Source organism: Antechinus flavipes, chromosome 6, assembly GCF_016432865.1.
Source record: "Antechinus flavipes isolate AdamAnt ecotype Samford, QLD, Australia chromosome 6, AdamAnt_v2, whole genome shotgun sequence".
Lineage (NCBI taxonomy): Eukaryota > Metazoa > Chordata > Mammalia > Dasyuromorphia > Dasyuridae > Antechinus > Antechinus flavipes.
Genome location: NC_067403.1, coordinates 247,057,373 through 247,129,461, shown reverse-complemented (window position 1 = coordinate 247,129,461; position 72,089 = coordinate 247,057,373). Strand labels below are relative to the sequence as shown.

The window sequence follows — 72,089 nt, the reverse complement described above, 5'->3', positions numbered from 1 at the left end:
ATCATTATTGTTATGTCAAAACTGAGGGCCTGCAAGACCTAGTGGCTTGCACCAGATTTCATGAGTGTTAAGTAACAGTGTCAGAATTAAAATGTACAGAATACGAGAATCCCCAAATGTCCTCGGAGTGAGGAAAGTGAAAAACAGACTAATGTCAAACAACGACCAAAATGAAAATTTGTAGAACCACAGAATCTTTATATTTTAGGTTTAGGAAGAAATTTAAATTTTTCTGAATCAGTCTAGTTAAAGATTCTTAACCTTTCTTTGTGATGGGAAGTCCTTTAACAGTCTGGCAAAGCCTATGGACCCATTCTTGGAATAATGATTTTTGTTTTCTTTTGGGTTTTTTTTTTTTGCAAGGCAATTGGGGTTAAATGAGCTGCCCAAGGTCACACAGCTAGGAAGTGTTACGTATCTAAATCTGGAATTGAACTCAGGTCCTCCTGACTCTATTCACTGTGCCATCTAGCTACCCCAGTCTAATAATTTTTAAAACCACAATTGAAGGAAATACTGTATTTTAGTTAGAAGTTAGTGAAAATCAAGATGTAATTTGTCCTAAGTTCACAGACACCTCTCCCCCCAATCTATTTGATCTTCACAACAGCCCCGTGAAGTAGTTACTACTATTATTCCCATTTTACAGATGAGATGAGATTGAGAGACTGAATGACTTTCCTTTTTCTAGTTTAATCTATATCTAAAGAAGAATCAGTTCTTTGAAATCATTGATTAGTGTCACCTGATCTCTGCCTGAAAAAAAAGCCTTTAATAAGTGGGAAACCACTCTCAGAGTTTCCCATTAATTTGCACAGATTTAATTGTTAGAAAGGTCCTCCAAATATTTACATTAAATTACTCTCTCTGCTACTTTCACTTTTTGCTCCTGATTCTTCCCTCTGAGATTAACAAAAGGATCATAGAATCTCCTTGACATGGAAAAGAACACAGAAAAGTCGAGCAGTTCTTGATGAAGTGAAAAGGGCCTTGAGAGGCTACCTATTCTAACTTCTTTTCCTTATAAATAAGGAACCAAAGGTCTAGGGGACTCAAGGGGTTTGCCCCGGTATCTGAAGAGTAATAAATATCATGGAAGGATTTGAACTAGCTCTCGAGGGCCAATTCTTTTCATTGTATCATACAGCCTCACCAGGGAGGTGTCCAGCTTTTTCATCATCATCCATTATTTTGGTCCAATAATCCCCGAGCAGCAATCCTAGCCCTTTCTCCCATCAGTTCTCTTCAATATAACCAAAGCAAAGCAAAATAAATCTTTTTGTTGTTTTTCTTCCTTGTCACTTGACTTATCCAGTGATTTAATGCTCTTGACACTAGTTTTAAAGAGGATGACACTCTTAGCCTTTTATCTTGTATTACTTACACTTGCTTTCATCTTTCTTAAAATCTAAATTTGTGAGATGACATCCCTGTGCACCCACACTGGTTCCTTCGAGTAGCTTTTACTTTCTTCCATTATCTGATTTTTTGGGTTGTTCTTACAATTTCATTTTTGAGAGTTTCCCATCTTTCTTGTGGAAGTTTTGGACCACTAGATCTTTATCTTTTCCCAAAACCCTTTGGAGTCTGATCTTCATAACCCCATCACTAATATCTCATCCATATCATTTCACCTTTAACACCAGAATTTTGCACTGAATCTTTCCTGAATATCAGATGAGTTTACAATGTCCAGCACAGTGGTAATCAGGGAGATTTCCATAACTTTTGACTTCCCATATGAAAAGGCAACGGAAGAATCCTGTTTTATTTTTAAAATCTGCCTTCTTTAAGACTTTATGTTTTATTTGATTTCTTTCCCATCATCACTGGGCTACAGGGAGCGATAGGAGTTGGAGAAGGAAGATTCTGACTCTTACTAGATATGTAACTGGAAAAATCACTTAACCTCTCTTGATCTCAGGGGGAAAAGAAATTTGCTAGATAATTTAGCTGTAGATTTAAAAGAAATAGCAAGTTGTACCTAATGGATCTTTAGTCTCATGTGCAAATTATCTTTTTTTAAAAACTATACTATGTTATGGAAATGCTTGTTTTGTTTCATAAATGTGAAAAAAGAGAAAGAACATGGATTTGGAGTCAGACAATTTGGGTTTTGAATTCCGACTCTCCAAGAAGCTGACTGCAAGCTTCTTGATACCAGTTCTCTGTGCCTCAGTTTTATCATCTGTCTAATAGTATAGGATTATGAAGATTAATCAAGATAATGAATATTAATAAAAAAATAAGGTAAAACACTTTAATAAATGTAGGAAGTGCTATATATTTTATTAATAATATTAACTTATTAACTAATATAGCCATATTATTAGTTACTAAATTAATATTAAATAAGAACAATGAGAATACCATAAACTTTCTTTCTTTCTAAAGCAGTATTTATAGACTGAGTAAGGCCAGGAAGAATACAGATCAAGTACACAGATCCAGAATCACTTTCATAATAGGGCAATGGCAGTGATAGTACCATTGTACTCTGTCTTCATCGGACGCAGTTTGCATATCATGTTCACTTCTGACCATTACAGTTTAGAAAGGACTTTGGTAAACTGGGCAATGTCCAGAGGAGACATCTAGGATGGTGCCCATGAATTCATGTCATATCTGGGTTCATTGAAGGAAATGAGGCTGATTATCCTGGAGAAGTCTCAGAGGAGATATGATTATTGTCCTTACATCTTTGAAGGGCTGTCATGTGGAGACTTGTTCTATTTTGGCTCTAGAGGGAAGAACTAAGCAAGGTTGGAAGTTACAAAGAGGCAGATTTAGGCTTGATGTCAGGAAAAATGTCCTAATGATTAGAGCTCTCCTTATGTGGAAAGTTACGTGGGTATTGAGTGTCACAGTAAGGAGTGAAGCTTAAAGAACAACAGAACCTCTGAATGTCCTCAGAACTGAGGGAACTGGACAATAGTCTAATATCAAATAACTGCTTGAGAAAGAGTAAATCCCCCTACTCCCAATCTTGGCCAAAAATGTATGCCTTCGTGCAGAATATGGCTGGCCGTTTGTGGGTTATGTTGTAGAAGGAATTCTTTAGGGGTGCCGATTGGACTAAATGACCACTGAGGTCCCTTCTAACTGTTATCCCATGATTCCTTAAATATCAATTTAATAAGCAGGGCATTTACCTGAGGAATCAAGGAACTCTGGGATTGTCTCCTCATTTGTCAAATATGAAGAAAAATATATAGCATGGACGATGTAGAGCTTTGCATACAAGAATAATCCCAGCTTTAGAATCAGAAGATGAAGATGGTGATTCACATCTTTATTCTGCTATGATTTGAGGGGCAAGTCAGATTTCCCCTTCTGAGCCTAAGTAGCCACAGAATATAGAAATTCTGACTTGGCAGGGACCCTTATGACAATCTAGTTCAATGCAAATTTCCACAGGGGAATCCTCACTATAATATAGCCAAATAATTGGTCATTCGGCTTGTGCTTGAAGACTTTCAGTGAAGTCAAACCCATTACCTTTGAAACAAATTATTCGACTTTTGTTAAGGAGTTTCTCTTAGAACTGTTCGGTTCTGCACACATATATTGTATCTAGGATATACTGTAACCTATTTAACATGTATAGGACTGCTTGCCATCTGGGAGAGGGGGTGGAGGGAGGGAGGGGAAAAAATGGAACAGAAGTGAGTGCAAGGGATAATGCTGTAAAAAATTACCCTGGCATGGGTTCTGTCAATAAAAAGTTACTAAAAAAAAAAAAGGAATTTCTCTTAATAACTCCTTATGTATACCTACCTCTTTGTCACTTCCCTTTTTCTTCTTTTTTGGCAAGAGGCAATTGGGGTTCAGTGACTTACACGAGTAAGTGTCTGAGGTCAAATATGAGCTCATTTTGAATTGACTTCAGGGCCAGTAGTCTATTCACTGCCCTATAATATTTTTCTTTCTTTTTTGGTCCTCTCTGCTACTTGTACTCACTGGTCCTGGTTATGTGCTGCTAAAACAGAAGTAACTCTTTCCATACAAAAGCCCTTCAAATATTTGAATATGAGCTTCATAGGGACCAGAGACCATTCATGCGGATAGAGAAGGAAAAGAAATGCTCCCTTAGAATAGCTTCTGGTGAGATCATGACAACAGTTTTCCATTTCTGTAATACTTTCTAATTTACAAAGTTCTTTGTGCTTTTCTTTCTCTCTTTCTTTTCTTCTTTCCTTCCTTCCTTCCTTCCTTCATTTCTTCCTTCCTTCGTTTCTTCCTTCATTTCTTTCTTCCTTCCTTCCTTCATTTCTTTCTTTCTCTTCTTCTTCTTCTTCTTCTTCTTCTTCTTCTTCTTCTTCTTCTTCTTCTTCTTCTTCTTCTTCTTCTTCTTCTTCTTCCTCCTCCTCCTCCTCCTCCTCCTCCTCCTCTTCCTCTCTTCCTTTGGAGGACATTCCTTTGTGCCCAATATGATTGTGAAGAAAAACTACATATGGGTCAGTGAAGTACGTTAGGAATGGAGGTGGGAGTGGGAAAATTTATTCTCTGTCTCATCAGTCAACAAGCATTTATTAAAGATTAACTATGTGCCAGGAACTGTGTTAAGCATTAAGGATATAAATAAAGGCAAAACCAAAAGAACCCACCCTCAAGAAATTCAGTCTAATTGGGGAATAACACACAGTAATGTACTTCCAGGACAGTTAGAGTAAAAAATGAGAGGTAATCTCAGAGGAAAGGTACTGAAACTGGGGGAGAGTGGTTCTTGAGGAAGGTAGGATTTGAGGATGTCAGGAGGCAGAGAAAGAATATTGCCAGTATGGGGGATGAACGATGGGGTATTATGTTTGAGGAATATCAAGGAAGTCAGTGTCACTGAATTGCATATTATGTGGAAAATAATGCACTATAGGAAGACTGGAAAAGTAGGAAGGGACCAAATTGTGAGAGGCTGTGCTGTCTACTTCCATGAAACTTCAGGATTTCATGAGTTCAGATTGCCAGTAGGGAGTGAAAAATTCTGACCCCTCTTCCCAATCTCTCTGTGTTGCTTGCAAATAGAGAAGTGAGTTGTTTAGCAGTTGGCCCAGGGCATCCCTGAGGGCTGATTTCTTCTTCTTGAGGGCAACTGCCTCAACCACTATCTCTCTTGGGCCCCAGTAAATAACCAGGGGCTGTTGGCCAAGCTTGATGAGCAAACATCTGGGCCTACTCAATTTAGAGTTTAAACTTTCTAAACTTCCAAGATAGGGTCTAAATCTTAATCCAGGGAGATCATTACCTCTTGTGTCTTGAAGTAGAACTATCCCTGGTGCAGCAGGATCCCAGCAAGCATTTCAAGACAATGTCTTTTCTGGGGGGAAGGAGATGAAGATAATCCTTATTTTTGCAAATTTTAACATTTTTATTTTGAATTTAAGAAATAAAATAGACAGTTCCATAACATAGTTATACAGGGGGTAAAAGATGAATGCACTGAAGCCACAAATCTCTTTCCTAATATTTTATTTTAAATATTTGCATCGATATTCATTAGAAGATTGGTCTGTAATTTTCTTTCTCTGTTTTGGCTCTTCTTGGTTCATATATCAGCACTATATTTGTGTCATAAAAATAATTTGGAATACTTCTATTTTTTTAAATAGTTTATATAGTATTGAAATTAATTGTTCTTTAAATGTTTGGCAGAATTCACTTGTAAATCCATCTGGTTCTAAAGATATTTTCTTAGGGAGTTCATGGATGGCTTATTCAATTTCTTTTTATAAAATGGGGCTATTTAAGTATTTTATTTCCTTTTCTGTTAATCTGGGCAATTTATATTTCTGTAAATATTTATCCCTTTCACTTAGATTGTCATATTTATTGGCATACAGTTGGGTAAAATAGCTCCTAATTATTGTTTTAATTTCCTCTTCATTGGTCATGAATTCATCTTTTTCATTTTTGATGCTGGTAATTTGATTTTCCTCTTTCTTTTAAAATCCAATTAACCAAAGGCTTATTGATTTTATTGCTTCCCCCATAAAACCAGATTTTAGTTTTATTTATTAGTTCAATAATTTTCTTACTTTCAATTTTCTTAATCTCGCCTTTGATTTTCAGAATTTGACTTGGTATTTAGTTGGGAGTTTTTAATTTGTTCTTTTTCTAGCTTTTTTAGTTGCATGTGCAATTCATTGATCTCCTCTTTTCTATTTTATCCATGTAAGCATTTAGAGATATAAAATTTCTTCTAAGAACTTTGGCTTTGGCTGCATCTTGTAGGTTTTAATATGTTGTCTCATTATTGTAATTTTCTCTAATGAATTAATTGGTTGTTTCTATGATTTGTTGTTTGACTCCCTCATTCTTTAGGATTAGATTATTTAGTTTCCAATTACTTTTTGGTCTGTTTTTCCATGGCCCTTTATTACATGTAATTTTTATTGCATCATGATCTGAAAAGGATGCATTTAATATTTCTGTCTTTCTGCATTTGAGTGTGAGGTATTTATGCTTTAATATATGGTCAATTTTATGTGCCACGTACAGTTGAGAAAAAAGTATATTCCTTTTTATTCTCATTCAATTTTTGTCCTGAGATCTATCATATATAACTTTTCTAAAATTTGAGTCACCTCCTTCATTTCTTTCTTGTTTATGTATTAGTTAGATTTATCTAGAGAAACTTGCTTCAAAATTCTTTTTCAATTACTATTGCTAACTGTATCCCCCTCCCATTTATTCTCTCTTTCCTTTCACCTTATCCCTCCTCAGAAGTGTTTTGCTACTGACCACTTCCTCTCCAATATGACTTTTCTTTGATCATCTTCCCCCCTTCCCATATACCATTTCTCCCCCTATTTTCCTCCAGGGTAATATACATTTCTATACCCATATTTAGTATGTCTGTTATTTCCTCTATGAGGAATTCTGATGAGAATAAGTTTCACCCACTACCCCTCTTTTTCCCCTCCACTGTAAAAACTTTTTCTTCCATCTTTTTTATGGCAGATAATTTGCAACATTCTGCTTCTCCCCTTCCCTTTGTCCCAGTTCATTCTTCTCATCATTAAAAAATATTGTCTCTTCATATTCAATTCACACTTATGCTGTGTTCTTGAGGTTCTTGACTGGTTCTTGAGGAAGATATGATTTGAGCTGAGTCTTGAAGGAATCCAGGGAAGCCAGAAATCAGGGGTGAGCAGGAAGAACATTGCCAATATAGGAGATGGAAAGTGGAGTGTTGTGTTTGAGGAATGACAAGGAGGCCCGTGTCACTGGATCACAGAGTATGTGAAGGGGAACAAAGTATAAGAAGACTGGAAAAGAAGGACCAAGTTATGAGGCTCTGCCCAGCCCCAAGAAACTCTCAGAATGAAGCATTAGGGGTAGGGGAAAACGCAACAATATTATTTAGTGCCCCTGCACTTTGGCCACTTTTTTCTCTCTGGATTTTTATTTCACCTCTAGGTTGTGGTTCTATTCCTACATGTGTTACCAATCCTCCTGGGATTCTTTTGTGGGGCCTTCATTCATGTTCTACTCTTCCTCCCCCAACCTCCCAGAAATGAAGATCTTCTTTTTTCTCCACTCACTTTCCTTTTGGTGAATTAATCAGTTTCTATGCATTTAACTACCATTTCAATGCAGATGACCCCCCCCCAAAGTATATATTTGGATTTCATCACTCTGCTGATTTCTATTTCCTATGTCTGGCGGATATAGGAACATATGTCTCTGGAATATAATACCCACTTCAGTCTCCACCTTATTCATCTTAAATTCAGTTTGTCCAAATAGAACTCACATTCTCCCTGAAGTCAACTCCAGTCTCTTCATTTCTCCATTTATGTTGAGGTCATTAAAATTCATCTTGTCACCCAAATCCTAAATCAACTGAACTCTTTACATATTTAATCAGTTTCCAAGTCTTTTCCACTCTATCTTTTCTAGATTTCTTTTATCTTTCCCCTTCTCTTCACAGTCAATCTAATCCAGACCTTTCTTATCTATTTCCTGAATTATTAAAATAGCTTCTTGATTGGTCTTCCTACCTCCAATCTATCGCCAACACATACATAAAAAAAGATATTCCTATAGGAAAGTTCTAGCCATTTCTTTTTCTTGTCCAATAAATTTCCATGATTCTCTATTGCCTTTAGGATGAAGTATAATCTCCTGTTTGCCATTTATAATTCTTCACAATAGTCTCCTTCCATCTGTCTTGCCAAGCTGCTTGCACATTATTCTCCCTCACACACTTTATACTCTTGCCAGACTGGCCTGCTGGCTGTTCCCTGAATGCAACATTCGATCTCCTCCTTTCATTTCATTCCTCATTCCATTCTAGACTTCTCTAGACTGTCCCTTGAACCTAGAATGCTCTCCCTCTTCATCTCTACCCTTTGGGGCCATTTGCTCCCTTCAAAGGTTGACTTAAGGGTTATATATTTCAAGAGACGTTGGCTAAATTTTCTAACTATTAATTCCTGATCTCCCAAAATGATTTTTTTTTTTTTGGCTGAGGCAATTGACTTGCCCAGAGTCACACGGCTAAAAAATATTAAGTCACATTTGAACTCAGATCCTCCTGATTTCAGGAATGGCACTTTATCCACTATACCATCTAGTTGCTCCTTAAAATCATTTTTTAAAACATCCCGTTTTGACTTATCTATGAACATGCTATATTTTCCTAGTAGAATGTAAGCTCATTGAGGGCAAAAACTGTTTTACTGGCTTCTTTGTGTCTCTAGAACTTAGCATAGTACTTGGCATATAGCAGGAGCTTAATAATTGCAGATGGGGATTGATCCTCATACATTTTATTTTGAATGTTTTATTTTTTTTATTCCCACTTGCATGTAAAAACAACTTTTAACATTTATTTTTGAAAATTTTGAGTTCCAAATTCTCTCCCTTTCCTTCCCTCTCTCCATACATTTTAGACACAGATCATTATCCTTACTTCCATTCCCTCGCCCACTTCTCAGAACCTAAACTTATCCCAGGAGGAGAAGTTATTATTATCCTGTGGCCAACCAGGCAGAAAAACCCCAGTTTAGATAGGATGGTCTTTAGATTAAAAACATATAGTTTGTCCCTGACCCCAAACTCAGTGACTTTCCAGCGTGGTAGAAGTTGACAAAGTTTGTGCTCCATTATCCCAGTGTTAAAAGTGTTTAAGCTTGAGTACACAGGTCCCTTTCCTACCTTCATAATAGATTTACCCAGAAGGCTTGAGCAGGGGCTCTGAAATCTGGAGGGCATTAGGGAAATGATCAGGAAGACATATGAATTGTTGGAAGACTTTGTTCTCCTCTGTACTTTTAAGTTCATTTCCCATAGGAAATGGCCTAAGATGTAACAGAGACTGGGGAAGGAGAGAGATTGCTTGGTAAATCAGTCGGCAAGTATTTATGAATTGCTTAGTAGGTGTGAGATACGTAGTAAAGACCTGCAAATGGGCTGATGAGGTTAGATCATAAAATGGATAGAGCATAATAAAATAAGAAGACTGGAATGATTGGGATTGTCCAGATTGTGAAGGGCTTTGAAGGCTGAATGGAAGATTTTAAGTGAGGGAAGATAGAAGAGGGAATTACATTGAGAATATTTTTAGACTCCTACTTCAGAACTTCAATCCTCTCATCATTGTGGCCAATCCATCCACTCATACAAATTGCCACCCGATTAAACTTAGTAAGTCATAGAAGGATGTGATAACCCCCAAATTTATTCTCCTGTGTCCAATCTGGTGAGCTACTAACTTAGGATGGTTCTCAGATGCCAGAAAAGTTATCCTTCCCTGATCCATCCTCAAAGAACTTCCAGCCTGGTATGACGTGACAAAATGTGCTTCATTATCCTTTCAGAAGAAGTCAGGCTTAACTTTTGCCATGATAAGGCATTAAAGAAGATACTGAGAGGAGGATTAGACTCATAGAAATATAAATTGTTAGAACTAGAAAGACCCTTTGGACATAGACTATGTGATGTCAGAATAAGGAAGGGCCTTAGGCCATAAGATATGGAACATTGGGGTTCTAAGAAGCTGGAGAGATCATTTAGAGTTATTAGACCTCTTTTTAGATATGGGATAGAGAAAACCAAAACTCTGATTTGACTATCAGCTAATCAGTGGTAGAAAAGAGTCTAAAGCTTTAATTTTCCAACACCCAGGATATTGCTCAAAACTATTAACTGAAAACCCCCCTAAGTAGTCTTTTTCATATAATCACTGTGGAAATATATTTGGTAGAGATTTAGTGAAGGACTTTGTGTACTGAGAGTCAGCAAATCCAAGTGTGAATTCTGGCTTTATCACTTACTACCCAATATAAATCTGGGCTAGTCACTTTCTTTCATAAGCCTTGGTTTCTTTTTCTGTAAAACGGGATAAAACTAAATGTTAATAAGTGATTAGGGATAGAGATTGAACCCTATGGTTTCTTTGGTATAGGAAACTCCCAGGTGAGGAATCCTTCTACAAATGTAGCTTAGAACCTTTGCAGCGACTTATAGAATTGTGGTCTATAGCAGGGCTTCTTAAACTTTTCCCCCTCGTGACCCCCTTTTATCCAAGAAAATTTTCCATGACCTTAGGTATATAGTTATACAAAATATATATACGAATCAAACATTTGTTGATAATAACTTATAATTTCATGACCCCCACATTCAGTTATATATGACTTTTTATGGAATTGTGACCCACAGTTGAAGAAGCTTTGATCTAAAGCACTGAGAATTTATTGATTTGTCAAGTGTGATATAGCCAGAATGTGGCAGACGTGGGACTTGAATCCAGATCTTCCAGATTCTGAGGTTAGCTCTCTATCAAACTTAAGTAATAATTATCATTATGTGATAATAACTATTTCTATAAAATAATAATTAGTACTATAATATTTCAATGAATAGCCATAAGGATTATGCAAGATGATGTATGTACCTATGGAATATATTGTAAATACCTCATCTATGTCTTATTTCTGTCTGGGTGATCTGTAGTATATTTTGATGATGACATTCACAGCCATATATTCATCATTAGTCTCTCCAGTCAAGTTTCAGAGATATTTATGACTTATGTTAGCCTTTTTGTGTCAAGATATAAAGTTCAAAAGGAACAGAATGGATAAAAGGGATAGTAGTGGTGGTGGTAATGATAGTGGTGGTAATAGTAGTAGTAATGGTACCAACAAGAACAATAATCTAGTTCATCTTGCTTGTTAACCATTATGTTTGAAATGAGTTTAATTGCTGACAAACCTCTTGGATTTTTGTTTTCTCTGAATTTCTGTACTGCTCTATTACTATTCTTCCTATATGTTGGTTACTATCTATGATGTTTAGCTTGTTACCAACCTTTTCCCCTTCCCTTCCCTTCTCTTCTCTTTCCTTTCCTTTCCCCTTCTCCCTTCCCTTTCTTTCCTCTTCTTCTCTCTCCTTCTCTTTCTGTCTCTTAGTTCTCTTTCTTTTCCCAAAGAATTATAGAGTTGAGAGGGTAAGGACCTCCATGGCTGTCTAGTTCAACATATACCTGAATAAAGTCCCTATTATATCAGCCTCTGCTAGAAGATTTCAATAGGGATAACCCACAATGACTCAAAACTTATTTTTCTCTTGGGCCCTTCTTATGGTTAGGAAATCTTCTCGGACATCAAATATGAATTTGCCTCTTTGTGATTTCCATCAATTATTCCTGGTTCTGTCTCTTGAAGACCAATAGAATGAAAGTAAGCAGTTCTACTTGATAATCTTTCAAATACTTGAGCCCAGTTATTATGGTCTCCAAAATCTTCCCTTTTCCAGGCTGAACATCACTAATTCTTTCAAATCGATTCCCATGTGCCATAGACTCAAAGCCTTTCACTATTGGGTTGCCATCCACCTCTCCAGCTTATCAGTATCTTTTTGACTATAAAGTTTAGAACTAAATACAATACTCCAGATGGGATGACCAGGGCAGAGTACTGCCAGACTAACAACTCCTTATTCCTGGAAGCCATGCTTCCCCTAGGACAATCTTAGATTAAATTATTTTGGCTACATACCATTCTGCTGACTCAAAATGAGCTTGCTGTCCATTGAAACCCACACATATTTTCCAGCCAAATTGTTGTCTAAAAATGTTTTTCCCACCCCGTACATGGGAAGATGATTTTTGGAACCTAAATGTAAGATTTTACATTTATCTATCACATTTCATCTTATTAGATACAGACCAGTGCTCTTGCTCATCAAGAGCTTCCTGGCTCTTCATTCTCTTCCGGTGTCTTAGAGATCCTTCTCAGCTTGATGTCATATGCAAATTTCATGAGTATGCTATTTATTCTTTTGTCCAAATCATTAACAAAATTGTTAAACCAAGTCATTAACGAAACTGTTAAACCGTATAATTGAGAACCCTTATAATTAGATTTGCAGTTCTTTAGACAGATGCTTTTTTTAAAAATAACAACAACAAAAACAGCTCCTGTTAGGTATATTCCATTCCTAAACAAGAGCCCACCATTCCTAAATTTTAAACTGTGGTCTAGAATTCAAATTTCTTTTTCCAACCTATATCTGTTCTAGTTGTTTACATCCCAAATTTGCCTTTGTCGTCTAAAGTTCTTGTCCTTGATTGACCGTAGTAATAAAAATCTGATTTAGTTCTTCATTTCCTCATTCAATCAAAAAACATTTATCACTTATCTTTTATCTACTAGGCTAGACTCTAGCAATACAAAAATAGAAATGACTTTATTACTTTTAGCAATCCTCTTTGTAATATTATTTGTGTCTGTATGAATCTTCAGAACAGATAATCAAGTTTAATTAGTCTGGGGAAGGCAGCTATCATTGAGCAGCAAGATGGTACCATGTATAGAGTTCTGGGCCTGAAATTAGGAAGACTTGAATTCAATTATGGCCTCTGTTACTAGCTTCATGATGTTGGACAAGTCACTTAATCCTGTTAGTTTCCTCATCTGTAAAATGGATTGGAGAAGAAAATGGTAAACTATTTCAGTATCTTTACCCAAAAAACCCTAAATGGGGTCACGGAGAATCAGACATGACTGAAACAATTGAACAACAACAAAATCTATCATATTCTAGCTTTATAAAGAAACTTCTTAAATTGAAAGCAGACAACTTTACTCCCAATCCACTCACTCTCCTTTCTCTACTTTATATTAGATAACTTCCTTTCAAAGTAACTGGTATATCTCTGGTAGTGATCAGCATTCCCTTTCTGTTCCCTTGGGGTATTTAAGATTTCCTCAGCTCTTCAGCTATGTTAATAGGGAATGAAACTACTTCTCCCCTTAACCAACTAAGTCATAGTTGAATTAATAAGAATATTAGCTCAGATAATTAGAGATAAGTGACACAAAGCAAACCATACAAGGATGGACAATATTATAAAGGACAACAAGCTATTCATTAAACAACACTGGTAAAATCTTGTTCAAGTTCATGGAAATATCTTTTTTTTTAAAAGACATTCCTATCCATCCCCTCTAGATTTAGTCAAAAGTAGAGGATAGTCTTTGAAAAAATGTTTAAAAATTGTTTTAACATGTAATTGGAGGAAAATAAAATTTTAGATATTAGAAAAAAGTAGAAAACAGTTATTTTTACAGCAATTCAAACCTTCCAATGTATTTCCCTCACAATGACACTCAAGACACAAATTTAATCATCCTCATTTGATAGACTGAAACAAAGCAAGGGGAGCGTCACATAGCTAGTTAAGCATGTAGCCATCAAAGTCAGTTATCCTAGCTCTAGGGCCAATGTTTCTCAGTCTAACTGACGAGTTTGAAGACAGAAAAAGGGTTTGACTATTGGCTCTGCCATTTACTATTGGCTGTGAGATCTCAGGGAAATAATATTACTTCTCTGGATGTATTTATCAGTAAAATGAGCATAATATTGCCTATTGTATAATAAGATTATAAGATTTTTGAGGATCACATAATATAATACATCTTCATGGGCTGGTAAATTGTTAAGGACTTATACAAATATAAGATATTCATGATCAATAATGATCCAAATGATAGTGACATTTATTTATTTTTATGCCTCAAAAATGAATGTTGGAAACTATCTTTACATATATTTGGAAAAATAAAAAATAAAATACTATTAAAAATAGTGATTTCATTGGGGCAGAGACTTGCTGAAATAGTACAGATTGAGATGGAACCATATCTTTTAATTCAGTATTGGCCATGTCATGCTATAAATGTCATGTGGACATCCACACAGCAGGCTGGGGTCCTGCCCTTTACTGAGTTCCATTGACACTGGGTGGATGTCAATGGAGCACACAAAATGGCCAAGTAAATCTTGTTTTGGGTTATATAATCGGCCTGTCTTTTTGGCTGATCATATAGCTCTCTGACGGCAAGTTTCACACTGAAATCTCTGATGTAAATCTTGTTACAGCCTGCTCACGCCAGCTCTAAGTCTCTCTATTGCTCTTTGGATAAGGTTTTACTTTTGTTTTTAACAGGCTGTGGAATTCTATTTCTCCACGCCATTCAGCATCACTTGGGGAATATCATTATTAAAAAGATTATTATTTTCAGGGAGGAGTCTGGGCTCCTTGAAAGCATGATGTAGATTGACAAAGGCAATGAATCTCATTTTCCTTCTGCTATTTAGTATTGTTATATTAGTAATAAGAATAAGGGCCCATTCCCTCTTTCTAAAGATGGTAGCTCAAAGATGGTGGCAGACCTCTAGATTTGCTAAGGATAAGAATGCACATATACAGAGTTACTTCCTTAATGAATCTATTTAGGGGATGGGAGTGAACAGTGTATCTATCCAGAGAATGAAAGAATTCTACTTTTTCATCTATTAAATGATCAGAATAATATATTACAAGCAGGCTTAAAGTTTTGCGCACAAAATTCAATGAGTGAATGAAAAATGTATACCTATCTTCCCAACCTTCTTCCAGGGGCATAATGAGGATCAAATGACCTCAGATGGAGAGGCAAGAACTATGAAAAGCCAAAGATTACATGGTCAAACAATTAGGGTGTTTTCCATCAGGTCACTTCTCTAAGGAATTGATTACCCCACTGGTGATATTTCTGTGAGACTTTTATACTTTAGATGGCAGTCATAAAACCAATTTAAAGCGGGAAACTAAAAGCTAAGCCTGAGGTCAAGGTTTCAGTTGAGGCTCTAGAGCAATGGCCCATTAAGTTTTGAGAGAATGAGAAAGACAGGTTCGTGAAAAAGCACCTCTGATAATTTTCATTTACAGAATCAGAAATGAAGACTAAGGTGAATGGATTAGCTTGATATCACACAGCTGGCGAGAGAGAGTGATAGAATGGAACAGGAGTTCTCAAACTTTTAAAATAGGGGGCCAGTTCACTGTCCCTCAGACTGTTGGAGGGCAGGACTATAGTAAAAACAAAACCTTTGTTTTGTGGGCCTTTAAATAAAGAGATTTCATAGCCCTGGGTGAGGGGGATACTCGTCCTCAGCTGCCACAACTGACCCGGAGGCCGTAGTTTGAAGACCCCTGGAATGGAACCTTCTGCCTCCAAACTTTTTTTTAACTTTAAAAATAGCTTCCCATATAATCAGGTCAAATTATAAAAGAAGATCTACTCCTTTGTAATTTTCAGATAATAATTTAGAGCTTGAAAGTTTATTGTTTTACATTATATATATACTATTTGAGTCTCATTGCTTGGGGGTGAGAAACTTAGTTATCAGTGAAGAAAAAAATTATTAGGGGAATGAATTAAACCCAGGACTTTCTGTTGCCAAATTCAATATTTAATCCAATATATCTACAAAAGTAGAACATTATCCAAAGAGCAATAAAGAGACTTACAGCTGGCATTAATTCTCAGATAATAGTTTGGCTACTGCCTCCTGTAATGGGTCCTGAGAGTTAGTGCTACATTGTGGCTGGATGAAATTGGTAACAAGAAGACCTAGATTCAAGAACCTCCAATGACACATTCTGGACGCCATGACCTTCAGCAAGTCATCCAATCTCTTAGTGTCCCAAGAAAGTTGCAAAAAAGATGCTGATCTACAGTGAAAGAGAAAGGTCCTTACCAGGAGCCCCTTAAACTGATGAAATCCTAGGTCTGTTTAAAAAAAAAAAAAGAAGTGGGTTCTGGTATCATTTCAGTAGTGCTTTCATAACAGGTCAGTGGTATTTTCCAAGCCAGTAGAGCTTTGTGAGGGTCTGCTGCCTTTCCAGGGCACCGGGCTTCTAGCAAATGAGAATCCATTCCATCAGTTCAGCCTCACAAAACAATGCTGAATAGTTCTAGGCTCAGGGAACGGTCACGGCCATGATCACAAAAAAGAACCTTGACTCTCATCAGTGAGATCTTTTCTTTTATAGCTTGAATTGTAGGTGAAAACTGTTAGTCACGGTCAGGACTTGAGACCTTTTCAGGATGAGATGGGGATGCTGAGTCTGAGAATCATGAATAATTTTTTTAAAAGTTTAATAGTATTTTATTTCTTATTTTTTCAAATACATATAAAGATAATTTTCAACATTCATTTTTGAAGATTTAGTGTTCCAAATTTTTCCCCTCCCTCTCTTATGTTCCCCCATCCAAGACAGCAAGCAATCTGACATAAATCAAATTTATGCAATTCTTGAAAAAATATTTCCATATTTATCATGTTGTGCAAGAAAAATCAGACCAAAAGGGAAAAAAACACAAGACAGAAAAAAATAAACAAACAAAAAATGGTGAAAATACTATGTTTTTATTCCTATGCAGTCTCCGTAGTTCTCTCTTTTTTAAAGGATATTTTTTCTTTGGGTCATTAGATAGAAGTATTCTTGGTTTCTCTTGGAAGCCAGTCACGGATTCCAAAGCAGTTCCTCTAACACAAAACACACCAGCATACTTCACACTTGTGAAGCTGATTGAAAAGAGCCTCTTGCTAATGGATTGAAGGCCTGAGGTTTTGAACTTATATGAACTTGCATACTTTGCACATGAAACATCTCTTAACAGTTCCTATGGCCAGCGGCTCTGTGCCATTGCTCAATAGGAAAATTGGAGAGAGTGTAAATAATTAAGAAACACTCGGTCCAGCTAGTGGGGAATCAATTCAGAGAACAACCTTTCTAAGAGTGATTCAGTTGAGTCATCTTACTGACTGATAGAAATTGCCATTCATGGACTCATTCCTTTTTTTTTTTTAAGCATCATCCTAACCAATTCGATTTTTGTTATAAATTTAGCAAACATCAACAAACATTAATATTTTACTATGTAAAGATCAGAAAAAGAATCTTAGATCTGAAACTTGAAGTTCTCTTGAGTAGTTTTTAAAATGTATGTTAAATTTAACATGACAAAATTGCCCATCTGTACTCCTGTACTTCCTTCAATCAATCAATCAACATTTATTAAGCACCTGATTTGTTCCAGGGATTGTGCTAAACACTAGAATACTCTTCTAAGTATTTAAAATTCATTATTGTATCTTCCTTTCTGTTCTTTCATATAACTGTTGTCATTTATATACTCCCCAACCCAACTCTTCCACTCAATCTTAAAAAACCTTCCTTTGAACAAAAAAGAATAATTAAGCAAAACTAATTCAGACATGATCCATGTCTCAAAATTCTGTGATTCTAATCTCTCACTGAAATATCTGACAAGAGAGAGGAAGCATGCTTCATCATTGGTCTTTTGGAAGCACTACTGATCATTGCACGCCCTCATTATTTTTAATTTATGTTCCTAAATTAGTTCTGAAGAGTTAGCAATAATATACTTCCTATACCTGACTGTGCAAACTTCTCTAACACCTGAATCTAACTTCTCCACTTCTCTTTCAAGATCACTCATCCTTCCATGGGACAGAGGGATATGGTGTTCCCACATTATGTTGGTGCTAATGGCAAGCCATCACTAAGACAGACCGAGGACTGACTCCATTAGTCTTCAAGGGCGGTTGAAGAGGAAAAGCTTCCTTAAAAAGGGAATGAGGAACTCTGCTGGTTATCAACTCATCCTTCCTCATGTCTGGGGCAACAACTCTTTCCCCATTGGTCACTTCCTCCAAAGTTCTGATATAAGGACTGTCCATGGAGCTCAATTGTTCAAATCTCTTGAGAGTTGGGGTCCCAGATTCCCAAGAAGGTAAATATTTCCCTTGCAGTAGAAGGATGAGGGACCGTTGGACTAGCCTGAGATAAGAGATTTGGGAAAAGTCCTATGAGGATGTCTCCAGGGCTGAAATGACCACTATGATCTCACTCACCCTGGAGTGGAACGACATTGCTTCCCTACTTTCAGCTCATTTTATTGGGAAGTGAATTAGGAGCAGAGCAATGCTTCTCTTTCATTCCATTGATGAAGGTCTCAGAACCTGGAGGTACTGGGAGGGGCAGGATGAATTCTGGAAAAGGGAATATCTATTCAAGCAAATTTAAAAATGCCCTCCCTTTTCATTATTTTTTCCCTTCTCTTTTTGTGGCCATGTTGCAAAGCTCAGAGTTTATTTATTCATTGTGTAAAGTTCTTTATTCTTTATAAGGATTTTTGGAGAAGCCTTAGATAGAAAAGGACACAGGTTGTGCTCCAGGGATTGAGAAGAGATGAAGTTCTGTCTGATCCTCTCATTCGTCCTGTTAAGGACAGCCTCCTCCTTTCATTTGAGTAAGTTCCTTATACCTCATTCTTCCATTATTTTGTTTTCCTCTTCTTTCCTATTCCATATGGGCTCAAGCCTAGATCTTCACCTTGTCCTTTTGCCAGACTTATCAGATCAACAAGGTGGGTACCTAATGGCATTGTGTTGGGAGTGAAAAAAAAACTTGGAATCTAACTCTGGGTCTGCCATTTATCTTCATGACTATAGGCAAGTCACAGCCCTTTCCTCGGCCTTAGTTTCCTTATCCATAATAACTGTATTGACAATACCTGCCTCATAGGATTGTTGTGAGGAAACACTTTATAACCTATGAAGAGCTACTATGAAGAGCTATTATTCAGCTCAGATTTTAGTTTTCTGTCAGGAACTCTGGGCTCTTTTCTAAAGGACAGATTCATCATATTTTGGGGGGGGAGGGGAAAAGGCCCAGAACATTTTTAGTCTTTTAATGAGACTCTCAGTTCTTCTGTGTCTTCCTTCTGAAATCCTAAAGTCAGGAAAGATATATCCATTCACATATGCTATAAGTTGGGATAGTTTCCTCCAACACAAAAGGGGAGCTCTCTATTAACTAGATAGGGTTCAATTTTATTAGACATACTAAATCTTGAAGAGTTAGGAGCTGTCCATGGTTTCCTGAGAGAAATCAATGAAAAGAAAAGGGACAATTTTGCTCAGTTCTTTTTTCTTCATTCCAGAGAATAAGGCTTTCGAGATAGAAGAAGAAAAGACACTGAATCAAGAACAAGAGATACCAGATAAAGAGGAGATCCTGGCCTCTGGAGAAGATGACGCCCGACATGAGGAAAAAGAGGCCACAGACTTAGTCCCAGTCCCAGCTACTAAGGAAAATGATAATATGTCTCTCAAGGAAGGGAACATTGATAATTTGACAGGCTCTCCCAGGTGCCGTAATTCCCGCTTTAAGCTAATCAGAGAACCAGCGTCCTTTAAGAAAGCTCAAGTAAGTAAAAATATTAATCATTGGAGAAGAGTATAAGGAAAAATTAATTTTATGAGAAAGTTTTGGGATATATGGGACTCCCCCTTCCTTGTTAGGTAATTTCCCATTGGGAAAGACCCCATAAAACAGAAGATGGGTCAAGAGTAAGGAGGCAGGAAAGAAGGTGTTGATAGGAGTATATTGAGTGAAGTACAGGACTGGGACTATTATCAGAAGCAAGGAAACACAAAGGGTTAGATTTGTCAAAATGAAGATGTCTCATTGAAAGACCTCAATAGCCCATTAAATAGAAGAATAAAACTTTGGACGACAGAACATCAGATCTATAAAATATATTAGACTTTTTTTTTAGAGTTAGAAGAGACTATAGAACCTCTGAAGACTGTCAGAGATCGAAAATACGTTGAGAAAGAGATGGAGAGAAGAAAGGGGGAAAAGAATAAAGTAAGAAGTACGCAGCAGAGAACAAAAGAAAACCTATAAGAAAGCAAAGATGGACAGTTATGAATACTTCTTTTATTATATATACTTTCTTGAAATGAAAAATTTTTGTTACATATTTTGAATATTCCATGATGTTCTGCTGGACACATGACACTTTTTTTTCTTTTTGTGTTTGTTCTTTTTCTGTATTTTTTTTTTTATCATTTTGCACATAAGATTTTTTTTTTTTTGCTGAGGCAATTGGGGTTAAGTGACTTGTCCAGGGCCACACAGCTAGTATGTATTAAGTGTCAGAGACCAGATTTGAACTCAGGTCCTCCTGACTTCAAGACTGGTGCTCTAATCACTGTGCCACCTAGCTACCTCCCTGCACACAAGATTTTTAAAAAGAAAGTATATTGAGTTGACCTTAGAAATCATCTAGTCCAGACTCACCACTTCACTTATGAGGAAACAAAGAGTTTAAGTGACTTACAAAGAATCAATAGATACTAACTGATATAGAATATCAAAGATAGAAAAGACTTTAAAATATATACTACTAGAACTTGAAAGGCATCCTGGAATATAAATAATGAAATGTTAAAGTTGAAAGGAATTATAGGTATAATCTACTGTAAGTGCCTAATTTAATTTTACAGATAGGGAAATTGAAATCCAGAACTATTTGTGTTTGCCCAATGTCAGATAGCTATGTAATGACAGAGCAAGGAGTGAAATAAAGACTTCCTGAATCCCATTTCATGACAATCCACCAAATTATTCATTGTGGAAATGACAAGAGTCAAGTTGCCTTAACTTGATTTGATAGAATATAACAGAAAACAAATTAGATAGAGACCCAAAGACCTAGGTCTTGCCTTGTAAACTGTAGCTTAAGGAACTCTGTTGGATTGACTTGCTTAGATTGCATTGAATCAAATTTACTAGTCTTTATTGATTGGTAGCTGTCAGTTCCCTTGGAGTCCCCTCTCTCCCCCCCCCCCATTTACACAAGAAGAACTATGGTATTGACACAACTGATTGCATGGCACTATTGAGAGGAAAGTATTCTTTAACTTTTGAAGTATTTTTAAAAGGATGATGTCGTTCCTCTGTATGGGTAAGTTGGGAGAATGTCGTACAAGATTTATGACAAACATGATGTGAACCCTAAAGAGCTTTACAACAACTTTTTACAAGAGTTATAATGCCTATAATGTGGAGAGATGGTTCCATTTATTCTCATTCTCACCTGCTCTTTTATATCTTCATATATATATTATATTTCAGAAAATCTGCCAGAGAACCTGTAGTAGCTCACTGGTTTCCATCCACAACTTGACCTTCAATGATCTGATCCATAGAACATCTCAGGGAGTCCAACAGGGTCAAGTTTGGATTGGAGCCCGTGTCACTGGTTTGGTAAGTGACAAGAATATGGCATCTGTTATGGGTATTTCTTTCTTGGATCTCCATTTAGGGGCCATGTTAACTTCTTAATCTCATTCTAGGATGGGTGGCTTTTGGGATACAACTGGTGATACTGTCTCCTTGATATGTCATGGAGAATCAGAGTTGGGCTAGGAACCTTGTGGATGCTCTGAGATTATGTATTAGGTTATTTATCTCCAACAGAAGTACTGCCTATAGATCTGTCCAGAACTTTGCCTGTTTGTCTTGCTTACCCAGTCCATATCCATTCTGGCTGGCAGTGAATCTGACTTTAGTAGGGATATACTGTTAGCCCACTCCCGGTGCCTTCGGTGCCTAGGGAGAATGGCACTGTGTGGACTTTCTCTTGTCTCATACATTTTCCATCTAGGGTTTCAAGAAATGTTTCTCCTGGGTTGATGGAAGCAAGTGGGATTTTACTAATTGGGCACCTGGCCAGCCTAAAATATTTGGGGGAAGATGTGTGGCCTTGTGCGTCACAGGTAAGTAGGGGATAGAATCAATCAGTGGAGGGATGTGGTTGGTAAAAGGTAATGGGGAGGGGGGAAGATTCTCCATTTTGTACTCTTTGGCTTTTGCACCCTAAAACCACAGTCCTAGGACCTAAGGCCAAAGCACAGGATAGCTGAAAAATCACCGGTGGTGGGTAGTCTTCGGAGATTAAAGATGTCCCTTGAGAGAACTTATTATTGGGAACCTCAATTCTATGGATCCCATTGGGGGAGAGACCTTTGGGCTACTTTGAATCCTTTGTGATGAAAAGGTAGTTCATGGGACAGTAAAGCTCTTTGAAGGGAGGTTAAAGTGAAGAGAGCAGAAGGAGAGAGAGAAAGGAGGAGGAGGAGTATGGAGCCTTGAAGGCCTCCTATTTTCTTTACAGATGGCACTTGGCGAAGAGTTAAATGTTGGCGGAAGCTGCCCTTTGCCTGCTTTGCCTGAACCAGGTTAATGTATGGAGTTTCCAATGACTTCCACAGAGAATCCTCTGCAGACTCTGTTCTGTCAGTTCCCTATCTTCCCCTTCCTGAGATTCCAGTTCTTCATTTGCAATAAACCAGAGTTCTTGAAATAAGAAATGGGCTCCTTTCTTTGCTCTCTTTGCACCTCTTCACATTGAGAAGGGGCCCCGATACTGACATGCACATACTGAGAAAGGGTCTATAAGGGGCCACTTTTTAAGGAGGAAAGGAGAGTGCAGGTAGGACAGCCAGTGATAAATGCAAATTTAGAGTTAAAATGAACAACTCTCTTGGTTCCTTGATTTCATATACCTTGTTTCTAGCAGAAATCTAAAGGTCAGAGATGGAAAGAACCTTAAAATTTGTAATATGGCCTATGGGCCTTAGGGTCCTGGAATAATCCTAAGCACCTATGATATTTGAAAAGGAAGAAGCTTCAGTTCATCTAATCCAGGGGTCAATAACCTTTTTGGGGTCATGGAACACCTTGATAATCTGGTGAAACCCTATGGGACCTTTATTCAAAATATAATTTAAAAATGTTTATCATTGTATTATTTATTATTTTATTAGATTTTTAAATATTTGAAGGAAATGATAAATTTCATTTAGAGACTAGCAAAAAGATACATTTCTCCCCTTCATCCCAATTCCTAGACTCCACGACATGATGGAAGTTGGCTAGATTAAGACCTGGTTCAACTCATTTATTTATAAATAAGAAAACTGAGACCCAAAGAAAGAAAGGAATGGAAAGTATCATAACCATCGATTTAAAGTTAAAAGGACCTTCACATCTTCTAGTTCACAACCTTTATTTTGTCCAAGAGGGCATTGAGGTCCAAGGAGGATCTGATTTGATGAATGTAGGAAGGCACACAGACAAGGTTCTCTGAATCCAGAAACAAGTATCTTGACATTCCTGTCAATCTTTCTGACACCAGCTGTCTGGATCTCTTTGATTTATCCCTCCTCATACCTTCCCAATCGTATAAAGGAAGGATGGGATAAGATATGGAAATTTCAGGAGTCACTAAAGACAATTGGATCTCAAGGATGAGAGTGGTTTGGTGAAAAGGGAAGCATGGATTTGGAAGCTGGGCGTCTGGATTAAAGTAGCTGGTCTTCCATTCACCAACTGTGTGATCTTGAGTCAGTCCCTTCACTTCCCTGAGGCTGTTTCTTCATTTGTTGAATGTGAATAATCATAGTTGCCCTGCCTAGCACAGGCTTATGATGACCAACTAAGAAAATATAGAGAAAAAGAATTTTGCATTTTTTATAAGTAGGTAAAGCAAATTCACATAATAAAATATGATCTAATAGTAATAGTCTTCTGCTCAGCTGATTCTAAGAGAGAGAGGGCACTCTGTGGGCAGAGTGGACTTAGGGAAACCATTGGGATCACTTTTTAGAGGTTTCTTCTCTTTATGTCAATGCAGAAGGTGTTGCTGATGCAATTTTAACAACTTATATTTCTAAAACATTATAAGGCACCTCCCTCCCAGCTGCATTATGGAGTAAGTACTGCAAGGATTATTAATTACTGCAAATCATTATTAATCACATCTGAGAGCAGGAAAAACCTGGGTTTCCGAAGGAAAGTGGCTTGCCTGAATTTATAAAGATCTGGTTTTTTTTAATTAAAACTTTTTATTTTCAAAACATATGCATGGATAATTTTTCAACATTGACCCTTGCAAAACCAAATTTCTCCCTCTCCCCTAGAAGACAAGTAATCCAATATATGTTACACATGTTAAAAATATATGTCAAATCCAATATATGCTTGCCTATTTATACAATTATCTTGCTGTACAAGAAAAATCAGATCAAAAAGGAAAAAATGAGAAAGAAAATAAAATGCAGACAAACAACAACAAAAAGAGTGAGCATGCTGTGTTGTGATCCAGCCTCAGTTCCCTCTGGATGCAGATGGCTCTCTTCATCACAGGATCATTGGAACTGGCCTGAATCATCTCATTGTTGAAAAGAGCCACATTATGGAGATCTTTTCATTGCAATTCAATGAGTTTTCCAAGATACCCTCTTGCAAGGTCAGGTTATAAACTGAGAAATTTCCTTGTAATTGACAGTAGTGTCTTGTCTATTATCTCTGTAGGGCCGAGAGAAATGTCCTTGAGTTCCTGTCTATCCATCATATGCAGATCAATCAACCAGCAAGCATTTAGTTCTGGGCCAGGGGCTTGGGTACATGCAGACAGAAGCAAACGGCTCTCAGGCAGGACCTGTGGTCAGTGATGATGCTGATGTCACCACAAAAGTTTTTCAAGGAAGTTTTGATTTAGAAGGACCAGAAGGTTTATTAAAGAGCCCCTTAAAGCATCTAATCCTTTGTTCTTTAGCCCACCACACTGCTCTCTCTCTCTTTTTGTGCAAGAGTTTGAGTGAGGAGGGAGTTGTGCCTCTGCCAGGATCTGGCACTGAAGAACAGACTTATTTGGATGGTGGATTAGGGTGCAAGGAGGTGAGGATATGCAGGAGGTGGAAAGTTGTCTCTGAAACTGAACACAAAGACTTGGCAAACTCCATATGGGAATAATGGATGGCTCCTCAATGAGAATGTTTTAAATGTATTCCCCCCTCTCTTTTTACTTCTGTCCATTCTTCTCTCATCAGCATCTTTTTCTTTTCCATCTACTTTTCTCCCTTTTATTCTCGAATCCCTTTTCTTTCCTCTCATCTTTGTTCATATCTAATACTCATAAATAAGCCTCCCCAGCTTCCCTCTGCTTTCTTCTGTTCTGTGATTCCCACTCTTCCATCTCTAAGTGGAATTTTTGCTTTCCTTATACCTGAGCCAGTCCCACTGTCAAAGTGGGTGCAGTTGATCAGGTTTCTCGTACAAATGGAGAAGTAGCTGAACATGAGACAGTGGACAGTTAAAAACCGATATCACAGGGTGACTGACTGTCTGCCATTATTTCCCCAGAACCTGATAAGAGACTTTGGCTTTCACCACTGAGCTTTTATCTTACACTCAGGGGCTATTGGCCAATCTCAGTAACTAATAGCCTAGTTTTAGTATTCTCTCTCTCTCTTTCTGTCTCTCTCTCTGTCTGTCTCTCTCTCTCTCTGTCTCTGTCTCTCTGTCTCTCTCTGTGTCTCTCTGTCTCTCTCTCTCTCTCTCTGTCTCTCTCTGTCTCTCTCTTTCTCTTTCTCTCTGTCTTTCTGTCTCTGTCTCTGTCTCTCTGTCTCTTCTCTCTCTCTCTCTGTCTCTCTGTCTCTTTCTGTCTCTCTCTCTCTCTTTCTCTTTGTCTCTGTCTCTGTCTCTCTCTCTCTCTCTCTCACACACACACACACACACACACACACACACACACACACACCATTCCCTGCTAGGAAGAAAGATCTTGAGCCTCAGGCTAAAAAGGTCTTTTTCTTGGAGGCATGGGACAGAGTTATCCCTACCTATATCCTCTTTCAGACCAAGCAGAGATTAAAAATCAGTGCTCCTATTTTAAGCCACCCCAAGATCCTGAGGCCTCCTGCTTGTGAGACCAAGGTCTGGGGTTCCAGTTCGATATAGATTTTCACATTTAGTATAAAAACATCTGACTATAGTCATTGTCACTCTAAGTCCAGCCAGCCATTATGTGACTCTGTGCTCTTGCTCTCTATAGAGCCTTTGAGAGAGTGTGGGTGATTGACACATACTCATCCCAATCAATGAAGAAAAACTTAAAAGGCATCCTCTCAGACCTAGATCAATTGATTCATTTTCTAATCCTAACATGGCTCTTGTAAGGATTTTCCTTCTTACTTCAAAACTTTCTCTTGATCCCTGTGACCTAAAATTTTCCTTAGAGACCAGTAATATTGTCATAACTCTGATTTCATCTGAATCATAACTTCCTTAAACCGGAAGCATTTCCATCTTTCCCTGGCTTAGAACCCCAAAGGAACTGCTGCTTTCCAAGGATGAGGGGTCTCAGATCAAAGCAGTTCCACAACAGATTCACGACTGGCTCCAATAACTGCTTCGTCGAGCAACATAGGAGGGATGTTCTCCTCTCAGAGATTAATGAGGAACTCTGCCAATTAGTAGTTTATCTTTCCTCAGACTTGGGACAATAACATCTTCCCCATCCTGGCCACTTCCTCTAAAATCCTGATCTAATTGTTTAATTATTGTTTATTGCCCAGTCATCTGAGGCTCTGAGAGATTGAGTCCACATCTCCGGGGAGGCCCCTTGAAAAAGTAGCAAGATCCAAGACCCTTGGCTAGTTGAAACAAGAGACTTTGGATAGATGCTCAATTTATCTTCAGATCTATAATTGCTCTGACTCCCTGCTTACCCCACAGGTTGGAAACAATTTGTTTCTTCATTCCCTGGATTATTCAACCGGGAAGAGAATTTGGATCAGAGTAGTGCGTTCCATTCAATTCAGGAAGTTTCAGCAGATCTAAGATAGGGATGCATGCTTCTGAAAAGGGGCCTTTATAAAGTAAATTAAGATTGTGCTCCCTCCACACTGAAGTGCTATATATTTACTCTTCCTTTTTCTCATTCCCATGACCATTTTTCTCAGGCCAGTATATTCATTAGCAGAGATAATTCCTTCTTCCATCTAGGGTCCTTGGGAGAAGTTCCAAATTGAGGGAAAAGTGGGTCCACACTTCAGCAGAGATAAAACTTGCCCTATTTATGTCACTTGTCCTGTTGGAGACAGTTTTCTCTCTTCATTTGAGTAAAATTTTCAATTTTCTCCCCCTATTTTCTTAGCCCATCCTCGTTTCTTGTTGATTCATTTTGTTGATTGCTCTAATTAAATTTGGTTATGGGGTAGAATGCAAATAAGATTTTATATATTTCATGGAAGGTCTGGGATCTGCCTCTAAACCATTTACTTGGGCCAATGAAATCATTGGCCAAGATGTTTTTTAGCTTTGTCTACAATTCCTCATTCTAGGAACTCAGTGTAGTGCCATGGAGGGTTGTATTTGGAGTCAAAAGTCTTAAGTTAAAATTTTGGAGTTGCCAAACTTGTGTGATCTTGGGCAAGTCACTTAATTTCCTTTATTTTTTTCTTAGCTATAAAAGGAGAGAGTTAGTTAAAATAATCTGAAAGGTTCCTTCCAATTCTAAAGTCACTTTCCCTTGCTGAACCTTGGTTTTCTGTTCCACAAAATGGACATAATCATATAAGCACTACCAATGTTTTTGTTTTTGTTGGAAACCTCTGTAGAGAACTAGAGAAACATGGTCTTTATTCATCTCTACTATGTTCCATTAACTTTCTATTGGAGATTGTGGGTTCTTCTTAAAGAAATAAATTCTAAATATTGGGATAGTGAGTCTGATGCTTTTCTTATGACTTTCAGCAACTTTCCCCTCTATCTATTCCTCCCCATTATGGCCCTGTAGATACTATATCCTTGTTTTTTTTTTTTTTTAAATAACTTTTTATTGACAGAACCCATGCCAGGGTACTTTTCTTACAACATTATCCCTTGCATTCACTTCTATTCCGATTTTCCCCCTCCTTCCCTCCACCCCCTCCCCCAGATGGCAAGCAGTCCTTTACATGTTGAATAGGTTACAGCATATCCTAGATACAATATATGTGTGCAGAACCGAACAGTTTTCTTGTTGCACAGGGAGAATTGAATTCAGAAGGTATAAATAACCCGGGAAGAAAAACAAAAATGCAAGCAGTTTACATTTCCCAGTGTTCTTTCTTTGAGTGTAGCTGCTTCTGTCCATCCTTGATCAGCTGAAACTGAGTTACATCTTCTTTTTGTCGAAGAAATCCACTTCCATCAGAATACATCCTCAAACAGTATCGTTGTTGAGGTATATAATGATCTCCTGGTTCTGCTCATTTCACTTAGCATCAGATCATATAAGTCTCACCAGTCCTCTCTGTACTCATCCTGCTGGATACCATATCCTTGTACTGAAATCTGTGACAGTCTCTACCTCCAACCGAAAAGAAATGACTTCTGAAATATGCTTTAAGATCATTAACCTTCCTGAAGAAGCTATCCATGGTACTTGCACGGAGGCAAAGAAAGATTATGGCCAAACTGATTGTGCTCTTTGTCTTTGTTTCAGGAAACGAGGCTATTAAGCTAGAGATACTAGAGGAAATGGACTCTTGTCCAGATTGTGGAATCAAAGGTGTGTTTGCAGAAACACAGGTGAGTGGGAGCTAGAATGGGGTGGAGGTCATAGGAATAGAGAAATTGGGAGAATAAGTACTTAGAAGATATGGATCTTTTTTGACTATCATGGAGTTTAATGTAGGATAGAGGGGAAATTTATTTTATTTTACCTGTCATTGGAATTTCTTTGGGGCCAATTCTTGGAAGTTGGACTGAAATCGGAGTCTCTGAGATTCACTTTGAATGAGCTTCTCTTCTATCATCATTTCCTTGTATCCATTTCTGCCTTTTTTCTCTATAGTTTCTCAGAGATTCTGCCAGAAGAACTACAGGAGCAAGCCACAATACCAACTTCAACTACAAGCTCCAGGACTTAGTTAAAGGACTCAACCAAAGTTGGGTTTGGATTGAAACTTACACCACTGGCTGGGTAATAAAAGACGTCAAATATGTGCATGATTATTTCTTCCCTGGACCTTCTTAAAGGAGAACTGATGAATCCCCCCAATTTATCCCAGACTCTTCAACTGTGGAGATTCTGTGCAGAATCCCTGGTAATATATATCCACCCTCACATACTGTCACAATTTTTTTGAGAAACAGAATTTGGTAAAGGATTCCTGTGAATCAGAATATAATTGATGTCCAACTCCCAGAGAAATGCTCCTAATAAACTTGACATCTATTTAACATCCTCAGTACATGGAGACGTGAGCTTATAAAATAGTACATGAAAATCACAGGGTATTATCAGCTTTTTCTAAGGAAAGTATACCAGTAGAATATAATACACATTATTTTGTGAATCAGTGATGGATCTAAGTTCAAGCCCTAGTCCTTCCTAATTTTGTATCATTATGTCTTTTTTTTTTTTTTTTTATGCTGAGGCAATTAGGGTTAAGTGACTTGCCCAGGGTCACACAGCTAGAAAGTGTCAAAAGTGTCTGAGATCAGATTTGAACTCAGGTCCTCCTGAATCCAGGGCTGGTGCTCTATCCACTGCGCCATGTAGCTGCCCCTATTATGTCTTAATTTACTTTTGTGTGAGTTGAGATAGTTGGACAAGAGGAGCCTTTCATGCTGTTCTCATATCTAAGATTTCATGTTTTGTTTTCCTTGGCTGGGATGTTTTAGAGCTTATCAATCTCCCCCACTTTGACCTGCCTTTTCCCATCTTGTCTATAGTATTTGTTCAATAATTGGATTGATAGGAACAGCTGGAATTTTTCATACTGAGAAACAGGTCAGCCACTATTGGGGCCACTATGCAACTATGTCGAGAACATGGAGGGTGGAAATGACATCAAGAAAGTCCTATAATGATGTCTCTAGCTCCACTTGAGCTTCTTGAGAGTCCATTGCCTTGATTCCAAAGTTGAAAGGGGGGGGGAGAGAGTCCCCATCTCAGTGACATTACAAGAGTTCTTTATATGGAAACTGGAATAATTTCTATCTTCCTTTACCAATTGTGGAGGAGGATATCACGAGCTCTTCTCGTCATCCCAATTTTGGAGTGATAGAATTGGGACAATGTATTTTCTTAGTGGCTATTTTCTCATTGTAAAATGAAAGGCTTGGGCTTGATGGTTTTTAGGGTCCATTTCAGCCTAACCTTCTATGTTCAGACAGTCTTTCCAGCTCTGACATATTGACATCTTGTGACTCTTTCAAGATTAAGGCTGGCAGATTATCTTCATTCTGCTCTCTCCTTATAGTAGTGGTTGGTTAGGACTTCTTGTCATGGGCCAGTGCCCATTATCTGTTTTTTATTGTGTCAAGAAACAATTCTATTCAGTTTTTGTGCCTCTCCACTTCTACCTCTGCTTAGAACAGATCTGAAATGAATTACTTAGAGCCATAAAATTCAGCGTTAAAAGGGATATTAAAGATCACCTAATTCAACATCCTTCAATTTTTTTTTTCAGAGAAAGCAACTGAGAAGCAATGGAAGAGAAGGGACTTATTCTAGATCATACAAGTGATAGAGTAGAATTTGGATTATAGGAGAACACCAGATCTAATGCTTTTTCCAGCATGGAATACTACTTCCTTCTTTGGAACAGTCAAATAAAAGGAACACCTGAGCAATTTAGCTGTCATCCTATGTGGAGGAGAAAGGGTAATCTAGGTGTCTTATCAAGGCTATTTAGCATTTCTTAGGGTTGAATCTTCTGTAGTAAATAGTCTTTTCCCATAGTAAACTACTTCTATAGAAGTAGTTCTATAGTAAGTCAGTCTTCTGTAGTAAACTTTGGTCTTTCTAGGAGAAACTATAGAGTCCATGACTATTTATTTTCTTTCTTGCATTTTCTTTTGAATTCAGGAAAGATTTATTTTACATTCCCGAAAGAATGGATGCCTAGGTGAGTAGACACCGACTATTTATTTTCAATGTAGAGTCTCAGGTACTTTTCAAAATGATAACTGGGGCAAAATGATAAGGTTGCTCCTCACAACCAGGTGTGGGAGATAGTGCCAGGATTATGTGATCCGTTCACCTGATATGGAAACAGATGATATGACAGGGATAGTAATCAATATTTACATAGTCCCTTAAAATTTCCAAAGCAATGCATTTTGTTTGCTTATTCATTTTCTCTCCTTTTTGATCTGATTTTTCTTGTGCAGCAAGATAATTGTATAAATATGTTTACATATGTTGAATTTAACATATATTTTAACATGTATAACATTTAATGGATTGCTTGCCATCTAGGGGAAGGGGTAGGGGGAAGGAGGGAAAATTTGGAACACAAGGCTATGCAAAGATCAATGGTGAAAATAAAAAGCTTTAATAAAAAAAAATGTAAGAAATAAGGGGGGGTGCATAGGGGGATAATTGACATGTCCTCTCACCCCTGGACACTTTGCCAAGATCTGGCATCCAGAGAATAGCTCATGACTACTCTTCAGAAATTGGCCGACTATCAAATAGACTGATAATGGCATCTTGGAAGCTATCTCTGAGAATATTTTTCTAGATTAAGGGGACTCCATCTTCCCAAGACCGAGGAGAAATGTAGAAAGGGAAGCTTTTGTAGAGAAAGGTCACGAGATCCCAGATCTATAACTGAAAGGGACTTCAGAGGTCATCCAGTCCATCGCTTCCTTTTGTACTTAATGCAGTCTGGGAGGTTGGGGCTTGCCCACAGTAATGCAGATGGGAAAGGAGGTGGGATCTGAATCCAGATCCTTTGACTCCGGAGTGAATGCTCTTTCCACTTTATCATCTGATCTCTTCAAATCCAGGGCAAAAAGTATCAGCTCAAACTAGTCCTATCCCCTCCACCTCCAATACTAGATCAGGATACTTCTATGGACCATTTTGGAAGTGATCAAGGAGGCTGCTGGGGGTTGGTTGGAACTGAGGAATCAACCTCAGCAGTGGAGGCTGTTCTCCCTAGGATAAAGACCAAACGTGACCTTAGAGATCATTTAACCCATCTTCTCCTCTTATAAATGGGGAAACCAAAGTCCTGAGGGATTTGAGTACTTGAGGAGAATCCGAATAGTACTTGAGCTTGAGTGAGAGGATCTGGATTCAAATCCTACCTTTGTTATTTACTACTTGTATGACCATGGGCGATTTGGTCAATCTAATGAGGTCTCAATTTTACCACTTATAAAATGAGAGAATAGCTTTTTAAAAAGTTCCATCTAATTAAAGAAGGGAAAGGGACCTGGATGTGTAAAAATGTTTGTGGAAGCCCTCTTTGTAGTGTTTGTAGTTCTGTCAATAAAAAGCTATAATAATTTTTAAAAAATTAATAAAAAATAAAAAGTTCCATTTATCTCAAAATCTCTGATAGGAGCATCAAAATACCCTGGGTTCAAGGTCACCTCTAACACATCCTGGGCAAATTACTTAATCTCTTAGAGCCAGGAGGCAACTCTTTAAGATGCCAAGTTGTAGAATAATGCTGATACTCCTGGGCAGAAAGATTTTGCTATACCCATACACTACAGGGCTGGTGAAGACAAAGGTAGACTTATTGTGGTGAGAGAAATGATTATTCATAACCAGTAATTTGGGGAGATGAAGAGTTCTTCCCTTCTTCTACTATACTGATTTTTAAAACTTCACTCTCTTGACTTAGATGAACTTGAGCTAAGTGAAGTGAGCAGAACCAAGAGATCATTGTACATGGCAACAAGAAGATTATATGATGATCAATTCTGATGGAAGTGGCTCTCTTCAACAATGAGATGATTCAGACCAGTTCCAATGATCTTGTGATGAAGAGAGCCATCTATACCCAGAAAGAGAGGACTGTGGGAACTGAGTGTGGAGCAATAACACAGCATTTTCACTTTTTCTGTTGTTATTTGCTTGCATTTTATTTTCTTTCTCACTTTTTTCTGGTTTGATGTGATTTTTCTCATGCCACAAGATAATTGTATAAATATGTATGCATATATTGGATTTAACATCTATATCTCTACCATGTTTAACATATATTGGACTACTTGTCATCTAGGGGAGGGAGTGGGAGAAGTGTGGGGGGGAATTGAAACACAAAGTTTTACAAGGGTTAATGTTGAAGAAATTTAAAAAATAAAAAAAGAGTTCTTCAATGAAGAAAAAAATAAGTTCACTCTCTCGAAGGACATTGTTGATAATGAGATTGGATTTTCTTGCTGTTGGTCTGTCTGTCCGTCTCTCACACACAGATATACACACTTCTGATCTGCTCTATCTCTACAGCCACCCTAATATTCTATTCAGGTTTGAGTGGGATATACACTCTGTGAAGAGAAATATGATTCTCATATTAATTGATATGTTATGGGTAATGAATATACTAACAATTCAGATGTCTCAGAGCTGCCTTTTCTGGTATGGGAATCAGAAACTCACAATGCAGCTGGAAATTATCAATCATTCTGACAATGGCTCCGTTTCCGTGCTGTACTGTACCTGTCAATCAGTGAAGCGAATCGAAGATACAGAAAAGAGTTCCTGTTACAGAACTCTGGGTCCTTGCCACCGGGACAGTGGTCACGACTCTTAAGATCTCAAATATCCCGAGGGTTGCTAGATTATCTTCCCCTCATGGGGGCTTATTCTAGGAAATGGCTCAAACCTTAGAAATGGTTGTTTTGCAACCCCCCCTTTCCCTTCCTTCTCCCTTCGGATTTGTGTATAAAATCTCTGTTTTTTCTGCAACAGATGAGATCTCCCGCCCAGGAGATTGGTTTGCAACCTGCATTCCTCACTTTGAAAGTGTAATTACTTTAATGAAACCACTATTGTTCCCTCAAAACTTGTCTCTAGGCCTGCTTGGTGTAGCTCAACCCATTCCTAGTTTAGAGATCAATACATTAAAATTCTATTAATGATTCTTTGAATAGATTGCCCCAAACTGGGGGTGATCTGGGTATAAATAGTCTGCCCAAAGGTCACATGATGTCACTCTCAGTTCCTTATTTTTATTTATAGCCAACTTCTCATTGTGTTATCCAGGGTTGATTGCCACTCCTCAGAAACACTTACTTGTTGAAGGGTATATAAACTGTGAGCCCACCTCTTTGATTGTCTTTGGTCTAAGAGAGATGGCTCAATGACCATCTTTTTATTAATAATAATTTTTATTTTTATTAATAATATGCTAGACTTATGAATAAAACAATTAAATTACCCAGAAACTTATATCTCTTGGAATTTTTTATTCATCACACCTGTGACTTGCCTAAGGTCACACAGCAGAATCAGGATTTGAATTCAAGCCATCTAATTGCCTGTTGAACACTGTTTCCATCACGTCCTGCCTTTAATCATCAACTCGGTGGGGTTCTTAGAAAATAATATATATGGCGATTTGAGATGTTCATAGAATTTTCCTCGCTTTGTCCAGAAGTTCAGGGACGTCAGTGATATCACTATTTAACAGATGAAAAACTGAGGCTCAGAGAAATTAAATATCTTACTTGGGATCACACAGCAAGGGAGTAATTGAGGCAGAATTTGAACTCAAATCTTTATGAATAAAAGACTAGCATTCTGTGTACACTGACTGCTGTCTCAGGGGATGAGAAACTAGGGAAAAGTAAGGAAATGATAACATCCACTTTTCTGGCCAAATGAGGAAGTTTCTCTGAATAGACAATTTGGGAACTGATTTCCCAGGACAACTAAAGCCGCTATCTTCTACTCCCGGTTCCTTTCAAAGGCCAGGATCTATCCTCCCACCTGCCCGGTCAGGGAGCATTGATCAAGGCCTAATATGGCCTAATATGTTACAAGGTCAGTGCTTGAGCTCTTTCTGGGCAGGAGGAGAGGGAGAGAATACAGCCATCCCCCATAAGCCCCAGCTCAAGGTGGAGATTCTGGCCAGGAAGACGCTTTCCCTTGGGGTACTGGAAGGGAGGCGTCCTCCATGCCCATAGATTCCCAGCCAGAGCCGCCCCTAAGCTCTGAGGCTCTTTAGCTCAGTTATGATGTCCTCCCTTGGAGAACGTCCTCCAAGGGTTTAAGCTTTGTATGACTTAATGAGATTTACATAGGTTAGATATCTTTATACATATGTTCTGGGTAAAGTACAGGCTGAATCAGGTGGCCTCTTACCTCCCTTTTATTGCCCTGAAACATAAATGATTTTAATGATGTCTTCCCCATCAAGGCTATCTCCCTAAAAACTCGCCATTCAAAAATCACTCTATCGAGCTATCGAAGACTTTCAACATATTCGAGAATCTCCTAACGAGTCTTGGACGGGATCACTTTAAAAATCATCAGCACCAAGATGGTGCAGTGGATAAAGCACCGGCCCTAAAGTCAGGAGTTCAAATCCGGTCTCAGACACTTAAACTTCCTAGCTGTGTGACCCTGGCCAAGTCCCTTAACCCCAATTGCCTTAATAAAAAAAATCATCAGCTCCTGGACATTTGAGAAGGAATTAGTTTTTGAGAGCAAGGACCTCCGTGCTTGGACCCGGAAGGAGATCAGAAGCAGGCGCTGGATAATTCAATGCAACAAACATTTATTGAGTCGCTCTAATGTGCGAGTCACTGTGCTATAAAGTGGCTATATGAAGGCAAAGATGATGTAGTCCTTGCCCTCGAGAAGCTCACGTTCTACCGAGGGATGCAACATGCATGTGGTTAAGTAAATACAAGATAATATGAGGGGAGAGAAAGTACCGGTGCTGGGGAAAGGGGAATCAAGGGAGGCTTCCTGGTGAGGTGTCCCGTAAGATGAGCATTGAAGGAAGAGCAAAAATAGTGAGATGCTCAGGGAGTGTGTTCTACATGGAGCCCTAGAAGGACCAGAAGTGGGAGACAAGTTGAGGCAAGAGCCTCATCCATCCATACTTGTGATAGATGTAAAAGGGAATAATCTGAAATAAAGCTGGGAAGGAATTTGCATGTTATCCTGGAGGCAAAAAGGAGGAACTAAAGCTCCCTAAATAAGGGAATGACCTAAAGTAGAAGGTGGGAAAACATCGACAAACTCCTTGTTGTTCTAGGGGTCCACCTTGAGCACCGGTTTTTCTTCTTTTTTCATTATCTATTCCTTTCCACGATGAACTCATGACATTTAGTGTGGATACCCAGAAAACAACATCCCAGTCACATCAAAGAGAGAATTCTACACAAGCGAATATGCAATAGGAGGATCAAGAGAGTTCTTGGGCAGTGGGATGAAGACTTCAGCCTCTGACATGGGAGGAGGAGGAGGATGGAGAAGCCTTGGCGAGGGGAGTGACAAACTCTCCGGGAGAACGCACGCAGCCGCAGGAGGAAGCATTGCCTATTGGCACGCCGGGAGGTCTGGGAACCAGGTCTGGGTCCTTGCCGTTCCCCTTTCCCCATCCTCCCCAGTGGAACATCCACTGTTCTGAGGTACAGATTTAGGGGATAAGATTAATGATTAACTGGAGGCTCCTAGTGACCAATGGAGAAGGCTCCGGAGTCTGTGGATTGCTTTTCCTCTCTGCCCTCCAGGGTCTGATCACTGGGGTACATGGGGTTGGTAGAAGTCGCCGATCGCAGGGTGGTCTCATTCACCTGGATAAGATGGGAGGAGAAGAAGGCAGGAGCTAAAGCAATCTGCTACAGTTTCCATCCAAGCCCAAGGATCTGTGGGCTTTTTGTATTTATAATAGAATAGAATAAATATAATATGTTTATATATCTTTATAAGCAGTGGGGTTATAAATATTCCGACACGATCCAGCCATAATTACATCTTTCCTTTCCTCTCCCTGAAGCTCTTTTTCCTATTAGGGTCCTAAGACTGGACATTGCCTTTTCCACAGGCATTCCTGAAGGGAAAAGGCTGCCCAGGATGGAGCTCACGGAGTTTATGGAATAAAATCCCAATTATCCATGTTTTCTGGGCTGAAAATTCCAGGCAAATTATAGCACAAGCTAACTCACAAGACTTTCCCAACACAAGGAAACAGAGAGACACCAGGAAAGCAGTTTTCCTGCTCCTCCCTGGCTCTTTGACTTGCCCTTCTGTTAAAATATTCATCTGGGTAGCCAGAGTATTGGGGTCAGCTTTGGGAACGCTACCCAGAAGTCTTGGGTCTCTGGAATTTTTAATTTCTGCCTGTAGATGATGGAGGAGGGAGGTCCCCTTATCGGGGTACCGGCAGCAATTACTACCTCTCCGTTCCCCAATTCTCTCAGCCTGACCTTGTGGTGCCGGTATCTCTGAGTGGCTCCGCCAGGAGCAGCTAGAAACTCTCCACAGCTGCTGCTCCGTTACCCTGGCTCTTCCCTTATATCCCACCTTCATCTCTTGGGCTCCTCACCTCTTCGAACTTCTTGGCTTTGTACTGGTCTGCGCCCTTCAGGAAGTTAAGGAGGATGATGTCGCAGAGGACTGTGCCCTGGAGAGGAGAGACAGTTAGTGGGCAAGGAACTAGATCGGGTACAGGCAGGGGCAAGGGCAGACACAGGGGATGGGGAGGGCAGAAAGCAACAGAGGGCACAGGCCACATCGGAACTCTACTTAATCAGCGTAAAATTAGTAACAACCCATATTTCCGTGGAGTGACCGGTCTACATAGCTTTCTTCCCAGCAACTTGAAGAGACAGAGTATGCAATTATTTGCATCCCTATTTTATAGATGAAAAAAATGGAGATTTGGTGACATAAAAGTCACAGAGCTATGAAGTACCAGAGACTTCCTTCAGATTCTGAATCCAACATTCTATTTAAAATTTTTTCAAATAATACATGTAGAGATAGTTTCAAACATTCATTTTTGTAAGACTAGGTTCCAAATTTTTCTCCCACACTCCCTTACCTCCCCCCTCCCCAAGATGGTAAGCAATTGGATATAAGTTAAATATGTGCAATTCTTTTAAACATTAAATCTAATATTCTATAATCTAAGGGCAGAAGGAAAGACAAAGACATGGGTAGAAGAAAGGAAAATGGGGACATGCCCTCTACCAAATACTAACTTTCTATTTACTTTGGCCATCCCAAAACTCATTTTCATGGCAAACCAGTGAACAAAGTTGACTGTCACATAAAATGTCATTAACTCTAATATTCTATATTTTAAGGGCAGAAGGAAAGACAGAGACATGGGTAGAAGAAAGGAAAAGGGGGACATGCCCTCTACCAAATACTAACTTTCTATTTACTTTGGCCACCCCAAAACTCATTTTCATGGCAACCCAAGGAACAGAGTTGACCGTCACATGAGATGCCATCATAAGACAGCCAGGTGAGCAGAGGGCAGAGGAACACTTGCCTTAGTTGTGTTGCTACAATGCCATCATGGAGCCTCTCTTCCCACCCTAAATAGAACCTTGGGGAAATACTCAAGTGACAGGAGTCCAAACTCACCACTCCCACTGAGGTAAAGGCTGCCACAGAGCTGATGATGGTGGGTATGATGTTGAACTTGCCAGCCTGAAGACACAATATGACAGAGTGAGCTCAAGGAGATATTGAATAAAATGTCCTTTCTTCAGAACAATGCTATATGGAACCCAAGAGACTTTAGATTCCAAGGGGGAAAGAATCCCAAGGGCACTGAGTTATCCAAAGGTTCATTGGTCTCCTTCTCTGGTGATCCCCATTCCCCATCTTCCCTGGACATCCTCCCTCCACTTCCCACCGTGGTCTGGTTTGAGGACTCACATTTCCATATACCAGTACATCAAAACGGATGCCAAATGCCTTCAGGAGTGTCCGATACTCACTTCCATTCTCCATTTTAAAATACTTGGCAAACCTAGAATCCGAGAAAAAGTTAAAAAATAAAAGATAATGAACTCGACGGTGCTCTCCCTTGACCACTATCAGACTTCCCAAAATAAATGGTTTTTCTCTTTAGTGAAATCCTCCTCACCCCAGGTCATTCCAGTGTAGAAGAGATCACCATTACATACCTCTTTTTCTGGCTTAGATTTTTGAGAATTTTATTCCTGAAAACCTCTCATCTTTTTGCTGATTTCACATCATAATATTACAATATAGAATATCACTCATCCTTTCGCTGAAGACTTTGAAATTTGCCTCTCACAAAACATAGTTAATGTATATCAGATTATATACAATCTGTCTTCTTTTCTTTATTAACAATCAATTCTAATACAGAGGATTTTTCTGAATCCAAAATTCTGGTCATTTCTATTTCAGTAACCTGTTCTTTCTTTTAAGCAGAACCAGATGTCACATACAGAAGCATTACGAAGCAACTGATTGGACATCATGGAAGCATATGATCTTGTGGGAGGCAATATGCTATGGCTGAAAGAGAAGTAGAGTTAGAGTCAATATTGACTTGAGTTGAAATTCATAGGCTGTTGTCTAGGTCTAGGCCGGTCATTTGAGCCTATAAGTTGAGATGATAATATTAATACCATTTATCTCAGCCATTGAGTTAATGGTAAACTATGGAAATGGGAGTTGAGAATACATGTTTGCTGAAGCATCCTTACTAGTCCCAAGGAGAGGTGGGAAGCTTAGCGAGATGGATATTCAGAGCTTTCTCATCTCCCATATCTTGGGGCCCTCTGAACTCCTTAGCATCCAGTGCTTTTATGCTCAACAGAGATAAAAAAAATCTTAATCTAATAACAACAATAGCTTCCATTGGCATTGTGTTTGTAGTTCACAAAACCCTAGTTCCTCAGTCCAAATGTCATCTCCTTAATATCTTTTCCAATTCCCTCAGGAAACAGAATTGTTAGTATCCTTTGCTATGAAATTATTTTATATTTCCTGAATTTACTTATATGTCAATATTCTATATTCCCAGTAGAATGCTAGCTCTTAAGGGCAGACACCATCACAGGTTTGTATTTCTGTTACCAATACTTAGCATAGTGCCTGGCACACAGTAGGCGCTTAATAAATGCTTGTCAATTGACGGTCTCCCAATGAGAGGCAACGTCTCCAATCTTTTAATATGGACAAAGTGAATACTGGATTTTTTAGCTGTCATATGGCATGGCTGCCAAATTGAGCCAGCAATCCATGACAACATTATCCCCGGTCACAGCTTTCCCATCCCAGGGATGTGCAGTCAACTTCCCCCCACTTAAATCCATTACTTCCTTTTTTGCAAAATGAAAGTGTTGGATTAAATGGTCTCCAAGGCCCGGCCAACTTGGACATCCTGTGTTCTAAAGTCCTACCCTACCTCCCTATATTCGAAAGCACCCTTCTAGTGCTGTCATTTTTGTTCTAAGGTCTTTTCCAGCACCATTGGTCCATATTCCAGGACCCATTCCAGCTCCATCAATTAATGTTCCATGTCATTCTCTGCCTCTGATATTTGTTCTTAGGTTCATATGGCCCGACCACTCTATGTTCTTTGGTCTGATGTCTAGGTCTAATTAATATTCTCTGTTGAAAGGTCCCTTCCAGCTCTGAAATTCAATGATCCAGCATTTTGGCTGAACAAAGGCCTCCTTGAGGAACATCCCAGTTTTGTGCCGTTCCATCCAAGGATCTCAAAGCACTCTCTATTCCATGTCCTTTCATTGGCGAACTCAGAGATAACAATCCCTAGAAATAGGAAGGCAGTATTATGTGGAAAGCTAACGACAGGAAAAAAACCAGAAATCAGGAGTGTAGACTCAGGCCAAAGCTCTACATACACAGCCACAAAAACAGAGACCACATGCTCAACTTCCAGCCTCGCTGAATGAATCTGTCAGTGGCCTGGATACTGTCTATCAAAGCAGGGTGAAGAATGGAGAGCTAAATTTAGCTGGGCAAGTGATGGGAAGGGAATGCGGAGAAATAAGAAAGTGGGATTTTTTTTTTCTAGCACCTGTCTTCCAAGAAGCAGTAAGTCCATTTAAAGCCATGCCTTCATTGATTCTTCCCACCCGAGGGAGAACTTAGCAGGAAGTATTATCTTCCCAAGGGGAGAGACAGACAGACAGACAGACAGACAGAGGAACCAAGAAAAACAAAAACTGAAAGATAGAGACAGAGAGGCAGACACAGAGACATAGAGAGAGGAAAGAAAGACAAAGAGAGACACAGAGAGAAGAGAGAGACAGAGACAGAGAGAGAGAGAGAAACACAGAGACAGAGACAGAAACAGAGACAGAGACAGAGAGGGCAGGGAGGAAGAGAAAGAGGAAGGAAGGAAGGGAGGGAGGGAAAAAGGAAGGGAATGAGGAAGAAAAGAAGAAAGGGAGGGAAGGAAGGAGGGAGGGAAGGAGAAAAGAACAAAAAGAGGGAGGATGGGAGGGCATATAGTAGTCACTCAATAAGTGTGGAATTTAATTGAATGGAAAAATGGCAAGACCTGCACATGTCCAATCATTTTGTCATTCTCCTGCTATTTTCTTGGCTCGGACTCATTTCTTTTGGGTCCTGGGCTAGGGACCCATACGGAAATGCCAGTTGGGTTTTATTGCTCTGGCTTCCAAAGACAGGTGATCATGCTAATTTGGTAATACCCTTCCTTGCTACCCTCAAATTTCAAATCCTAAAGGAGAGACTAATGGACAAAGTGCTAAGCTGTTAGTAAAGAGAGCTAGCTGGGTACTAGTTCTAGCTCAGTTACTTAACAAATACATGATGTTTTTGATCATCAACCTCTTGATCTGTAAAATGAGAGTGTTGAGCATGATAATCTTTCAGGTTTCTCCCAGTTCTAAGGTTCCTAATTCTAAGTTCCCTCTAAGTTCCCTCTGACATTATTTGTTCTAAGTTCTCTCCAGACTGACATTTTCTCCGGTCCTTCCAGGCTCTGCTATTTTGTGTTCTACCAGCTCTAACTTTGTGTTCTACCGTTCCTCCCTTCACAAACATTCTATGTTCTGAGGACCCAAATGACAAGGAGATGTTTTGCATAACTTCACATGTGCCTTCTCAATGGGGAGAAAGTGGGGAGAGGGAGGAAGGTAGGGAATCTGGAACTCAAATTCTTAAAAACAAATGTTTAAAAATTGCTTCCCTGGGAAAGAATAAAATATGAAATAACAAAATGACAAGGAGGGACTTTCACAAAGTTTCTTGCAAGTTCCTCCTTTTTATTCTCCCACTTTAGTTTCCATTTTGGGGGGTGACCTTTCTGATTTCTTCTGAGCTTTCCTTTATGGGAAAACCAATATAAGGACAGCAATTGATTCCCTCTGGGGTGTTTTTCCAGAAAAGACAAAACATTTGGGAAGAGTAAAATAGCTAGCTATGCCAGAAATTGGGAGCCCCAGGAGGGGTAGCTGCTGAGGTAGGGATAGGAGCTCCCCGTAAGCACCAGAAAAGGATTGTTCTTATCACCTGGTGAGGTGGAGAAGCCCCTGCAGTAGGGACCTGTGACAACCCCAGAGATGCTATTGAGAGAAACAGTGGGTTGGCTGTGAATGGGACAAAGCTGTCACTGTTGGCGGAGAACTGGGGACTGGCGCTTGCCAAGGCAGAGCCCTGTGAAGGGAAGGAAGGCTTCTAGGGGGCCCACAGCAGGTAGCTGGGGCTACAGAAGGTTGGGAGCCCTCACTGTCGGAGATGGCGGTGCTTGGAAGCTGTCCATCTCACCAGGACCCACAAACCAAGACTAAATCGGGCCTGGTAGGCGGCTGACACTGGGAAAAGTAAGCAGCAATCTTATTTCTTTTAACCCTTCTATACCCAGGCAGGGTCCCTGGAGGGACCAAGGGGGAGCTACGTTTAGCAGTTCTAGAGCCTCAGGAGTTGGGCCACTCAGGCTACTAGTAGTGACATATAAGTAATAATAATAGAAAATATCCTAATTAAAATGATAAACCATTAGTTGAATGAAGCAGCATGGTAGCACACAGAATAGAGTCGGACCCAGAGTCAGGAGAGCAGAATTCAAATTCTATCCAAGGTGTGTCTTAGCTGTGTGACTCTGGACATGTCACATAACCACTCTCAGTCTCTTTTCTTCCTTAGTAAAATGGGAATAATAATAGCACTGACCTCATAGGGTTGTGAGGATCAAATAAAATAATACTTGTAAAACACTTTGCCAACCTTAAAGCACCAAATGCTAGTGATTATAAACTAAAGTTTTATACATACAATATTATATTAAATCATAATTATATATAAGAATTATGCAATTGTTCTATGTGTGCGAGTGATTGATACCTTCCTATTTGTCTGATAGAGGGGTAGGAGCTCTGTGGCTGAGCAGGAACTGTCCCCTGTCCATAAAATATGGGAGTCACTTTGAGTTCACAACTGCTTAAGCTGCCCTGATGTCTAGAGGGAAGATGAGTAGTGAGGTCTCCAGTGAGAGACTGGGGACCAGATCGCCAAGGACTCCCCTCTTCTGCCATGGCTTGAAGACTACTATGGAGGAGGATCCTTTGAGACATCTCTAGTAGAACCATGTCTCCTTCTCTGTCAGCTCAGTCCCACTTTAGAGGAATCAATATCAATATCAGTCCTGATAAGTTTTTGAGAGAGAGAGAGATAGAGAGAGAAAGAGAGACAGAGAGAGAGAGAGAGAGAGAGAGAGAGAGAGAGAGAGAGAGAGACACAGAGAAAGAAAGACAGAGGCAGAAACAGGGACAAAAACAGAGAGACAGGAGAGAGATAGAAACAGACAAAGAGACAGAAAGGAGAGAGAGAGACAGAGATAAGACAAAGACAGAGACAGAGAGGGACGGAGAAGATACAAAAAGGCAGAGACAGAGAGATACAGAGAGGTAGAGACAGCGACACAGAGAGGGACAGAGACAGAAACAGGGACAGAGACAGAAACAGGGACAAAGACAGAGGCAGAGACAGAGGCAGAGAGACAGACCAATTTGGAGAGAGACAGAGAGGATACAACGAGAGATAGAGACAGAACAGAAACAGGGACAAAGATAGATAGACTGAGAGACATAGAAAGATTGATTCACTGGGCTCCCCTGAAACCTTTCCATTGCTGGCTCTCCTCTCCTCTGCTTTCTTGGCTGTCTCCAGCGAAGCCAGTTATTTTCCCTTAAAAACATCCAATAAAAGGGCCCATGACATTAATTGGCCCATTTCATCCTTCTGAAAAGCCCCTTTAGTCCTTGCAACAGAAGCCTCCATCACATAAGGTTGAATCTAAGTTCTTACCTAATAGAGCTATAATGCCAAAGAACTGTTTTAGGGGTCTGACATTCCTAATAGCACACAGAGACATATACTTTTAAAAATCACAGGGTTTCAGTACCGGAAGGGTTCCAAAAACCTAGAACATAGAATTTTTGGAGTGGAATGGCCTTAGAATGGGGAATAAATATTTGGTTTTGACAGATGGAATGAGGGAACTCAGAGAGATCTTCCAGTCTGGAATGTTAGAGCGAGGAGGGATCTTCAAACATAGAAAAGCCGAGTTAAATGGGACTTGAGAACACAGATTCATGGGATTTCACATTGGAACAAACCTTAGAAGTGGTGACATTCAGCTCACTCATTTTACAGAAAAGTAAGTGGAGGCCCAGACAGGCTAACTAACCTTTCCACATCACACATGGTCTGAGACAAAATTTGACGCTTGATCATCCTGACTAAATCCAGCACTTGCTTTTCTATGACATGAAAAATATAATATTAGCATGACAGTGGATCTTGGAGCCTAAAGCTTAAAAACTAGACCATCCGAGGTAGGAGATATTGTACCAATCATATAGTCATGTGGATAATTAGGTTAGACAAACATATCTTGAAGATCACAAAGTCCAACCCTCTTCTTTAATGGATGGGGAAATGAAGGATTAGAGAGATATTTGCCCAGATAAAAATGGCACATTCGGGATTTAAACTAAAATCATCTCATGCCCTGTTCAGAACTCTTCCTTCTGAAACATTATGCCTTCTCTTCTCAGTATACAGAGGAGAAAACTGAAACCCAGAGAGGTTCAAAGTACAATAATTAAATAGTAAAACTGGCTCTATCCAAGTGTCCCGATTCCTGGTCCAACACTCTGTCTGCTATTTCCCTATTCTCTTATTTTTTACCTGCTTAACCACATCCTGTCATCTATTTCAAAAACACTTGCGATGTACTGATCGAATTTTTGATTATTCCAGTAATCAATTCCCTTATTTTACAGATGAAGAAACTGAGGTCTACTAGAAGCTAATATGGATACAAAACAAGATTTGATTTTGAATTTCAAAACAGGATTTCAAGTCTAGGCCAGATTTCCTGAATTACCAGTGTCTTATTTTCTCCTACATCCTAATGCTGAGGCAATATACTTGAACCCTTTTTTTTTTTTTTTTTTACAGATGGGAAAAAATGAGAGCTTATGTAACTCTCCTATTACCTCATCCTGGCATGGAAGTGACACTCATTTCTTAATGGGCAAGCCCACAAATCACTAGCTCTGGCAGATCCTACCAAACTGGAAAGCATTCAATATAGACCCACCGATACACATCATCGGGAGATCCCAGCTCAATATGGAGAGACTCCCAAGAAGGTTAGATGGCGGGTGATGAACTCGTCAGCCACAGAAACTCTCCAGAACGGTCTTTTTTGTCATTGAGAGGGTTGCAATCTGCTCTGGCAGAGGATATACCCATGCTGATGAAATCACAAATTCTGGAAGTATTGAACCGTGTAAATAAAAATCATTCTGTGAATTTCCCCGCAAGATTCCTGACATCTGTTTAGAAATGTTCCATCAGGTGAGCATCCCGATGTGTGGTGAGGAAAGTGGTATTTGCCTGCGCGTGTGTGGGTGCTTACTCAAAGCCTGGTGCCTTGGGCCTAGAAAACTGCTACGTGAGGTGGTAACAAGCTGCCATATTCTACTTTCAAGGGAAAACTTGGGCGTTGAGCTAGTGTCTCCAAGCAGACGAGGTGTCATTCACGGCAAAGCTTTTGCCTTTTGAAAAAGGAAATTTGTCATTTGGAATATACTTTTGGGATTTGCTAGAACAACAGCAAGAAAAGATATACTGTGAAAAGGATTGTTCGACGATTGAAGAGTTTACTTTGAGCAGAACAGGCTGACTCTCTTGCTTTAGAGAAGTAATCCAAGAGAAGATTACCCCCAAAGTCACCAGAAAAACACCTAATTTTCCTTTGAGTGAGCCCCACCGTCACTGGATAAGAGAGTTCAGACTTGGAAGGGGCCTTCAGAATTGGTTTTGCAAATCCCTTCATTTTATAGATGGTGAGAAGAGGCTCAAAGAGGGGAAGACTCATGGGATTATAGATTGAAAGCTAGAAATTATTTTGTTTATTTCATAGAGAGGGAAACTGAGGTTCAGAGAAGGGAAGAATTATAAGATCATAAACTGAATTGGAAGATACCTTCAAGGTTGTTCTTCTAATCCATTCTTCTCATTTTGTAAATAAGGAAACTTGTAACTAGTTAGGGGAGGACCATAAAATCATAAATTTAGAATTAGAAGGACAAAAATCATCCACTCCAATCATTTAATTTTACAGATTGAAAACTAAAGGATCATAAGACCATAAATTTAGAGCTGGAAGAGACATCACAAGTCACAGAATTATGGATTTATAGCTGGAAGGGACTTAAGAAATTACTGAACCTAATTCTCTTAGATTATAGATCGAGAAACTGAAGTATACTCAGAAGCTAGTGAGTATGTAAAATAGGATTTGAATCCAGGGCTTTCAGACTTCAAGTCTAGTTTCATATTTAATATGCCAGGACTTCCTAAATAGCCAGGGCTTTCTTTTTTCCATCTCACAATGATTGAATCCTCTTTCTACAGATGGGAAAAATGAGGCTGGGACAGATTACATGATTTGTTCTAGATTATGTAGATAATAATTGGTAGAATCAGGATTTGCCCTCAGGCTGTCTACCTTCCCATTAAGTACAACTTTCACAGTAGTACACAAGATCTCAGAGCTAGAAAGTGGAGGAACCAAGACTTTGAATCCAGACTCCAAATTCAAATCCAATGCTCCCTCCTTTACATGTATTACCTTCTAATAATGGAAGACAACAGTGATTTTAGAACCCAAAACTAAATCAGATTTTAGACCCCAAAACTAAACACATCATAGTTGGTTATTTTCCCTCAACTCAAGAGTTATGGGGGAATATAGTTTAATTTTAGGAGAAAAAAGCAAATCAGAAAGAAAAAATTCATCTCAGGCATAGTGAGTATGCTCTATGTTCATGCAGCATGATTTCCTAAACTTTATTAACTGACCATTTCCATTTTATTCTCTAGCACCATGTGTTAAGAATATACGTCTCTCTCCTTTCCAACCATCTTCTGACTAGTTGCCATATTGGTTTTCCTAATGCATATCTTACCAAACCACTTCCCTATTTGAGAGGCTTTAGTGGTTCCCTTCCATCTGAAGGATCACAAACTTTTTGGCATTTACAATTTTGCTGCAGCCTCTCTTTCCAGCAGATGCATCTCCCCTCCTCTCCCTCAACTGTGGACTCTATGTTCCAGACAAATTGGTTTAGTGCTTCTTAGACTCTGTATAAGATATTCCACATCTCCCTTCCCCTGTGCATGGAAAGCTCTTCCATCCTTCACCTTTGGAACTCCTCACTCCCTACAAGGCTCGGTGCAAAAGCATCTCTGAAAAGATATTATTTCTGATTCCTTCAGCTAGTGTTTTCCACTCCACCAAACAAACCTATTGAATATTGACTTCAAATAAATTTCACATTTGCTAATCGGCAGAGATATGTTTTCCCTACCAATTGATTGCAAACTCCTTGAGAAGATGGAGTATTTGCTTTGGGTTTGTGTATGCGGTGTCTAGCAAATAATAGATGTCTAATAAATACTGTGGAATCAAACATTGACAAGTGCTGAGTTGTAAACATTTGAAGATCTCAGAGCAACAAACAGAATCCAGTCATTTTCATTATACCTAATAAGGCCGGAAAGTGGACTGATGCATCTTAGAAACATTTCCAACAGTAAGTTGAACCCAAATAAAATTTTTGGCTCATCCATAGTCATACAGGAAATGAAATGAAACTGGGATGTTTTGTACTGTTTCGTTTTTTGCCAAGCATTCTAGTCCATCCAGGCTTTTAATTTTTTTTTTAATTGTGCATTTGAATTTAACAAAGGTTATTCCAGGCACTGATTGAGGGGCCATTCTAATAGCAGTCTGCTTACTGGTAAAGACAGCCTTCATGCTATTTTCATGGAAATCAGCCATATGACTATTCTTACCAGAGACAGTATGGATGTTGGATGGAGAAGGAAAAAAAAACACTCAGATTATAAAAAGGCTAATCAAAGCCAAGGGCAAACTTTTTCTTCTCCCTATCAATTGGCCTTAGATCTAGCTGAACGGCGCGTTTCTGAATAAAAACCAAGCAGAGCCAAGCTTCATTGCCTCTTGAAAGCTGCTACGGTTGGCTTCCAGCAAAAAGGGATCTCTCAGAAACACTGATCACACAAGAAGCAATGAACTCCTGCAGAAGAGGCTTTTCTCCCAGAAACTAAGAAAGAGAATCCAAAATTTCATATTTTCATATTTCGGTTTTTTCTGCCTGTGGAAATGAGAGTTTGAAGATACAGGAAATCAGACCTTGATTTTGTTGCTACTGCTTCTGCTGTTGCTGCAGAGAGTGCCAGCTAAGAATGGGTGCAAGATCTTGTTTCACCCTTTTTTGGACTCCATCTGTGCCCTGTGTTCATGCAGCTCAATCTCCTCTCAATCTCTCCCACCCATCTTCTCCTGACATTTTATCGATGAGGAATCAAAGATTCAGAGATCAAGCAGGAAATGGCAGAACCAGGTGAAGAACTTCTATCTCCTGATTCCCATTCCTAGATTTTTTTTTTACCATATAGATAAATTTTTAGTGAAATCAATCCCTCCAGCCTCTCATGCCTCCTCCCACTCTACTCACTTCCTTTATAGCCTCCCAGAAGAACAGAGAACATTAAATGGAAGCATTTGAAGAGGTCTTAGGGATTCTGCTTCTCCCCTCTCATTTTACTGATGAGGAAACTGAGACCCATTGAAGACAAATGAATTGCCCACCATCCCACAAGTGGCAAAGTCAGGCTTCAAGCCCATTCTGACTCTAAATGAAGAATTTTGATGGGTTTTCCTGATCTCACATTTATGTTTGACTTCGTCCTTCCCTCCCTTATCCCCCTTTGTTCTTGGTTCAGTCTTCTGAAACCGAGTAGAACAAATCAAATAAATCAAATCCTTTTTCCATATCATAATCCTTGAAATACTTGAAGAGAGTTACCATAACCATGTCTTCTTCCCCTGGCTACTTTAATCCTTACTGTTTTAGTAATCTCCAATTCACCAGTGTCCTAAAACATGACTTCCAAAAAGGAACCCAACTCTCCTGCTGTGTTCCGGCTAGGGTGGACGGACTGTGGGACCATCGGTGCCTTTATTTTGGACACTACAACTCTCTTAATGCAGCCTAGAAACAAATTAGCTTTTTTGCCTGCCATGTTACACTGTTGATTCAGAGAGAGCTTGAAGTTCACCAAGACTCCTATTATTATCCATCCATCATCTTGATATCTATCTCCCCACACACCCACACAATAACACCTCGGTTAACAGGGATGATTGGAGAACAGGGTGTTCTTACTAACCAAATGGTCCCATAAACCAAGGGTTAATCCATTTACATGAAGACACCGGCCAAGGCCGGGACCCAAAGAGTACAGCACAGGGAGGAAGTGACCCACATCTAGAAACTTCTGGAAGACAATCATATCCGACTTAGCAAATCTCTCAGTTTTAGACTTTTAGCACAGCACTCCTCCAACCACAAATTTTCCCATCTGGATCCCTACCAAAACACTTGGAAAAAGGCCCCAAGATGACACAAAGCTTGGTGGTTGCCCAGGCGAGGCTTGTTTGAGGGTGTCAGTTAACGGGAGGTTTTCTGGAGGCAGTTATATGTGTCTGTTGTTGACATCTTCATGGCAGAGAATCACAGACATTTCGAGCTTGAAGGGGCCTTAGCAAGCGTGCCTTTGTTTCTTGGCTCCCTCACTAGATGCTGAGCTTCTTAGAGGAAGGGCTTTCCTTTGTAACTAGATAAGCTCTCGATAAGCACCAATTAGCACAGATCAGACAATGTCTGTGAAGCTCCTGGTTAGGTAGACTAATGGGTCCAGTTATTAGAATGGATAGTATTAAATAGTCCGTGCTACTGTTGGGATTGGGGGGAAATCATACTAAAATTTCAAGGGTTTTCCTTTGTAACTAGATAAGTTCTATATAAACACAATGTCTGTGAGGCTCCTGGTTAGGTAGACTGTGTCCAGTTATTAGAAATGGCTAGTATTAAATAGTCCATGCTATTGTTGGGATTGTGGGGAATCATACTAAAATTTCAAGGGTTTTCCTTTGTAACTAGACAAGTTCTCTATAAACACAGACAATGTCTGTGAAGCTCCTGATTAAGTAGAAAAATGGGTCCAGTTATTAGAATGGTTAGTATTAAATATTCCATGCTACTGTTGTGATTGTGGGGAATCACACTAAAATTTCACAAATGACACCAGGTATCATTATAATTTGTTACTATTATTATTACTATAGTATATAGTATAGTATATACAAGTATAGTATTGTGATTTGAATATCTTAAGCATCTTTCTTCTATGCAGGTCCTCAAACTTTTTAAATAGGGGGCCAGTTTACTGTCCCTCAGACTGTTGAAGGCCCAAACTATAGTAAAAACAAAAATTTGTTTTGTGGGCCTTTCAATAAAGAAACGTCATAGCTCTGAGTGAGGGGATAAACATCCTCAGCTGCATCTGGCTCGCAGACCGTAGTTTGAGGAGCCCTGTAATCTATAGTGTTTAAAGGGTTAGCAATTCCTCCTTTAATTTCATTGTCTTAATCAGTGAAGTGTTTGAGGAGATAGAACATTAGGAAATATTGGCCTAGAAAAGAAAGAAGAGACTAGAAATTGCTTGAGTTCTACAATGTCAACTGACCAAGAGTCAACTGAAGTAAAAGAAATCTAATCCCTTTCCCATGAAGCATCTCTCCGAATACTTGAAGATAACTAGCTTGGTCCACTCCCAAGTCATCTTTTCTTCAGGTTAAACATTCCTAGTTCATTGATTCTCATATAAAATGGTACAATCTAAAGCAAGTGATTTTCCCCTGTGAACTTCATTTTTCTTATCTGAAAAATGAAAGAGTAGAACCAGCTAGATCTAGAGTCAGAAAGACCTGAATTCAAATCTTACCACAGACACTTCCTGACTCACTCTGGGCAAATGACTTGCCCTTTTGGCTTCACTTTCCTGGTCTATAAAGTAGTCACTATAACTATAGCGACCTTTTAAAGTCATTATGAAGATAAAATAAGATTATATTTGTAAAGTGCTCTGTGAACCTTAGTATGCAATAAGTGACAGTTATTATGATTATTATTCTGTAAGGAATGCAAACAGTATATGCATGAGCTCTCTCCAAATCCTCACAATCTTGCAAAGAAGGCGTTCTGATTCTCCTCATTGGATGGATTAAGAAACTGAAGCTCAGAGGGATGAAATGTCACACTCAGGGTCATAGAGCCAGGTTTCTGAGGCAGGATTTGAATTCAGGTCTTCCTGAGTTCAAATCCCATTTTGGGGGGTTTTCATTTTTTGAGAGCCAGTCATCTTCCCCTTCCCTTCCAAATCAACTCATTCTCCTGGACTTCTTTCCCTCACTACCCCACAACTTGGCCCCTCTGGAAAGGTCCTAGGGCTGTTTTTCTGCTCAGTGAGTCCCCAGCCTGAGACAGACGTTCCTGAATGGCCCCTTGGCTGCAGATCCTCTATAGCCATCCACTTTCTCTTTGTCCTACTCTACTACCTGTGCTATCTTCCTTTATTAGAGTGTAAGCTCCTCAAGGGTAGTAACTGCTGTGTTTGCTTATATCTCTATCTCAAGAAGTTAACACCAAAGTTCTTGGTTCTCTCCTTCCCTCCTTCTCCCCACCCTTCTCCTCTCTCTTCTCCTCCCCTCTCCTTCCTTCATTTCTCTTTCTCTCTCTCTCTCTCTTTCTCTCTCTCTCCCTCCCTCCTCTGTCTCTGTCTCTATCAGTCTCTGTTTCTGTCTCTCTCTTCTTCTCTCTGTCTCTCATAACTACAACAGAACATCATTCTTTTGATCCTAATACAAAGATATAAGACCAAGAATCGTTGCCCTGTCCTTAATTGGAAAAGACATGAGTCAATGCTGTAAAATTACCCATGCATATAACTTGTGAATAAAAAGCTATATATAAAAAAATGACATGAATAATTTACAAAAACAGAAATACAAACAACCACCACAATAAGAGAAATGGAAACGAAACTCTGGCTTTGTCTCACATATTCCTTCCTATGGCCCTCCTATGGAGGGCCCTATATTACCCTAATGCCGGAGGGGATGAAGCTACTGGGAACAGCACATCTCTGCTCCAATGCCTCTGTGGGATTACCTGAAGTTGTATCCAGGAGAGACACTGCTCTTCTCAGAGATTCCATCCAGCCGAGTGAAGGAGTATTTGGGGATGCATTGATCTGAGGACCTGTCCAGGTCACAGACCCAGCCGATCTTAATGCCCAGGACTCCTCCCTGAGGAGAAATCAGACGTTATTATAATGATAATGATAATAATAATAACTGGCATTTAAATGGTGGTTTAGATTGGTGAAGCACTTGAGATGTTATCTCCTTTAATCCTTACAATAATCCTGTGAGAGAGATATTCTTATCCTATTTTTGAGATATAGAAACAAGCCGAGAGAAATTAAATAATTGATTCCAGTTCATATAACTGGAAAGTGTATGGGCTAGAATTCAAAACCAGCTCTTCTTGATTTCATGTCTAGTCTCTATCACTCTGTGTGTGTGTGTGTGTGTGTGTGTGTGTGTGTGTGTACACACACACACACACACACACACACACACACACAGTGATAGAGCACTATATATAGAAAGAAAGAAAAAAGAAAGAAAGGAAGGAAGGAAGAAAGAAAAAGGAAGGAAGGAAGGAAGAAAGAAAGAAAAGAAAGAAAAAAGAAAGGAAGGAAGGAAGGAAGAAAGAAAAAAGAAAGAAAGGAAGGAAGAAGGAAGGAAGGAAAGAAGAAGGAAGGAAGGAAGGAAGGAAGGAAGGAAGGAAGGAAGGAAGGAAGGAAGGAAGGAAGGAAGGAAGGAAGGAAGGAAGGAAAAAAGAAAGAAAAAGAAAAATTTATTAGATCCATTTAGATCCATGGTTTTTTTTGTTTGTTTGTTTGTTTATTTTCTGTTCTTGGTTTAGGAAACGCTCAGGGACATACAGGCTGGTCCTCCCTCCACCAGAGGCATATATCAGAATGGTACTTGAACTCCCTTTATGGCTCCATGGTCAGTTCTGTCCTGTATTCTAACTGTCTCTCCTATTAATGGGCGTTCTCATATTTTCTCCCAGCTTCCCAGCTTCCCTAGAAGTAATTAGGCAGCATTTTCTCTCCTTTCTTTAGATGGGGGACTTGAGGAAAGGGAAATAACTTATCACCTTAAAAAGTCCCATAACCAGGCTGAAGTTTTTTGATCTCACAAGTCTGAGAGTCCTGCCCTAGCAACCAAGTAATGTGAGAGAAAAAGGCACCAAGATATGATCTGACAGAATACCCAGCAAATAGTAGATGCCCGATTAATTCTTTTTTGATTAGTCTCCATTGTCTGGGATGCCATATGTTTTTAAAACATTCTTGGACATTTTCAGTGACTCAACCACTCTCAAAATAAGGAGCAGGTGTAGTCTAGTTCCTTCCCGCACTGTACAGATTGGAAAGCAGAGGCTAAAATGTAGGAGTGACAACTGATCCAGAGTAAAAGATGTCTATAGAAATTGGTGGGTTGGGGTCTTGACCCGGATTTCTGGACCACTTACACTGTTCAGAAATCTATTGGACCTCAGACTTTAGAGGAAATGCTGACATCGCATGGAATAAGAGATTGGAGTCCTTTGGACGTGGCTCTTTTCAATATTGAGATGATTCAGGGTAGTTCCAACAGTCTTGTGACGGAGAGAACCATCTGGACCCAGAGGGACTGTGGGAACTGAGTGTGGATCACAACTTAATATTTTCACTCTTTTTGTTGTTATTTGCTTGCTTTTTGTTTTCTTTCTCACTTTTTCCTTTTTGATCGGATTTTTCTTGTGCAGCATAATAATTGTGGAAATACATATAGAAGAATTGCACACACTTAACATATATTGGATTAGTTGATGTCTAGGGGAGGGAAGCAGGGAGGGAGAGGGGAAAATTGGAACACAGGGTTTTGCAAGGTTGAATGTTGAGAATTATCTCTATATTTGTTTTGAAAATAAACAGCTTTATAGGGGCAATAAGGCACTGACAATGGGGATTTTAATTGATCCAACCATTCTGGAGAATGGTTTGGAACTTTGCCTAAAGGGTTATAAAACTATAAATATTATTTGACCCAATAATGTCACTACTAGGCCTATATCTTAAAGAGATCAAAGAAAAAGGAAATGGGCTTATGAACAAACAATATTTATAGTAGCCCTTTTTGTGGTGACAAAGAATTGACAATCAAGAAATAAACTTACAATTGAAAAAGCTTAAAAAAAGAAAAGAAACAGCTTTAATAAAAAAAATAAAAATTAAAAAAAGAGAATGGAGTTCTCACTGTATTGGCGAGCTTGGTAAAATCTTGTCCTGCAAACTTGACCACGTCGCCCACCCGGAGGATGGGACAGAAGGGGGCAGTTTCGGGATGAAAATGGCATTTCTTTATGTCTGCAGAGGTGAGGTTGGGTAACAAGTTTCCCCTGGGAAAAAGCAGAAAAAAAGAGAGATGAGAGAATCTGGATGAGTGGAGAAAACTCAGGTTTGAGTTGACAAGGAACAAAGAGAAAAATCAGATTTTCACAGTATCTCTTGGGGCTTGAGGTATCCCACCCCAACATAGAACTCCCTAAACAGGATCTGAGATCAAAAGCCAGAGAACAGGAGAATTGGGTGGATTTGGGTGCTGAAACTGAGAACATTCCTACTCTTAATACATTGGGCTAGACTAGCTAGGGATGGAGCAGACCCCTCCCACCTGAATTGCCTTCTCAGGCTTTGGGGAGAGGAAGAAAAAAGAAAAGGAAAGTTTATGTGAGTAGTTACAGTTGGTAACCTGGCTAGGTTTTCAATCATTTTAAATACAAAATGAATCACAGATGGGGTATAGAATGTTGAGGTTGGAGGGGTCTTAGAACATAGAACACCAAAGTTGGGAGGGATCTTAGAACATAGAACAATGGGCCTGGAAGGGACCTTGGAACAGAATTTCAGAGTTGATGATGTGATACAGCAGAAACTTAATTAGAGAACATGAGTTTATAGTCTGGCCTCTGAAGCTTCCTAGCTGTATGACTTTGGACAAGTCCCTCAAGTTCCTTGTGGCCCAATTGCCTCTGCTGGAAAGTTAAGGTAGATAGGCTGTGAGCTTCCTTCCACTTCTAGAGCTACAGTCCTATGGGAAAACCCGGAATGGCCTCCCAGACCCAGAATCTGGGACATCAGAGTTGGAAGAGATCTTAGAACATGGAATACCCAAAGGAGTTCTAGGAGTTCTCCAAGAGGAGAAGTCCTTTGGGTCCCGTAAATTCATAAATAACAGATTTGAGTCTCTCTTCAAACCCAGTAAGCCACACTACCTTCAGTTAAATCAGGTCAGAGCAGCCAATTCCATGGACAGATAATTATACCAATTTTTGGCCCACGGAGAGATGTTTCAATAAATTTGGGAGGAAATGTTTGCCTATTTATTTAGGGATTGGGATTAGGTGACTTGTCTAAGGTCACATAGCCAGGAAGTGTTAAGTGTCTAAGTCTGGATTTGAACTCAGATCCTCCTAACTTCAGGACTGGTGCTCTATCCACTGCGCCATCTAGCTGCCCTCAAACTCATTCATAGTCCCAGTTCTCATGAGAGTAGCCCCAACTGGATGAGGACACAGGATTCCATTCTTCCTTGTAGTCATCTTTTGTTGGGGGACATATGGATACAGCATTGGGCCTGGAGTCAGGAAAAGTCATCTCTGTGAGTTCAAATCTGGCCTCAGACACTCACTGGCTGTATGACCCTGGGCAAATCATTTGATCCAGTTTACCTCAGTTTCCTCATCTATCATGAACTAAAAAAGGAAGTGAAGAACCACTCCAGTGTCTTTGCTAAGAAAACTACAAATGGGGTCTTAAAGAGTTGGATACAACTGAAAAAATGACTGAACAACTACTTTCCATCTCATATAGAATCTTGCACTTCTTTTCCTGCCTTGGGATAAAACTCCCACAAGTCCTTTGGCTTGGTGACTCTCTCCTGGGGTTAGTTTCCCTCTCCTGCTTCCTCTCAGTAATTGAGGTCGGGTCCAAGTGACCCCTGAGCAGAGATGCAGGCTGGATAGTCTGGAAGATGGGCCAGCTCCTTTCCTAGCCTCCTGGACTGGACCACTCCCCATTCCCTACCCTGGTCCTGAGGAATTGTCCTCAGGACACAAGAATTCCTAGTTATGGCTAGAATCCATAAGGATTGACTCCATAGGGTTAGAATCCATAAGGATTGACTCCATAGGGTTAGAATCCATAAGGATTGACTCCATAGGGTTAGAATCCATAAGAATTGACTCTATAGGGTTAGAATCCATAAGGATTGAATCCATAGGGTTAGAATCCATAAGGATTGAAGATAAGAAAATTTTAGGGAAGCACACGGGTGCCATCCCAATCCCACCATAAACCCATCAGCAGGGTTCATAATCATTCTGAGCTGTGAATGTTCACAAGAGTCAGACCACTGGAGGCTCAGGAGAATTTTCATGCCAGAAAACATGTAACATGTCTAGTTCTACATGCTTTCTTCACCACAGGTAGCTAAGAGGCACAGTGGGAGACAGCTCTGGACTTGTCAGGATTCCAATTAAAATCTTACTGGCAATTTGATCATGGGTAAATCATACCCTTGGTTTTGTCATCTGTAAAATGGTAATGATATTAGCACTTACTTCCCAGAGTTATTTTGAAGATCAAAGTAGATTTCTCATATATATATATATATATATATATTATATATATATATATATATATATATATATATATAAATCTATGTAGGAAAAAATATATATATACTTAGAGTCATTTTTTTTGTTCTATTATTTATCAGTTTGGGTCCAACTCTTTGTGGCCCTATTTAGGGTTTTCTTGGCAGAGATACTGAAGTGGTTTGCCATTTACTTCTCTTGCTCATTTGACAGATGAGGAAACTGAGGCAAAATGGGTTAAATGACTTGTACAGGCTCACACAGATAGGATGTTTCTGAGACCAGACGTGAACTTTGGAAAATGAGTCACTCCAGACTTGCATCATCATATATAGCTATAGTTATTATATTTATAGTTATAAAATATATAAATATTCTACTTTATATATTTATATGATAATATCTAATTATTAATATAATAGAACATATAGTAAAATAATAAATATAAATATAATATATTGTTTTATTATGTATAACAAATATTACAAACATATTATATTTATTATTTTATTATATATAATTAAAATAAGAATACATATATGAATTATGATATATAAAACACAGTTAATAAAGTATTATTATTATTATTATTACGTGACTGAATAATTTGGAAATTGTAACCTTACTCATTTGTACTTTGCTTGGAGTTGGAACCCTGTGTTTTAATCCTGGCTCTGAGATTATCAGCTGTGAGGCTAGAGCCAAGGCTTTCAACCTCCCCCAAGTAGGAAAAATAATACTTTATCTACTTCATTAATGGGGCAAAAATAAGAAAGCTGAATTGTAAATTTTAAAGTCCTCTGTAAATAGGAGCTCCAAGCCCAGGAGGATTATGGGCCCTGGAGTATTAGATAACCACTTAGGGGTGGTTCAAGCAAAAACCCCAAAGGAGACTTTGGCAGGGGAAGGGTGTGGGAAAAGGCATCCTACTTTATTCAGTCTAAATGAGAAGAAAGGGCAAAAAGCGTGATAAAGGAAACAAAATGAATATAACCAAGCGTCCCTGTCTCTGTTGTTCTGTCTAGTTTCATCTTCCCAGATACAAGAAGAGATTTGGGCGAGGATTTGGATCAATTCTAAGCGGGGGGATAAGAGGAGAGGAGAAAATAGCTCGTGGATTGGAATCTAGGTAGGAAAAATAGGAGAAGGAATAGGAAGCTGTGGACCAAATTTTAGGAGAAGAATCTGTGTATTCCAGGTAGGAATGAAGAGGAAATAGATGGAAGGAAATTGTGGATTGGGTTTAAGGTCTAGAAGATGAGGGGAGAGATGGGGAGGAAGCTCTAGACCAAAGACTCACTTCTCAAAGTCGAAGAGAGGGAAACGGATGCTATTCTTGATGAAGATGGTGAAATTCTCAGCTTCCATCATGACAGGCCTGCAGGAGGAAAGCAGAAACCTGAGCTTCTCCTGGAAAAGGGAGGAAGCCCACTCTCCCACCTGACTGCTGACAGAGAGTTGATCCCCCAAAGTGTAGACGGACAAAACCCAATCTTGTAGAAATGGGGCCTTTCATTACTAAAGGAAAAACCTTTGAGAACCTCTGCCCTATTCAGGGAGGAAAATGGAGGAAAGTCAATAGTCATGCAAGGAGATTCCTCCTCTTCCCCAAGAATAGGACTTCTCAGGGTTTCTTGGAAGTCAGGGTGTGTCTACACTAGCTCATCGTCTTCCATTTTGCTCAATGGAATCAGGAGATTCAGCTCTTACATCTTCACTGTGTCAACCTCCACAGGGCACCAGCCTTGGATCTCACAGGTTTTCAGCTTCGAGCTATAGTTCACGCAGCGGCCAGTGAGAATACCTGGGAGGGAACAATGGCCACATCACCCAGGGATCCACCCCATCGCCCTTTCCCATTTCTACCCCCACTTTATCTGAGCTAGAGAGGTCTGGACTGAGATGTACTGAAACCAGCCAAACCAGTGGGAAAAGAGAATCGCTCAATTATTAGTGATGAATTTACACCTCAGAAAATGGCCAAAAGTTACTTGATTGATTATTTTATTGATTTTATTTTGTCAAATAAAAGTTGATTTTATTGATTCTAGACTTTAGAAAACACTAATATGTAGACGAAACAAAGTTTGCCATAGGTATATTTTTTTTGGTGGAGGACCAGTTGTTAAACATTTACCAAGCCAGCACTGGACAGGGTCTCTGTAATAGGGAGAGGGTCCAAAGGACCCAGAATTCTATCTGAGGACATAGTCACATCTGTCTCTTCCTTCCCCCTATATTCCTAACCTTGGTAGAAAATGGATAGATTTGCTCCCCGGCCTCCTTCTGCCCCAGTTAGTGCAGCCTCTGCTGGGATTTTGGTTCTGCTTCCTTCCCAGGACCCCCAAGCAGCAGCCTCTGGGGCACTCACCTCCCCCGGTGAAGCTCTCAGCCCGGCAGTCCCGGTCCGTGGTACAAGCGTGTTTCTCTTCACTCTACAGAGACACGAGCAGAGGTCAGGCTCAGATTGAACATAAAAAGCAGTCATTTCTGCTTTGGCCAGAAACCCTGAGAATTTTCCCCTCCCAGACTCATTCATTCATTTATTTAGAATTTTTTTTTGGATTAGGTGAAAGAGTAGAGACATTCTTTGTCTCAGTTGCTCCCTAGCCTTAACCACTGAATGGGTGTTGCCTCCGTCAAGCTGAGACCTTGGCTTAAAAAGGCCAGGGCCTTTCACTGCATCCAGTCTTGATCTATATCTGACACTGCACCCAGATGGCTCTGGAGGGGAAAGTGAGGCAGCCTTCCCTCCCTCAAATCCAATTCACTTGCATCAGGACGTCACCTCCCTAATATCAGGGTTGTCTTCGAGACAGCCTCTGGGCAGACACTATGATGGAGGGTGCCTTTAGCACCTACCTAAGGCCCAGTGGCCGGGTCCCTCACCTCCTTCTTTCCTCTGCAATCCATCCTTCACACAATTGACAAGGAGTATCCTACAAACTTAGTGCTCCCTCTAGACTCTTAAAGCCCTTCAGAGTTGGGCGACAACTTTCACAGTTTACCCTGCAGTCAGTCCTTTCAGTCTCCTGTATCCCTCCCCTTTGGGCTTTTTCATAGACTGGCCTCCATGGTTCACTTTGCTTCACTTCTGCCTCTTTGAACACCTGCTTTCCTTTAAAATATAGCTTATGTCGTTGTATTTAATTTATACTTTAACCTATTTAACATGTATTGGTCAACCTGCCATCTGGGGGAAGGGGTGGGGGGAAGGAAGGGAAAAATTGGATCAAAAGGTTTTACAATTGTCAATGCTGAAAAATTACCCATGCATATAACTTGTAAATAAAAAATTACAATAAAAAACATATATATAGCTTATGTGCCGGAGTCCTTTTCCCAGTCATTGGGGATCCATCTTCCAAGAAACTACATTTATTTTGTTCATTTTTTCTTATTACTTATCCCTCCCTCCCCCTTTCCTTTTCTTCCTTCAAGTTCTTTTAGAGAAAGGACTGTTTTGTTTTTAATTTGTGTAATCCCAGAGTCCAGCAGAGAGCCAGGCGCTGTCTCGGGCTTAACAAATGCTTTTTAAATTCAATCAGCAAGCATTTATTGGGTGCCTATTATTTAGTGCCAGGAACTCTGTTGGCACTGAAAATACAAAGATGGCAACAAAATGTTCTGTGCCCTCAGGGAGCTTACATTGTATCAAGGGAGATGATGTGCGCTGATAGTTTATCATCTCCTATCGATCACATAATATCATGCCATGTTATATTAGATACTAATGCTATATTGCATGCTACAATATAGTATAGTGTGTGTGTGGACAGATATAATTTTGATGAGAGGGGAGGGCAGATGCTGGCTGATTGGGGAGTTGGGGAATACAGAAAGATCTCATGTAAAAGGTAGCTTTCGAGCTGAGCTTTTAAGGAAACTAAATATTCTAAGATGTGGAGGAAGATGGGAAAGCATTTAGGCGTGGAGATTGAATCAAGTAGAATCAATCTTTGTCTCTTTAGGGAGAGCAGAGGTAGGAAAAAACGTTCTCGGCCCCGGGACCTGAAGCAGGGCTACTGATCTAGATGCAGAATTCATTTCCCATATTCTTGACTCTGACTGTGTCTTAATTACTTTATGTCCTCGTTGCTTTAGACTTAGCCATTATTATGGAGGAAAGTGGGGGTTGTGGTGGTGAGAGTTTTCCACGTGAAGGGATTTCAGAAGCTGGAGGGCAGGCTGGCTAAATATGGACATGTGTGTGACCCTGGACAGGTCGCTTAACCCCAATTGCCTCAGGAGAAAAAATAAATACGGACATCACTAAAACACACACACGCATCCCTCACACAGCTCAAAGACCCACAGTCCAGAACAAAATGGCAGACTGAAGTAACTGCCTTTTGCAAACTGAATTCTGCACCTCCCTTCTCTAATCTCCTTTAGACTTAATTGGTTTTGAGTCTACTTTCTCTTCTGCCACTGCCTCTTGCTTCTGGCCCTTTCAGCTCCACAGTCCATCTGGTCAGGTCCTTAACTTTACTGTACTCCATTGCTTATCCAACCTCTCCATTGGTAGGAGCTTCTCCCCAGCAATTTTACTTCTTCCCATCTAAGCAGCACCATTGTTCCTACTCAGATGACATCCTTGACCATCCTGCCTTTCTCTTCCTTAAAAAGCATGACCCCCTCCCTCTCTTAGCCCCGCCCCCCCATTTCCTCCCTTTCTCATCATTATTATATCGTCATCATTACCCACCTTTGCTTGCTCTTACCTCTGGGCAGAATCCTTGCCTCTGGTTTTCAGTGATGATCAGTTTGGTGATGATCACAAAGACAGAGGTCCCCTTTGCAGTAGGAAAAAAATGCAATCAGACTTGGAAAAAAAAAAAAAAGCTTTTACATTTGTAGCCTCTTCATTCCAGTTTCTGAAGTCTTTTCATGGATATCCCTGCCTTTGGTGCTCTCCAAACTCCTGGGTTTGAATCCCACCTCTAGCACTCAGCAGCTGCAGGACTATCCCTAAGTTACTTCCCCTCTCTGAGCCTTTCCTCTTCTGCAGAATGGGAATAACAATACCAGAGGCATTTATCTCACATGGACGTCATTAGGCGCACACATGCAGAATTCATTTGCCCTATTCTTAGATTGTTGGGAGGCTCAAATGAGATATGGGGCTTTATGTATGATGTTTTGTAAACAAAGTCCTTTGTAAATGCCTGCTATTGCTCTTCATATCAAGTAGGACAGCATTATTATCCTTAATAGTAGTTGGGGCAACTAAGTCCCAGAAAACTTTAATGACTTACCTAGGGAAATAGAAGGCAAGAATTATAATTAGAGCCCAGTTTTCCTTACTCTCAGGCTAGTGCTTACAATGGCAAGACCCTCTCCCATCCCAATAATTATTCCTTAAATCTTAGTGTTCTAAGGAGATCTTAATTCAGCAACCTCAAGACCTTCCACTGTTTCTGGTCTAGCATTTGCTATCATTTTGCCTCTTTTTCCTCTTCCCTCCATAGCCCTAGACCTCCATGTTGTGGCTCCTCCCATCCACATGCCCTTCAAAAAAGCTTTTACCTGGGGTGGGGTCACATAGTCAGATACATCCATGACTCGGTTGGCGTAACGTCCAAAGCCCTTCACCTTGGTCACCACTGAAGACTCGATGGCTGTATCCCGTACCTGATATGCCTTTTCATGTAAGAACACCCACCTGAGGTCAGGAGAGAGGGAGAGAAGGAGGCCCCAAAGTCAACAAATCTAGAACCCCTCAAACTTGCTACAATCCCAAAGGGATCTCAACATAGATGGCCACTCTACTAGGCCAACTTGTCTTTCCTGTTAAATCTGCAATGGAATATTTTTAATTCTCAAATTCAGAAGAAAGGTCCAAAGACAGGACAAAGGATTCCCCTTTTTTACAAGACCATCTTGTGATTATTTATACCTTATAATTAGACAAGGGGACACAAACATTTAGAACAGCAGAAGACTCTCCAAAGGTCATAAAATCAGAGAATGTGAGTTGGAAAGGACATTCAACCAGCAAAATCACCCATATATGAAATTGAATCGCTTCTACAACAGATCCAATAAAGAGTCCATCTAGCCCTTGTTTTTAGTTCTCCAAGAAGAGGAAACTCACTTTCAGGTAGTTTATGCCATTTTTAAATAACTCTGATAGACAGTTTTCCCTTACATAGAGGCTATCTCCTTCTCAGCCCTTCATTTTTAGTGTTAGCAATGTCTCCTTTCTGGGATATGCTTGGGATATACTTGCTTTCTTATGTGTAGTTCATGTCTTCCCCATTAGAATGTGAATTTCTTGAGGGCAAGAACCTTGTTTAAGGAAGGATCAACAATATCCTAGCCTTCACCACTTATTGGGTATGATCTCAATCAAACTGAGACCTGTTAAAGTCTTGAGCTTCAAAAAGTCCATCCAGGGCCATCTCCCATCATCCCGATCCATATTTTGCCACCAGATCCAGGAGGAGAAAGCGAGGCTGATGACTTTGCCCAGCCTTCCTTCATTTCAATCCACTTCACTTATATGTCATGACATCACTTCCTTGATGTCATGGTCGGCTTCCAGAATGAAGGGTAAACAACATCAATTTGTATGTATCTTCAAGGCTGAGCACAATACCTGGCATATGATAGATGCTTAATAAAAGCTTGTTGGTTTGATTTGTTGACTAAATCTGTCTCTTTCCTATTTCCTTTTAGCAAGCAGTTATTTAAAAAACTACTTTGTAGTAAGCATTGGGGATATAAAGAGTTTTAAAAGCGATTTTTGTTCTCAAGGAGCTTATATTTTATGGAGGGAAAACATCATGAACACATAAATAAAATTAAAATATATAGAGATTAAAAAGTGCTTTGAATGTTGTAACATTTAAAAGGAGAGAGAGAAGAAAATACTAAATGTTAAATATTAAACTTGGGAAATGGGGAGCAAGAAGAAGGAAGTAAGAGATCTGGGAGATAGAGAGCCTGGCCTGAGGGTCCAGGTGATCAAGATCACAAAGTGGCAGGAGCCTTGGCAGATTGAAGAGATCAGTAGGAGCAGGATTCGAAGCCCAATTCCTTGGTCCGTGCTGCCACCCAGTGGCCACTTACCTCTCCTGATCTGGTCCTTCTTCATTTGGTTTGTGATCCCTTCAGCTTAGAGGAGGGACTCCCCTGAAATCATTTCCCTCCCCCACTTCCTGCCCACAGTTTCTCACCAACATTGTAGGACCACCAAGTGGTGGAGAAACCGCTGCCCGCAGTGACTCAAACTATCAGTTCTGTGATACATAGTGAAAATTCTCATCACTTAAAAAACCCCAAAACACTCAGCTGAGAGGTCTCGGCGCCGCTTCTGCTTTCAGCCCTTCCCTGGGATATTCTCTCCTTCTCTACAACACACACTGTTCCTGACTCCTATTTCTATTCAATCTGAGGCACTGAGCATCTATTAAGCACCTACTGGATGCTTCGCGTGTTCTTGGACCTAAAGATTCAAAGGGAAACAGACCTTGCCCATTCTCAAAGAGGTTCTCTTTTATGTATTTGAGGAAAAACCAGGTATAGATCGATAAGTAAATACAAAATATATGTAGATTCAAAACAAATTAATTTGAGGTAATTGTAAATAGGTGGATTTAAGACAAAGTAAGCAGGACTTGAACTTAGCTGATGTTTCTCTTCATGACTGCCGAAGTAATATTATCAAAGCATGGATCTGATCACGTCACTACTCTGCTCAATAAGCTCCCATAGCTCCCTATTAGCTGTAGGATGAGATACAAACTTTTCTGTTTGGTGTTGAAAAACTTGCAATCTTGCTCCAAATTATTACTTATTATTATTGCTTGTTACCTTGTTATCATTACTTATCACTCATCACTGAACTTCAGGTATAGTGAAGGCAATGGCTAAATTTCCGTTAGAGATCAGTGAAAATAAAGATATATTTATACTATAGCTTCTTACAATACTTTTTGTACAACATCCTATCTCCCCTTTCTGTTCTTTTGCACAGACCATCCCTCACACCTGGATGCTTTTCCTCAAGAAGGTTTTTTTTTTTTTTTTAAATGAAATAGTCTTTATTTCTTTTTTTTTCTTGCTAAGGTAATTGGGGTTAAGTGACTTGCCCACGGTCACACAGCTAGGAAGTGTTAAGTGTCTGAGGCCATATTTGAACTCAGGTCCTCCTGACTTCAGGGTTGGTACTCCTCAAGAAGCTTTAAAAGAAGCCAGGAGGAGTGCTAAAAGGTTAAAGGGAAGAGGGAGTATATTCCATACTACCTCCATGTTGCCATTCTTTCTAGGAAATTCGTTTGGATTTATTTTATTTACATGTTGTATATATTTGCACTTGCTCTTGTTTCTCTTGAAAGAATAGAAGCTATTGAGTTAGGAATGTTTCCTTTTTGTCTTGTAATCCCAGAATTCATTCCAGTGCTTGCTGCTTAATCAAGATTTGTTTTGAAAGACCTTAGGGATTATGGAAACAGGGTGAGGAAGTAGATTCTTCTGAGCACGGGAGAAACCTATGCAAAAGCAGAAATGGGAGACGGGATGTCTTATATAGAAAAGGGTGAAATGGGCCATTTGGGCAGAATTGTAGAAGGTGGGGGAGAGAATATCATGTAATCATTGGGAAAAGATAGATTGGAGCCATATTACAAAGGTCTTGAAATGCTAAAGAAAGGCGTTTATCATTTATCTTAGAGGTAATAGGAGGGTCATTGAAAGTGCTTTCTTAAGCAGGGAAGAGAGATATAGTTAGGCTTGTGCTTTAGGAATACCATGAATGGTGGATGGGAGATGGGAGAAGCTGGATTCTGGGGGACCAATTAAGAGGCGATACCAATATTTCACACACAGGTGAAAAGGGCCTGAATTGGGGTGATTTTCATAGCATAACATAAGAAGAGATGGATGGGAAGGACATGACTTGGCTAACGAATGAGCACATGGAATGAGCCAGTGAGAAATATCAAGGATGATTCCTAATTTGTTAATTGAGTGAGTGGAAGAATGGAAATGTCCTTGATAGAAACAGGAACGTGTAGATGGGGTAGTAGGGGAAAAATGTTGTTAACCTAGGGGTTGAAAGATTTGAGTTTATAAACATGGTAAATTATATCTCTTATTTTCACTGATCTCTAATCGAAATATAGCCCTTTCCTTCAATTATGACTTTGGAGAAGGAAAAAAAAGTTTCTAAGAAGGGCTTCCCATTCTGTCAAATGTGTCCTTGACCTCCCCCAAAATAGATTTAATAGTAAAGAAAGTGAGATGTGTTGAATTTACCATTCCTTTCTTCTGGTTCCTTTAATCCTTTTTGACCTACTTTTCTCACTTCCTTTGAACAGCTCCTGTATGTCTACTTTTTGGGGAATCTTCCTAGACCACTCAGGATTCCTTGAAGACAATTGGATGATATCTTAACTTGCAGTTTTACATCATGGTTATCACCAAGACAATTGGGTGTGGTGATACTGAACATTCATATAGTTTGGAAAATGCTTTGCAAAAAAAAAAAAAAAAGATTTCTTTAAAGCTTCATAATGATCTTAGAAGAAGTTGGATAAAAGAGTTTGAAGTTGGAGTTAAAAAATCTGAGTTCAAACGCAGTCTCAGATGCTTCCAAATTAGGTGAATCTGGACAAGTCGTTTGACCTCTATCTACCTTAGTTTCCTAGTCTGTAAAACAGGGAAAAATACAACTTATCTCCCAGTATTACTGTCAAAGTTCAAATGATATAATATCTGTAAATTATTTTGTATAATGCTTAGTACTTAATAAATCCTTATTTCCTTCATCATCGTCATCATCATTATCTTCATCATAGTAATGCTATAGGTATTATCAGCCCCAACCACTATTTTACCAATAAGGAAACTGAGTCTCAGAGGGATTGAATAATTTACCTAGAGTCACACAGCCAGTACTTAAGCCCAGGGACCAGAGTAAAATCCTGTCCAGGTCCAGATCTTTTTTCAATGATACCATTCCTACATCCTTACCCTTTATCTAGTAACAGTTCAATTGTGAGGGCTTGCATCCACTTTGGTTCCAACCTCCTTTACTTTGAACAGAGAATCCCCTTGGCGCAAGCATATTTCAGGAGAAAGTGCCTAGGGACTCTGAGTTGTAATTAACCAATCATTTTCACAGCCTTTACCTCCGGGTGCTTCAAAATGGTCCAGAGGGGTGTGTCCAAAAGGAGCCTTAGTGCTCAAGGATGGTTGCCATCGCTAGCTAGCTGTGAAAAAACAAACGGAAGACTTTTCGTGGTCCCACAGGGACCCAGGATGCCAGCCAGGCAGTTCCAAACCTGAGGAGGTTTTATTTCCAAGGCAGAGAGACTGATACTGTCCCTTCAAACCAGAGGCAAAGAGATGGTGCAGTCCTGCGTGTAGGGTTATTGGAAATTCCTCCCCTGCTCTGACTTAATATTTTATTCTCATGTTCCTGGTTTATTATTTATAGAGCGGAAGGAGGATGGCAGCTCTCCGGCAAGTGGGATTTGCAGGAAGCAGCCCATAACAGGCTCCCCGGCCCCTTCCTATCTCTCCTCAGTGTGGATCTGAGGAGGCTAAAAGGAGAATATATTAGGGGACTGGGGACCCCAAAGCGGGGAACCCAAAAAGGAAAAATGGAAGAGTTTGAGTTTGATGCAAGTCAGAAAGTAGAGAAAATGGAGCAGGAAAGGAAAGACTAAAGAGCCAGATGGGCAAAGGACTTATTTTGGTGAATAGACTGATGGTGGAAGGACCTTGGTAGAGGGATAGTCTCTGAGATGTGATGGGTAGCTTGGCAGCTAGGTGGCCCCATGATAGAATGTTGAATCTGGCTGATCTGATTTCAAACATGGGCTCAGGCACATGCTAGCTGGAGCAAATCACTTCATCTCTATTTACACCATATTCTCTCCTTGAAAATAGGAAATAATAGTAGCATCTAGCTTGCAGAAGATAAAGTTTTTGTAAAGCACTTTGTAAACTTTACAGCACTGATGAATGCCGGCTAGAGCTAGCTATAGATGAAAGGGTCTCCATTAAGAGAGGGAGGAGAATTTTCAAGATGCTGAGCTATGTGCTAGGGAGTTTCCAGGAAGCTCATTCATTCAGTTATTCAGCATCTATTTATTAAGTGCCTACCATGAGCATTGCCTGGCAGAGTGGGCAGGGATAGCCGGTCTTAGCAACAGGAAGACTGGTTCAAATCCTGTCTCTGACACATACTGACTATGAGACTATAGGCAAATTGGTCAAGCTCCTGGGGGCTTGGAGAACTCCCCGAAGATTATAAGTTATGTCTAGAGTTGCTTAGCTTCCCCACTGAATAAAATTTACACACTGTAGTCTTTCATACTGCAGAAATTTAATAGGTCGCCCTTCTCCCACCAAAAAAAGAAAGAAAACCCTAGTGAAAGGACAGAATGACTATGCATCTCATTATATTTATTTACTTATTATGTATTATAATTACCCTTTGTCTAGTAATATATCTAGTAACATAGTAATATAATATTATATATATTTATTTACTTATTAGAAATATCAGGCTCATCAATTGATTCACTTTGTCTTTAGAGATATTCCAAAGTCAAATCCTAAACTTTGAGGGCAGAATGCTCTCCCGGCCACTTTGTTTTTCCTGCCATTTCCCCCCACCCCATCCTTATAATAATAGTCTTTCTATAGTTTATAGTGTTTTAAGTTTGGGAAGCACTTTATATATGCTATCTTCTTTGGTTTCTAGATGAGGAAACTGAGGCTGAGGAATTGTGACTTTCCCAGAGTAATACAGCTAGGAAGTGTCTTGGAGTCTGACTCTAAGTTCAGGGCTGTATCCATTGGGCCACCTGGCTGCTCCACGCTGTCAGATTCCAGCTCTTTCTTTCCTTTCTCCATCATTGTCTTTTAAGGGTTAAAGTTCAACTGACCTTCCTCTGGCTTCTTCCTGAGGGGGAGGGGTTCTGGCTTCTTCATCTCAAGCCCCATCCATCTCTGGCTCTGACAGATCCCCATGGAGCAGCCCTAGCCCACTCCAGATACATCAATACACTCAGCCCAGTCCTCTCTCCTCCCCCAGCTTGGTGTAGTAGCGCTGATACACACACACACACACACACACACACACACACACACACACACACACACAAATACATGGCAGGGCATGTACCACCTCCTTTTGATGGATGAACACATTTGGAAAGACTCCTACAAACACACACCTGATCTTACACACTGATGACTTCACACATGGACTCCCACCAACAGACGCCTCAACAGGCATCCCAACAACTGTACCCATTCCTCCATCCTTCTGGGTACCTAGGAATACTCACCAACCCCTGCCCCTTCCCTTCTTCTTGACTTCTGAGAGTTTTCTCAGGGACCTTCTCCCTGTGCTCACCTCCCAGACAGGGAGATGTCCAGCTCCCCAGCCTCACAGGGAACTCTCCTGAGATTCGCTTGGGATTTTTACACCACCGTGGAGCAGGTGGATGATAGACAGTCTGGCCGGAGCCCTTTAGTCTGGGGCAGGTTGTCTCCCCGTGACCTCAGACCTCCCAGAGGGGTATCGATCAGAATATTTTCTACAAGAAGGGGCCGGGGGATAAGCTCACATTAGATAGATGCTTTTTTGATAAGGAGGATAATTTCCTGTTTCCTAAGAAGGGAATAGAGGAACTGAAGGGATTGTCTCTCTAACCCAGCCTCCCTCCTCCCCCTTTTAGCAACTCTGCCTCTGCTTAATGGCTATTATGCCTCTGTGCTCTAGGGCATGTCTTCCCAGGGGGCAGCTCTCCTCTGCTTTAACTCCCAGACAAGGGCAAAGAATGCCCTTACTTCTTTAACACAGTCCCATTCCTCCTCATTCTCACCCCATCCCTACTTTCCATTTCCCCCCTTTCATTTTTGCTTCTTACTAGAGAAAGTAATTGCCAGCTCAAGAACACTTTCCTCTACATTTTCAGTCCTGAGTGCTTCCCATCCCTAGCTCACTCTCTTACCGGTCTTCCCTCATTTGCTTGTCTGACATTCTGGACTGGCCTTGGGGGGCTCCTCCCCACTTCTTATTCACCACCACTTTTTTTTTTTCAATGCAGGAGGGAATTTAGGTGATTATGCTTAGTTCCCGGCATAGGAGATGAGGAAGAGATAAGACAAGATGCATACAAACGCTAGCTCCAGACAAGGGGTATAATTTGAACCCCGCTCCCCAAAATGTGTAGAGAGAAGGTCCAAATTGTGCATGGAACCCATACTTTCAGAACCTGGGATGCCTCCTGGGATGAAGAGAAGAAGCCTTAAAGGATGGATCGAAACCCTGGGATGAGAGGAGAGAGGGGAAAGAACCTCCTTCCTAATTAAATAGGACCCACATACTCACCCCACAAAGTAAGAGATGATGAGAAGCTGCACGGCTCGATTGATGATCCCAATGGTCCAGCTCTTGACCACCACTGACTTGGTGGTCTCATAGGTGAAGAAGTCTGAGATGCAGTTCATGCTGAGGAAGCACTCAGAAGCTGTTGGGGGAGAATCAGAGGCAGCTGTTCCCGAATCAGAGGCTGATAGCAGCCCCCTGGAGAATGAAGGTCTCAGGGCAGAGAGGCTGAAGGAGATTGTTAAAAAGGGTGGTTTAATGAGGGGGCTGCTCAGGGAGGCAGGGAGCCCTGTAAGCCAGGAAACTCCAGCACTTAGCCCCGGAGCAGCTCCCTGGCCACACAGGCTGGTTAGAGCCCAGGGCGGGGACCCCTCTTTTTGTTCACTCTCCACCCCCCTGAAGTGATGTCACAGGGGGGTGGGTGGGTTCGGAAGTATCTGCAATCCTGGATTTTGAATTGATGGCCTTGGCCCCCTGGGATTTCTGATTTATCTATGCTGTATACTCAGCCTCTGCTCCATCCTTGGCAGCTTTGCTGTTGACGCTCCAATCTACCCCATTAAGCTTCCCTGCACCTCAATTTTGGGTTCTTATTCCCATTATGAGCTGAGACTATGTTTGATTTATCTTTACATCTCCCTCAAGTATTTAACACAGGATCTGGGTTTAATTAATATCTGTTGAATGAATTAATGAATGTTTCACACTCTTTATCTTGTCCTACACACCTCATCTGCCTGAAACTAAATACAATTAATAATCTACATTCTCTACCCTGCAGGTTTCCTTATCTTAGTGTTAAAGAATAACAGAAGGAAAGCAGAGAACATTGCTATGGATTGTGAAGTCCTGGACGAGAATCTGTCTCTCTCTTTCTCTGTCTCTATCTCTCTGTCTCTGTTTCTGTCTCTGTCTGTCTGTCTGTCTTTCTCTTTCTCTGTCTCTATCTCTCTGTCTCTGTTTCTGTCTCTGTCTGTCTGTCTCTGTCCCTATCTCTCTGTCTCTATCTCTTTCTCCCTATACATGTATGTGTATATATTTGTATATATACAAACACACACACGTATATATACATATACACATATATTATTTATATAGATTTTTGTGAATAGAAGGTCTGGAGTTTAGAAAGTGGCTGACTGAATAAGAAGGTTTTGTCTGAGAATAGGATCTTTGTTTCTGAACTTTGGCTTAGAATATAGAAAGGATAGGCTCTTGGCCAGGGATGGAGTGTGCCTAATGAGGTACAGTAAAAATGGACGTATCTGCAGTTTTCTAGAACCAATCAAGCAAGCTTCAAGCTGAAAACTGAAGGGAAGGGAGAAAACTGTTCACATAGATTTGGCTGACTTGATATCACAGAGAACAGAAAATATGACATAGGAAGAATATTAATAGAAGACAGGAAACTAAGTATTCTAAGTATGCCCAAGAAGAATACCTATGCAGCAAGAACAACACAGAGGATCTGTGCACAAATGTGCAAAATGTAGGTAATAAATAGGCTAAAGTAAGGAGCCAAATTCGAGGCAAATTTGACTAACTTGGAAGAAAAGGAGGCACTGTCTAAACAGACGAGATGTGAACACACGGGGAATTTTCTGTTCAATTCAGATTTTTAAAAAGACGAGCAGAAATTAGGCGTAAGGACAGGTAACTAGGGAAGGATAAGAATGATTGGACTGGAAGAGTTGCCAGAGATCTAAAGGTCAGAATGACTCAAAGGATGATGATAAATAAAAAGGACAGGAAAAAAGGCTTTTAAAGTTATTT

At 39.8% G+C, this 72,089-nt stretch overlaps 2 protein-coding genes across 2 annotated transcripts; one reads left to right on the top strand and one right to left on the bottom strand.

The window, feature by feature from the left end:
- The first annotated feature begins 17,995 nt into the window (after window positions 1-17,995).
- On the top strand, window positions 17,996-22,530 carry LOC127539895 (proteoglycan 3-like). Its single transcript, XM_051964315.1, has 6 exons — window positions 17,996-18,098; window positions 18,496-18,617; window positions 19,311-19,576; window positions 21,293-21,424; window positions 21,825-21,936; window positions 22,335-22,530. Exons 2-6 carry the CDS (start codon window positions 18,557-18,559, stop codon window positions 22,391-22,393), a joined length of 630 nt encoding a protein of 209 aa, XP_051820275.1. The 5' UTR covers window positions 17,996-18,098; window positions 18,496-18,556; the 3' UTR covers window positions 22,394-22,530.
- Window positions 22,531-35,503: 12,973 nt separating this feature from the next.
- P2RX3 (purinergic receptor P2X 3) lies at window positions 35,504-70,648 on the bottom strand. Its single transcript, XM_051965245.1, has 12 exons — window positions 70,320-70,648; window positions 62,492-62,627; window positions 61,687-61,758; window positions 59,334-59,397; window positions 58,673-58,766; window positions 58,263-58,340; window positions 54,562-54,703; window positions 52,358-52,494; window positions 38,649-38,742; window positions 38,352-38,417; window positions 37,303-37,380; window positions 35,504-36,550 (listed from the first exon to the last, which is right to left on the bottom strand). The coding sequence occupies exons 1-12, from the start codon at window positions 70,436-70,438 to the stop codon at window positions 36,428-36,430; spliced, it is 1,203 nt and encodes a 400-aa protein (XP_051821205.1). The 5' UTR covers window positions 70,439-70,648; the 3' UTR covers window positions 35,504-36,427.
- Window positions 70,649-72,089: the final 1,441 nt, after the last annotated feature.

Bases quoted from the DNA above. Each gene is read 5' to 3' on its own strand.
- LOC127539895 (XM_051964315.1), top strand. From the start codon at position 18,557: ATGAAGTTCTGTCTGATCCTCTCATTCGTCCTGTTAAGGACAGCCTCC. The intron at 18,618-19,310 runs GTAAGTTCCTTA...TCTTCATTCCAG, and splicing joins AGCCTCCTCCTTTCATTTGA to AGAATAAGGCTTTCGAGATA. The intron at 21,425-21,824 runs GTAAGTGACAAG...TTTTCCATCTAG, and splicing joins GAGCCCGTGTCACTGGTTTG to GGTTTCAAGAAATGTTTCTC.
- P2RX3 (XM_051965245.1), bottom strand. From the start codon at position 70,438: ATGAACTGCATCTCAGACTTCTTCACCTATGAGACCACCAAGTCAGTG. The intron at 61,759-62,491 runs GTAAAAGCTTTT...CCTACTGCAAAG, and splicing joins ACTATGTGACCCCACCCCAG to GGGACCTCTGTCTTTGTGAT. The intron at 36,551-37,302 runs GTGAGGAGCCCA...CATCTTATCCAG, and splicing joins AAGCCAAGAAGTTCGAAGAG to GTGAATGAGACCACCCTGCG.